Below are 59,220 nucleotides of genomic sequence, written 5' to 3' on the forward strand. Positions count from 1 at the left end.
AGGGGCTTCTCTTGAGCCTGTAATATCCACCTGTTAAATGATTTAGAGATGTTTGATATCAGATGATTATATCTACACCCCTTAAAATGTGTGTTTGCCCAATATTTCAGATGTTGTAATGTGATTTAGTCATATGCCTCAAAATTTGCACTCTTAATCTTTGTCATATACTCATCGAATTCTGATATATACAATGCACATGCAGCTTTCCAATAAAGCTTTGTAAGCGTCAAATTTCTATAGGCCTTTTCGAAGTTATCGGCAAGGTGTTTCATACAATAGCCTTATTCACTGGTTGGAAACACTATTTCAATTGCGGCTTGTAACCCTTTCTGACGATACGAGACAATAGTCAATACTGGCAAATCAGATTTCTCGAAAAACTGCTCATTCAGAAGCTCTAGGAACCAAGTCCAACTTACTGTATTTTCACTCGCAACCACTGCATATTCTATAGGAAAAATATATTGTTCGCATCTACCCCAACTGCAGCCAATAATATCCCTTTATATCCTCCCTTCAAAAATGTCTCATTGAGTCCTATTAACGGCCTACAACCAAACATAAATCTATACAAACATGGACGATTGCCTGTAAACACACACTCAAATCTATCATGATCATCTGTTTGAATGATGGTTAAGGTTCCAGGGTTAGTGACTCGGATCTTATGAAGATAGTTAGCGAAATCCTCATATGACTTTACACTGGAACCCTCGTTTATCTGTTGTGTAACCTCTTTGCCCCGCCATACTTGTTGGTAGGATAACATGACACCGTGATCACGTTGTATATCATTAACCACATCTCTAGGTGTAAGATCGGGCACTCAACCGGTCTTTGATCTTGTTTGCCACCCAGTGGCTCCGAGTAAGTGGTTGTGAACCCTACTTATTCCCCCGGCAGATGAGTGCATGTTTACCAACATCTTCACTCTAAAAAAGTTTGTAGTATTAACCCTCCAACATCGCACTTGCCATGAACAACCATCTGTAGCACACATTGCCCATACACATCCCTCGCTTTTTATGAACTTCATATTGATGTTTCGTGATATGGCATAATCAATAAGATGATTACGGCATGCTTGTACATCATCAAAATCTTAACCATCTTGAAGTACAACTTCGTAACGGTTAATCCTCAGGGGGCTTTCTATTGCTCTGGTCGGGATGTGTTGTAGAAAAAAAAAGTCAAAACAAGTCAGAATTATACCCATAACAAAAAATTGACAAATAAGAAAATTAATGATTTCCATTGCAAACTTCTTACATGACCAATCTTGATGGATCATTATCGGGCATTGTTAGTGGTCCATATTCAGTGCAATCAGACGGACCAATATCGGACATTGTTGGTTGTTGATATTCCGACTCAATAGGTCTGTTTGATACGTACACAGCAATAGGAGAAACCCCTTCCATCATATTGGCATTGTCGTTATCATCATCAATACATATCATATTACTTGATAACCTTGAGTCAATATACCTAGTAGTCATGGTACTTGGGGCATAATTTGATACTTTTGATAAGTGATCATTGACTTGTTCAAATGATGGGATCCCCTTAAAAAATATAACATTTGCGTCCCCACCGTCATAAAAAATACTTCCATTAAGTTTCCTATTGAAAAATCCACCAAAGTGTAAAATGATTTTCACTTTGTTCTCACCCATTATTGATGTGTACAAGCTGAATCACTGCATAGAAATTTCAGATGGAAGCATGAAAAAAATACTTAGAATAAATTCAAAATGCTTACAAATAGTGAGGAAGTTGCATGAGGAACATTAGATTGCAATACAATTGTCCTAATATAAAAAAAAATTACAATGGCCATCCAAACTACATCCGCTATTATTTTGATGGCCAACCATTAAATAAATTGTCATAATATATAAAAAATTGTCATCCAAACTACAATTGTCATAATATAAAAATAATTGAAAAACATATTTTGATGGTCAACCATTAAATAAATCTAAAACTTATTTATGCAACAATATAAATGCATCTAAAACTTATTTATGCTGCTTAATATTTTTTTTATATGCTAAAAACAACAAAATATTTTGATGACATACCTAAAAATTAGTTGGTGTGTAAATTTGATCCTTTGATAGACTTCCTTCAAAGATTGATAAATAATAGATGATATGATATAAAATAGATAAGAGAATAGACGACAGAGATAAAAAAAGGATGAAAGTGCTAAACAATTCATCAAAATAGGTTTTATGAAAAAATTGGTTAAAAGAGAAAGCAAGATAAAATTATGGTAACTCTATTACCGTAACAAAGTTTGGAAACATTACTGTCCTATAGGTACCGTAATTTGTTTTTAAACCAATACGATAACCATACTATCGTAAAATTGTTTTTTATTAATACGGTACTCTTATTACTGTATAAGGGCAACTAAACATTACGGTATCAAAAATACCGTAAGTCTTTTTACAGTACAAAGACCACAGTAAAAGATAGTTTCATCCAAAAATTCGTGAAAATGGGAAAAAAGGGTATGGGTGGGGTTTTGGAAAGTTGGGTTTCTTTTTTTCCAATTTTTTAAAAATATGGGTATGTTAGCGATAATTTCCCTAATAAATAAGCTAAAATGTAAATTATACTAATAGATATTTGATAATCTAATAAAAATTATATTATGTTAATAAAAAATAATTATCTGAGAAATATAATTATCTAAAAATAAAAATTAAAGGTCACAACCTCCATTCTCAGAAACCCTTCAAAACCAAAAGGGGCCTAATCTTAACTAATCTACGAAAAAAAACCAAAGAAAACAAAAAGAGCAAAAAATTGCCTCTTTATAATTCATTGTTTTCTTTTTGAGGGATTAGAAAAACTTAATAATATTTAGTTCCATTTATAAGAAATTATCTTATTTGCCATAAATATATGATAATAAGGGACATGATACCGAAAAGTATTGAGATACAAATTGTTTTATTAAACTTAAATTCAAAGTTGCATATAGTCAATGCAAAAAGAAAATAATATTTTTTTTTTTCATTATTGCATTTCCCCTCTTTTCTATTTTCCGTTATAATATTTATTTAGAAGTAATAATACTTTCAATTATATAAGTAAATAAAAATCAGAGTAATAAATAAATGAAAAAAATAATTACTTTAAAACCGATATTTAGTAAGAATTATTCAACAAGCATCATATTAAATAAAAAATAGAAATACTAACAAACAAATTATCTGATTCAATCTTATATACTTACATTTATTGTACATTAGCAAACAAATAATTATTTTCAAATAAATAATAACTTGAATTCTAATTATAGTAGAATTAATATCTAAAAATACAAATTACATTACTAAATATAAAAAAACCTTACCCCCTATACATTTTTTTTTTCTTTCTAAGGGATTTAAAAAACTTAATAATATTTATTAACATTTATTAGAAATTATATTATTTACCATTAATACAATATAATAAGTGAGATGATACTAAAAAATATTAACATAAAAAATATTTTATTGATACTTAGATAATATAATTAAAATATATTATAAAATCATTTTTACATAAATAATTACCTGGAAATTCAAATTAGGTATAGTAAATGCGAAAAGAAAAAAGAAAAACTAAACCTTTTCTTTTCAATTTCTCTTTTTCTATTTTCTATAACAATGTTTACTTATAAATACAAATAATTTCAATTATATCAGCAAATTAATTTGAAAATAAAAAAATAAGAGAAATAAAATAATTGAACATAGAAATCATTTTAAAACTAATACTCAATAAGAATTATTTAACAAGCCTTGTAATACATAACAACATAAAAATATTAACAAACAAATTATTCGATTAAATCTTACATAATTGAATTTTATTGTACATTAGGGAAAAAAGAATTATTTTCAGATAAATAATTAGTTGAATGCAAATTACATTAGAAATATTTTTCAATGGAAGATGCACTAAAGAATTTTGAGAATAAAGCATACATTTTTGGAATGAAGGCTTCAATTAATAGTTTCTATTCGTGTTAAATTTGGCTTTACAATATTTGCAAAAACTAGTGTATATTGCTAGGGGAACTTGAACTTTAATAATTAGTATATTTAATTTATTTGTTTGTACTTTGGGACATGGTACTAAAAAACTTTATTTCTGATTTATAATTGATAGTTACTTTATTTCTCTACAATTTTAGCTCTCCTTCTCTCTACCTCCCTCAAATGATCCGGAGTCTTTGCAAAAGTTATATGAAGTTTTAATATATTTACAATTTTAGGCAATTATTATGTAACAAAAGCCTGTATGTGAAGATAAAATCCATCAAATTCTATGTCTTTTTCTCTCTCTAATCAAATATGTCTTTTTTCTATACCTTAATATTATAAATGTATTTAAGGTATTTCAATGACTAATATTTAATACCACTTCCAAATTATTAGTAATATTTATGGGAAAAAAATTTATATAAGGTTGTAGCCTTAAAATGTAGAATTAAAGATGTGCCTAAAAAATCCATCCGAAAATATTTTTTTAATGTTGAAAACCCTTGATCATCTCGACATCGAGTTGTATAAATATGAAAAAAAAAAAAGATTTTGAATCCCAAAAATTGTGCGTCTTGTAAACACATTATTTAGACCGATCATTTTCAAGATTTTCCTATCTATAGATATACTTGATTTTAACCCTTTTTGGAGTTTAAAATTTCATAACTAGATATAAAAATAGAGTATGAGATAATCCTAATAAAACTTTACACCATATGGTATGATAAATTTAGAGGTGCATTTTAATTGGATTGTTTAAGGTTGCAACTTTAGGTTAGAAATTGTATTTATATATCATACATAGACATATCCATACTGATATGTATATATAATAATATATATTTATATATATCTATACTCCATAATAATGCATATTAATACTAAGTCGAGATATCCATATCCATAATGATATATATCAATACCATATACAATAATACGGTAATGATATATATCAATAGGATATCCAGACGCTAACACCTTACCACACCTATATTTATGTACCATAGTGTAGTAAAGCCTTCCTTTCCATCGTTTTTGCAATCAACTGGTGAAAGACGTGGAGTGCGCGTCGACTATACAATCCAAGCCGTAGATCCCTCCACTCTTATCACTGTCCATCCAACTTTTGTACGGTCATTACACCATCCTGATACAATATTTGTATACCTGATAGTAGTACAATACTACACTATACTACCCCTAGCTTGCTAACTGTAAAACCCTAAAACCTTACGGCCGCTCCAGAGCTCCGGCTAAGTCATCAGAGGGCCTGCTCTCTATCTTCTCTCTCTCTGGCTTCAATCCCGCTTCTCTCTCTTCACCTGCAACCAAATGCGCAGGTGAAAGCCACAAAGAAGCAGAGGATGACGTCCATGGCGATCTCTCACAGTCTGAAACGGAGCTCTGTAAGAGCCCTAGCGAAGACCACCTCACAAACCCGCAGCACCATTCGCTTCCTCTCTTCTTCTTCATCATCATCTCCTCCTCCTTCTCCACCTCCCCCTTCAAATGAAGATAAAAGCACAGAGACTCCATCTTTCCCTTCCTTCAAAGACCTGCAAGCCTCAAGGCAATCCTCTTCTTCTTCTCCTTCTCCCTCTCGTTTTCAAGATGTCAAAGCTAGTTTACGCCAACCCTCACCTCCTCGCCGCCTCAATACTCCAAATTCCCCTCCTTTCTCTAGACAAGCACCCTCATTTCTCTTTCCAAAGCCCTCAAAGCTTGCCTCTCTCGAAGAAATCAGGAAAAATCTCTCTGAGTTTCGACGAAAATCAGCAGCTCCTTCTCAGCCCGCTTCTGATAAACCTCAAGAAATCTCTTTCCAAGAGCTCTATAATAGCAGAATCATGGAACGCAATCAAGAAAACATTGATTCCAAGCCCCCCACTAACCTATCTTTCAATGCCATTAGAGAGAGCTTGCGCCAGCTTAGAGCCAGTGGAACCCATTCAACAGCTAAGGAGAGGGCCTCTAACGCAGGGAGTGATATCTTGAAGTCTCTCTCTCTAAAGCAATTCAAAGATAGCCTGAATCTTCAGCCTGGTGACCCACCTTCACAGCCATTACCAAGCTCGATGTTTGCGAAAGAGATGGTGAGTGATTCTGGGTCGCTGAAGACTGAGTTTGTGAAGGTGTATAGTTATTCAGAGTTGGGTGAGAAGTTAAGGAAGCTGAGGCCTGATGAGGTTGAGGGGAAAAACTGGTTTTCGCTCGAGGAATTGAATGAGAGGCTTAAGAAGTTGAGAGAGATCGAGGAGAAAGAGAATGAAGCAAGAGTTGGCGGAGTCTCCTTCAAGGATTTGAGGGAGAGCCTGGTTCAGTTGAAGATTTCATCTGATGCTGCTTCCAAGAAATCTTCAAGTATGTGCCATTGATGATGTTTTTCTTGTTGTTCTCTATAAAAATTGATGAGCTTCCGTTTTGGGGTCTTTGTTTGCTTGTTTGTTGCTTTTAAACTATCCAAGAACTGCACTAGAATGTGTTGGAGGCAGGTTTTTCCCCTTTCATTGTGGGAAGCGAACAAAGAACCTGAATGGTTATGTGGGTGTCGTGGTTTGGTTACAAGCTAACAGATAATTTCTCTGCATGCCCATTCATCGACACTTTTTTCTGTTTCTTATGTGAGGGCCTTTTTTCTGGGCTAGCTCTTTGCTTCTTGGTACTAGTGGCCAATCACTATTCGTTAGTTTGCACTTACACGAGAATAATTTAGGTTGCATGATCTATTCAAACTATAGATATAGTTTTTTTTTTTGATAATTGTTAACAATTTTATTGCTGTAGAGAGAAAGAGTACAGTAATGTGTTCATCCGAGAGTTCCCTCTAGGCGGGACTCTCGGTAAAAATAGGTCAGTAGACCCTGTGCAAAAATTTGGGTTATAAGATTACCCCCTTACAAAATTTTACAAGAGAGTGGCAAGGAAAGGGCTTATAAAAATGCCCATCCGCGTTGAGATGTACAGCGCGAAAATAAAGAAAAGAAAAGACCCAAAAAATTTAGGTTGAGGTCCACTGGTCCAGTGCAAAAAAGAAAGTGGACCCTATATGAGCAGCCTGACCCCGACTTCTAGCGCCCTCCTTCGCCAGCCGATCCGCAATATCGTTGTACGTCCACCAAGTATGCTGCCATGAGACGTCCATAGCCCTGCATATTTGGTGAAGCTCGTCAAAAACTGGGTCAAATGCCACGGTGGATCATTCGTTCTAGTAGCCCAAGAGATGACATTTTTCGAGTCACCTTCCACTATCAGTCTTGTGCCTCATGAAGGATTGAAAATTTTCAAAGCTAGGAGGAGGGCTAAGGCTTCCGCATGGTGAGACTCCTTGAGGCCAAGGTATTCAGAGATGGTGATGAGTATACTGCCTTCAAAGTCTCGAAAAACTCCTCCTGCCCCTGCTGGACCAGGGTTCCCCAAGGAGCATCCATCGAAATTTAATTTGATGCTGCCTTGGATTGGTGGTAACCAGTTGCTTGGCCTTCTTACCCCCGGTGGTTGGTGATAAAGGATGTTTCCCCATTGTGAGAGGAAGAAAGTTCCTGGAATTCTGGCAAAGAACTTATGGTTGGAGGCCCAGAAGGTAACCAGAGTGGTTACCTTGTGCAAAAGTGCCGGAGTTTGAAGCTTAGAGCCTTGGAAGATTCTTTAGTTTCTTTCCAGCCACACTATCCATATGGTAGCAGCTAAAGTGGCCTTCCACAGGATTCTTCCTGCCTTAGGCCAGCTTGATTCAAGGTTATAGGTTAGGAGGGCTTTTACCGAGGGGGGTAACCCATTCTATGGCAAATAGTTGTAATACCCTGCCCCATAGGTCAAAAGAGAAGTCATAGAGTAAGAACAAGTGGAGGTTTGTTTCCTCCTCACATTCACACAGGGCGCACCTATTAGGGATATGGGGACCCCTCTTCTTTGTAGGTGATCGACTGTGAGGACCTTTTGTGCAAAGGCAAGCCAGTTGAAGGTCTGCACGTTTGGTGGAGCAATAGTGGACCAAACTCTAGAGAAGGGATCATGGGTGGTGGGTAGGGAAGTGAGACTTTTATAGAGGGAAGCCACTGAGAACTTGCCCGAGGGGGTTAAGGTCCAGACAATTTCGTCTCTATCGTGGGAAAGGAAAAAGAGGGAGTGTAGGGTGTTCAATAGCCGCTGGAAATCAGCAGTTTCCTCTTCAGTTAGGTTCCTTTGAAAAGAAGGATTCCAAACTCTACGGCCTCCTAAGAGGCTTCTTGGGCAATAGAGGAATCCTGATCTCGGGCAAGGGAAAAGAGGGTTGGGAAGACCTCACGGAGAGGGGAAGGTCCTAACCATAAGTCTTGCCAAAATTTTATTCTCGAACCTTCTCTGGGATGGAACCTTATGTGTCTTTTGACTGTGGCCGGCATTGTAGAGAGGGACTTCCAGGCTCCTGACACGTTAAGGCCTTGGGCTCTTCCTGGAAGCCAGGTTTCTAAGGGGATTTTGTACTTGTTCTTAACTACCTATGCCCAAAGGGCGTTAGGCTGAGTGGCTAAACGCCACCACCATTTCCCTAGCAAAGCAGCGTTGTGTTACCCTTATCCCTAAGCCTCCCTTCTCTTTTGGTTGGCAGACCTTATCCCAGGCAACAAGATGGTATTTTTTTTTGTCATCCTGCCCAGACTGGATTGGAATTTTAACATATTCTAAATATAGATATAGTTAACATATTCTAAATATTTTCATAATGGATTGGAATTTTAACACTATGAAATTTTGTGTGTTTCTAGTACTCATTTGTTAATTGTGAATTTCTGAAGTTAATGCCTATATCTGACTGTTGTTTTACACTTCAGTATGAGTATCAATGTCCCAACTCCACGCCTTTGGACAAAATAACTTACATTTGAAATTTCTGTCTCTCGAGGTGAAAACACGTTTCCTCTGGAATCATTTTCATTTTGGTTTTGAAGCTAAAAATCTGCAACAATCTGTGCTTGTAACACATTTGATTATTTTGAGGTTCACAGTCAATGCCTATATCTCACAATTATTTTGACCTTTAAGTGTCTATGTACGTACTCCATACCTTGGATAAAATATTTATGACTTAGCTTTTGACTGAAGTTAAAACATGGGGCTATCCCTTTACCTTTTTCTTTTTTTTCTTGTGCGGGCACATTATTACTGATTATCACATGTACTTTCTTAGGAAGTTCCATCCAAAGCAGCCTGCTTGGGCATCTAGGCACCACTTAGAACCAGGGTGAACAGCAGGCAGCCTCTATGCTCAAATCAATGTGCTGAGGAAGATTAAAAAACTGAATTGACATAACTTAGAACAATATTTATGATTCGAAATCAGAAACTACAGAATTTGATTTTCTGCCTCTGCTTAGGAACACAAGGTTGCCGCTGCCTGAAGGCCTAGGAGGGACAGGCCCCTCTCTTCCTGCGCTCCACCTAGCAATGTCGATACGAATGTTATCAGTATTTCCTGCTTCATCTGTTGCTTTTGGTATAATTGAGGCATTTGAAACTCGTCTTTTCCAACCCCGAGGAATGTATTGGATGTCCATACAAGCAAGAATTACACAAGGCCAATTGGCCAAATCTACATGGTTTTAGCCCTCCTATGTTCACCTTGTTCCTTCCCTATATTTGCAACTTAGCACTTATGGGCTACGGGTACAATCTGGGATTTACCCCTGTACCAAGGCAAGGAGAATTGATGTTTTTTATCAGTTACGATTGATGGTGGCTAGGTCCTTGGCCAGGATTATATATAGACATAAAACCAAAAAGGTCCTTCATAAAACCAAAAGGGCTTTGTTAATTGGTGTATCAGAAAGAGTTTGTGGTAATAAGTAAAATGTGTGGTAACATCTAAGATCATGCTGTCGATGACCTTCAGGATGAGGGGAATAAAGGTAGCATTCACCCCTCAAACGATTAGGACCCTCATGAAACGTGTTAAATTGCCCATCTCCACCAAACTCTCCAAAATATTGTGAGAACACTGCAGTTACACAGTCAGGCCGTGGTGCCCAGTCCTGTCCCTTGGTGAAAACTGCCTAGCAAAATTCTTCTTGTTCAAACCTTCTATGAAAACATCTTGCCATGTCACCTGGAATATTCTTTATCCAATCTGGATCTAAAACTTGGTTTTTAGTGTGGAGCTTTTGAAAAAAATCCGCATTTGCTCGTCCACATCCTTATGGTCCTCATATTTCTTCCCATCTATGAGAATATTGGCGATTTAGTTAGCTTTCCTTGTAGTGTTGGATATCTTGTTCCCCTATTCCAACTTACCATAGTCTTGTGATGCCAAAAAATATTCTCCTGATTTAATCTGTGTTTGTAATCAACTTTCATTACCAACCTTTTTAGTCTATCCTCCTTGGATGTGCTTCCCTACTCTTTCTCCTGATCCAACAAATACAGAAGTCATGTTCTTTCTCTTTCTTGTTAGGCCAAAATATTATCAATTCTACCCTCTATGATGGCGTCTTAATGACCTAAAGTTTTCTTTTGATCCCAAACCTGGTCCTCCTGGCATGCGACCACCACAGTGACCAACTCCTTGATGTTATTCTGGCATTCAACCCAAATTTTAAAGTTGAAAGCCCCTTTTGAAGTGGCTGCATGTCCAACAAGGTTCCCAAATTGGCCTTTGGGGTGCACTCATATCAACCCATCAAAGTCTGTCGAAATCTATTACCTATTTTCACTGCTATTGGAGGAGGTAACCATGCAGAACAATTGATTAGTTTCTTATGTGCATATTCACCCATTCGTTTCCAGCTGTAATATTTAAGATTTTATTAAGCGCTTTTATCTTTCTGAAGCAGTCCATAGATGTGTCTTCTTGTACCAGAACTTTCTGTAGGTGTGCCACTCAGGTTCTGAAACCAAGATTTCCTGCTAGTCCGTAGGCTCCAGCTACTATGTGGTGTATGCTGTGCTCCTTCTGTTAATGGAGCTGGGCAGATGCCAAGAAGCTTTGATATCTTGGTTTTGTTGGTCTTCAATAGAAGAAGACCAGATGATCAATATGCAAATTTTTTAGTAGTTAAATGAACTTAGCACTCCTTGATGTGATACAAAATATGCTGGTGATCAATCTCCAAAAGACTTAAATTGCACTATTGTAAATTTAAAATTAGAATTGAATAGATGCAATACAAGGTGCAGAATTCAACACGTGCATGTGTAATATGCATCTTCAAACTTCTCTCTAAGGTGAAATGATATCTTTTTTTTTTGTGTGTGCACATACACGGGTGTATACACATGCTAACATTGTTAATTTGTCTTTCTATTTTGAAGTAAGATGTCAGTAGTTTGGGATTTGCTAGGAAATTTATGTAATAGGAGAACTGCAATTTATGTTAAACAAATTAGACATACGAACTTCAATGCTGGCTGGTTTATGAGCTAGTAAATTTGCATCCATTTAACTTGATTTGATCTCTGCAGCTTGGAATCAACTTTTAACATCTTGGATTGCATTATGAAGAATTGGGGATGCCTAGGCTTGTATGAAATTTTGATTGAGCACAGATCATGAGGGTTTTAGACACATCAATAACTAGAGAATGACCAGGACCATATTAAATGTGAAGCATTGGTTTCTGATGCATGACTTTGATAAAACAAATGTGGCTCCTCCCCCCCCCCCCCCCCAAATGGAAGGGTTTCTTTCTGTCCTATTTGCTAATATTTGATACTTTGCTCGTATGTATCATTCTTTTGTATTACAGAGTTTGGAATTAGCGGTTTGGGAATAGTGTGTTTGACTTAAATCATGCAATATGTAGTGCAGAGACTGGCGATGTTAGGTCAATTGGGCGGGCAAGTGACCCCAAGCTTCATGCTTTCACCTCCAAAAGATGAGCTGATTGAAAAGGTGATCGATAACTAACTTTTTCATAACTAACTTTTCCATGAGCCTTACTTCTTATTTTCAAACTTCTATAGGGGGGCGTTTGTGTTTGTGTGGTGATAAGTTATATATTCTTCTCGTTTTTCTTTTAATAATTTCTTTTGTTTTTATTTTTAAATTTCCGGGCAAATAGGGCAGGTCCTTAAGAATAACCTCTAAGAGGATTACCACAATGTGCCTATGAACACAGACTAAAGGAGAATTCCATTGGAAATGACTTAAATCCTGTTTTGTCATCCATTGTGTGGAACCTTGAATAAGCCTGTGATGTTATAAATTGATGTCAACCATTTAATCTCAAAACAGCATCCTAGGTCTTTCTGTGTCTCAGATTGTAAGCCTTTGATATCATTGGATGACTCGAATCCTAATTTAATTAATTGATTCCTGACAATAGTTTCTATGGATCTGGTTTTCTGCAGTATTTCCATCCAGATAACATGTCTTCAGCAGAAAAAATGAAACTGGAGTTGGCAAGGGTACGAGATGAATTCAAGATGTCAGAATCAGATTGTGGCTCCTCACGTGTTCAAGGTGAGTGCATGTTACCCTGCATATTCCTTTTCTTTTTCTTGGCGGGTTATTGTAATTTATGAAATGTCTAATGCATGATTGAAGAGTCTAATGATTTTTTGGAGCTGGTCCTGCTTTATTTTTTAAATTTCATTAGTTACAATTTTTATATCCTTCTATTATTGAGATCTGTTTGCAAATTAATAGTTAAATAATATCGTCATTTACCAAAATAAGAAAAAGAAAGTAAATGACTAAGTGGCACATGATCTTCTTTGATTGTATGGGAGCGCAGACACTGATGTTGATTGGTGACATTGATAGATTTCTAGGAGCTTTCATCTTCATGCATTAATATTTGGACATGTGAGTTGTTCCATTTATTTTGATACATTTGTGTTCTATTTCTGATATGAAAACCCATTAATTCCGCTCTTGAAAGAGGCCATAACCTCAATGTGAGGAATGTATTGGCCATATGCTGTTGAACATCAGTATAACTGGTGTTATAGCATGAAATTATCCAAAAGCTTTGGCTTCTCATTATGGAGGTGCTAAATTGAGAAGTACAGGTCATTATTTTTAGGATTGTGTAGAATCCTAGTGTGTCCTTTTGTTTTTTCCTTGCATGGTTTAGAAGTGTAGATGATGATTGGGAATGTAATTAGAATAATGCATGTTGCCTGAGTATATTTACCCAAACTCCAGGATAACTGGTGTTCATAACGCGAAGTTGGCTAAAGCTTTGGCTTTTCATTATGGTGATAACTGAATTTCGAAATTGCAGTTCATCTGTTCCAGGAAGATATGGAATCCTGGTAAATGTTCTTCTTTGGTAGGCTAGATAATGATGACGATTATAATTAAAAAAAAAAATTATTTGATGATTATAGTTAAAGAAATAAAATTGTTTGTTCTACATGTATTCTCCAGTCAAAGTTTAGTGAAAGATGTCATTAACTGTGTTTGCTTCTTCTTAATATGTGCAATATTCTACCCGATATTGTGAATGTTCCATCAGCTGAAACTCCAAGTAGTACTAATTGTTTCTTTAATAAACCAGGTCAAATTAAGTCCATTACTTTTCCCTCATTTGTGGATCTGGTGTTATTTATTGTGAATCATGTATCAAATCATCATCATCATCATAGCCTTTTCCCAACCAATTGGGGTCCGCTACATGAATCCTGGTCTGCCATTCTGCTCTATTAAGGGTCATACCCTTAGTATGGCCATAAGCCTCATATATTTTCTCACTACTGCCAACCATATCCTTTTGGGCCTAGCCTTCACCTTTTTTGAGCCTTCCACTTGAAATAACTCGCACCTCCTAACTGGTGTTATACTAGGTCTACACCACACACAGTCAGTACACATAAGTCCACTTTCTCTCATCCTATCACTTATTGGTACCACACCTAAATTGTCCTGAATGTATAAATTTCGAATTTTATCCCTTCTTGTCTTGCCACTCATCTATCTCAAAGAATCTTGGACCAAATATAATCCAAAATTTTAATGTATTAAATGCAACTACTGAATGCCCTCAATTTCTCCGTTGTTGTACATACAGTTACTCATTAGCTTGTCTATACACCTACTAGGAGTATTTTGTGCGATATTCTGAAATACAATGGAAGTCCAAGATATTTAAGCCCCAACTTGGGAAAATTGATGATTATGTAGGGAAGTTAAAATAAGCTTTAAAAATGACTGAATGTTTTAGCATTTAGAAAATAACTTAGTTTGTTCTCTTTATTTAATATATTGTTATCTTACTTCCAAAAAAAAAAAAAAAAGATTAGGTTGTAAATTCTTCCAACAGTTCCATCTGATATAAATCATAAAAAAGAAACTCCATATTCCAATTTTTCATAACATGAAGAAGAAGAACATTTCATTTGCATTCATGCCCCCAAAATTGTACTCCCATAGTGATGATGAGGTGATTGCATGTGGAAAATAATTCATTTTGTCTGGTTACTGATCTCCCTACTATCGGTTTGGCTTGAAAGGCAATCAGTTTTTGGGCTGAGTGAAAGGCCACTTCGATGATAGTTTTTGGATTCCCATTTCTCAAAATTTTTGGTGACATCTTGTTGGCTTATGTTTTGAGTGTGTTTAACATCCATTTGGGCATCAGAGGCTACAAATCTCTTTTATGCACTTTTCACTTACTATTATGTGCTTGTTGGTCCAGCATAACTGTATTATATGTATACGCCCACACACACATACATACAACAGAACTGCAAATGTATATAAAATCTGGCAAGCCACAAGCAAGGTGCTTAACAGGACATCAAAAGAGTTAAAAAAAGGGATGGGGTAGAGACCCCCTTGTGGAGCAAGCGCTCCAAAGGCTGCCAGCTGCTACCCAAAATGGCACCTGCGGCTTTGGCTAGAGCGTCAGCTTCACATTGTCCTCCTGCCAAGTATGCCTGAAAGTAACTTGTAGAGGCCTGCAAAGGTTAAAGATGTTATGACACGGAGGTTCAAGTCTCCATGGACACTGAGTTGACTTAGAAGCCCATAGCATCTCCTTTTTTTGAGTGGTAATTTTCCCCTGGATGGGTCGAACTTCTTCAACCTTTCACGCAGACAACCATCTCGGCTCTTGTTAACACCGCCTATGTTCCCTGAGAAGGACAACAGAGAAAGCCCCAGAACATCTCTAAGGTTGCCCTCAAAGCCAGCTGAGCCCAGTTCTATAGAAAGCATCCAAGTTGAACTTGTTGCTCTCTTATTCTGATGATCTCCAAAGGCTTGATCTACAAACTGAGGTTGGTTTAAAGGATAGTACAGCCTACCAGTTAGTCGCAAGATCGGCCACAAAGAACTCCTTGAGATCCTTTCCCCAAAAATTGGTTATCTAATGCAGTCTTTGATAGCATGAATTTTAGCTTCCTTCCATTTGAAAATCTGGAAATTTCTCTCAAGTCAAATGACCCAGATAGTGGGCATGGCTGAAGTTCTCCACAAGAACCACCCAACCGATTGTGTGTGTGTGTTTGGGTGATTCTTTTTTTCTCTCTTTCCTTTTTTTTTTGTTTTTTTGGGCAGGGGTTGCGGGGTGGGGGGTGGGATAAAAGGCTGTGAATAGCTGGTGCACCCAGGTATGACCCAAAGCTAGTTGAAGTAAAGCAATAACCCATAGCTGGCTTGTGACCAGACAATGGAGAAATCCTCTGAGGTTTTTGCACATAATGCAGAGATGTGTAAGTTGGATACCTCTTCTTTGAAGCTGGACAACTGGGGAGTGCTCCATTGGACAGCACTACCTTGTAGACTTCCTGGACTTTGGTGCGAAATGAAATAACTTTGCTTTATTTGGAATGGGAGGGTGAGGCAGGCTATGAGTTACTGCATGGTAGAAGGATGAGAGCGAGAACTCGCTGGAATGAGTCGGTGACCACTCCACTTTGTCTTGTCCCGAATGAGGCAGGAACATCTATCGGAGCAGGTCAAGAAGTGCAGCTAGTTCATGGATCTCAGAATCAAGTAATGGTCTTCTGTAAATAGGGTCCCCTACAGTGGAGTGTCCTCTTCCCACACTCCAGCTCCCCACTCCTGCCCTGCTCAGTAGGGCTGAGCCCTTGCCTAAGCCTGTTTCAACTCCTAACTCTGAAGAGTGCTTATGTTTCTTGAATCCTGGTGGCTCACCATTAGAATTTCAAGCCCATGGCTGACCCTGTTGAGTGGCTGACCCTGTTGAGTGGCAAACCCCACTACCACTTTCCCAAAATGTGATTTGACAGTTTTTGAGATTTTGAATACCCAGGGCCCCATCTTTTTTTGCTGCACACCTCTCGCAAGCGACCAGCTGGAATTTGTGTGCTTGACCTGCCTTGGACATGAGGAAGTTGTTGGTTAGGTGCTCCTGTCAAGAGTTAATGGAGGCTGTCATATGGAACAAGGGCATTTGAATAATTTAAATATTTGATAAGATGGCTTTAATAAGGGTGATGCATTCCCCAAGGTTAAAAGAACCTTCCCTTGCAAGCTGCCAGGGTTCATTCAAATTTCTTGACTAAGCATCCCACAGTTTCTCACATGGTTTGCATCTGAAGAGAGGTAGGCCAGAATACTTGGAGGGTGCTGAGTCAACTCCACATGCCAATTTGGCATTCCACCTCACTACCCATGGGCTTGGGGTTGGACATGTTGATTTTCATCCCAGGGAGACTTCTAAGCACCCTAGAAAGTTGCAAAGTGTGTCTACATGTTGGGCGGTTGCCTCGAAGAAGATGTGTCATCCCAGTATTGTAGATGAAAGATTTCAGGCAGGGGTGAGAATTGACCCGATTCGGATCCAAAACCTGGATTTCAGACCCTATTCGGATCTGCGTATGGACCCAAAATTTGGATCCGAAATCCGGATATGGATCCAAAAGTTAGATTCAATTGAAATCCGGATCGAATTTGGGTGCAGGTGGAACTGACCTGGATCCAGATCTGGATCCAACCCAGTTTTTTAATAGTAAATTTATATTTTATATACATAATTTTTTTTAAATAGTATATATATTATCCAGATCCAGATCCGATGTATACTATTTGGATTTGGATCGAGATCCGAATATCCAAGATCCAATTTATACCATTAGGATCCAGATCTGGTCAGATCTGGCCCTGAGCCGACCCATTCTCACCCCTAATTTTAGGGCCTCTACTAGAAAAATTTGAACCCATTAAAATCACCGTGTTGGAAAATCTTGGAGATCAATCGACTGAAGACTTATGATACATTAGTGAACAAAATGGGAGAGAATCTTCCTGCCTGAGCCCCCAAGAGGAGGGAAAGTATCCCTGTGGTACCTCATTGATGAGAATGGAGAAATAGGACGATGAGATGCAGCTTTTCATTCATGGCCTCCATTTTTTCCTGAAGTCCATTATGAGGAGAACTTTGTCCAATAGTGCCCAATCGGCATGATAGTATGCCATCTTCCAGTTTAATATTAACCAACCATGGGGTCCTCACCTAGTATCTCAAGTGGATACCCTCGTGGGCAGTCAAAGCCCCATCCAGGATTTACCTGTTTGGAAAAAGGCACTCTGTTTGGAGAAATGATGCAGTTGAGAATCTCTTCATGACAAGGCCTAGGCCTTGGCTAACAGCTTGTACAAGCTGTTGAGTAAACTGATTGCCGAGACGTCCTTCAAGTTCTCGGCACCCTCCAACTTTGGGACCAAGGCAATAAAGGTTGAGTTTGTACCCCTGGGAATTCTTCCACGGTGGTGAATTCATTGAACAAGGCTAGAACGTCTGGAGTTGGTGTCTCCTAGAACCTACTGAAGAGCGCTACTGGAAATTCGTCCCACCTAGGTGCTTTATACTGCCTCAACTCAAACACAGTCTTATGGATCTCAGTGTTGGAAAGGTCTCCATGAGTCCTTTTCACTGGGCAGGGTAAGAAAAGAACCATCCCAGGCCTATTGTGGTCGTTAGATGAGAACGAGCCTCGACTCGTTCCCGGGAAGGATCAGCCGGCTTGGTTCTAAGTCTTCTATGAAGCTTATTACAAACCACATTTCCTCTATCTAGCTAGGACACATAGAAGCTGCCGCGTCGGAGTGAGAAACTATGGCCCTCTTCACCACCTGTGTTTCGTCATATGATGATTGCCAACTTCGATGACAGAGTTGGACCTGCTCGTACAGTTTGCGATTTTGTGGAAGAAGGCGGCGGTATTGCGTCACTTGCTTTCAACCATGTCACTCTTGATTTTCGGTGCCAAAAAATCTCCTCCTACTTAAAGGTAAAATGATATCTGTTTTTTGCGTCTGTCCTATCTCTTTCTTCCTGGATTAGGTCCCTAGACTCTTCTAAGCTTCTAGACTCTTCTAGGCTTCTAGTAGATACAGGCCACTAATCTCTTTTTGCGATAGCCTCCTCAATGCCTGTGAAGGTTCCAAGTAATTCATTACCTTGTAGACCATTCCAGCAACTGAAGCTTCTTTTCCAACCCTCAGTGGAGAAAGTAGACCACCATTGGAGAATGAGTTCATGATTTGTGTGGCTCCTTGAGCCACATCATTAAAGGAAGAATGGCCTCTGGCCCACTGATATTGGAAGGGTGTCGAGGGGGATACGATTATGGTTCAAAATCGGCTTTGAGAGTGTGTGGGACTTGGTCCCTGGGAATTGCTCCTGCCACTCCCGGGAAGTAAGAAACATGTTGATGTGGAACAATGTCGCCTGGTCGCATGATAGAACCAGGTAAAGGCAGACTGTTGTGTGGGATGTCTGGCAGGTTTTTCTGAAGATCAAAGTTGGAGAAAGCTGACATGCTGGCTGTGATCCGGCCATTCCTGTTATTCTCAAAGGACCATTTGGTTACATTAAAATCGCCACCTATCGTCTGGAGGTAGGTGGCACGGAGGCAACTCAGCTGAGTTCCCTTCAAGAAAGATCTCTCAGTTGGGGTCTATTGGGGCCATAGACCACTGAGAGCTCCCATTGAAAATGGTCTGAGACCCTAGACAGGCAGACAGAGACCAAGAGAGATCCAATAGTAGCAGCTACTAGGTTGTGGATAGAAGGATCCGTATGACCCAAATTCCCTTTTAAGGCACTTTGGGCTTCAGTGGCTACCCATTGGCAAGGTCACCCACCCCAAACTTGGCATACCAGGCGGAGGGAGGGACACGGATTTAGTCTCTAGGATAGCTAATTCTTCAGAGGAATACTCGTGAGAATGTGCGAGTGCTTTTTATTCATTTGTTTCTTATCTAAAGGGCTTTGCCTACCCAGATTTTCCAGACAAATGATATTCATAATATATCATATATTCATAATTAATTTCTGAGAAATGATATTTAACCAGTTTTCTATTTTTTCGATTTTTTGAAACTTCTTTCCTCTTTTTTATTATACTTTTTAATGTTGTTTATCATCATTTTCTTGTCTTTTCCCATTTTTCAGTATTTTTCCCATTTTATTTTTGGCTCTTTGGGTGCTTAGTAGCCAACTCAGGCAAGTTAACTCAGACTCGCCTAACTCGGACCGCCAAGGGTCTGGGTTCCAAATCTGAGCCTTGGTTTCTTATATTGGTGTATGTTATTTGTCAAGCAATACAAAGATCTATTACCACTGGTCTTGTGGGGCGTCCTAATGAGCTATTATTCTTTCATGTCATTTTTTCTTTTCATAGTGCATCTAATGTTAATCTTCTGCTAGTGTACAACACCCATATGTTTCTCATGAAGTTCAGTCAGTAAGTTTGTTGTTTCTTCTCTTGTGATGCATCTCATGTTAATCTTCTGTTTGTATATCAAGATTTTAAAAAACGGATTGGTGAGGCCACCCAAACAATCGGGTCAGATCGGCAGATCAGCGATCTGGATCGGAGAATCGGCCAATTTTAGCATCAAAAAGATTTCAAAAAATAGTAAAAATCCCTAAAAGAATATTGTTTTTGGAGTTTCCAAAAAAAATGGGTGTAGTGCATTATGTATATTTATTATTTTGCAAAAATATGTGAGAATTGAAACATCGTTTCTGGTCTAAGTCTATTGATATTAATTTTGATACTATTTCTTAAACTAATTTTGATACACTACTTTTTCAAAAAAATTGGTACTTGTTTTGTGTTTTTAGTGCAGAAATGTGGGAGAAAATCGATTTTTGTAATTTTTCATACTAATTTTGTGAATCTAATTGTCATTTTGGTGTATGATATTTCTCTCACATGCATTGGATGTCTCTCTCTCTCTCTCTCTCTCTCACACACACACACACACACACACACGAAAACAAATTTGACATCTCTCTCTCTCACAAACATATTGGACTACTCTTTCGCTCTCATAGCTTCCATTTTGGCTGAGGCTTAATTTATTTTCTTGAGTTAAGTTTGTTGGACTGTTGATCCATTCCTCCACTCGTTCTACTTTAATTTCTATAAAATTTTCTTATTTTCGTAAGTTGCATAATAGGCAGAAGGCATCTTTTTCTTAAGTACAAGGGGTTTCATTATTAACTAGTGCCACAATCTCCGGGTGCTAAGCTAAAAAAAAATTCTAATGGTGCCAACATCTTCCTTCTCGATCTAACATATTAGTAATATATAAGCTTGGATACATGTAGTCAATGAACAGTTATAATGTGGTGGTACAAGTTCTTTAAATAGTCACTGGCTGAAGACTAATCAACCTATATAGAAATTTTGGTATTTCAAAAGTTACAATTTATAATTAGTATTTTAAGGTTCCTATAAAGTGAATGCAATTTTTTTTTTTTGAGGAAGTAAGTGAATGGAATTTATATCTTACAATGGGCTTGTATATACGAGCCAATGACGGTATTATGATCCGATAGTAATAGGAATTGGAGAGAAAGAGAGAGAGCGCTGGAAGAGTGCCATTACAATTAGTCCCACATCGCAAATGTGGGGAAGGAGAGGGGAGCCATGCTATTATAAAAAGGTGTAACGTCTTTTCCTTTGTGAAGTGGCTGGCCCAACACTGTTCTTTGCCACATGGCAGTTGGACAGGAGTGATGGCCAAATAAAAATAAAAAGCTTAAAAACTAAGACTCCCCATGTAAGATAGGTGGGCCCTAGAAAGTTATTAAATAAGATAAATAAAAAATTATTAAGAAAGACATACGAGCCAAGCGGTTCTTTAAAGGAATCGCCAGTTTTATTGCAGTGAATCGGCGATTCGCTACAGGGGTGAATCGATAATTCACTACAGGGAATCACCGGTTCCTTGGGGGAAATGGCCAGTTCCCAATATATCCCAACAATTCGCGATCCAAAAAGGCCAATTCCGATCTGTATCGGCGATTTTTTAGACCTTGTAACTCAGTTAGTGAGTTTGTCTTTTTAGGCATCATGAATCTCTCTTCTGAGAATAATTTCTTTTTTTGGTTTTTAATGATTAACTTTGTTGGTATATGTCGAACTTTTAAGATTGTATTGTGCATGAATGCTGCTATGGGCGATATATGCAAAGATACTGAGTTTGTTTTTCAGCAGCATGAATCTCTCTTACGATAACAATTTCTTTTTTCGGTTTTTTAATGATTAACTTAGGTGTGTATTTTGAATTTGTAAGTTTGTATTATGTATGAATGCCGCTGTGGGCTGTACAATAGTTACAAATAGACAGTATCTAAATCTTTAGAAATGGAGGCAGAACGGTTTCTCACATCATTTGGTTAATTTCAATCAAATTTCTTCCAATCCCCTCTTTTGCCATTTAATTAGACTCTCACCACACATTTTTCAATGTAATTGGTTGTTCTGGAACATGCTTCACTATCTCTTAGAAAAATTCCATTGAGGCCGGGTGGGTGGCCATTACTTTTCTTGAATCCAGAATCTTGCATTAGTGAGTTGCCACCATGTGTACTCCATAACTAATATGGTCCCTGGGAGTTTGGATACAAATTGCTATTCCCTAATCCAGGAGACTGATGTGGATATGAGTGTCCTATACCACATGCTGACTCATTTATAATATATAAATTATCATACATAGTATATAGTTTAAAACTACAATGTATCTTTACAATTTTGACATGGCATCTAACTATGAGTTGGGGTCTTTGAGCTGCTGCAGCATTTTCTCTGTCCGATAAAAAGGGCAGCACAAGATGTACCGACTCCATGTCACTGTCAAGCCATCTTGTGCTGTCCATTTTTTTTAGACACTGCAAAATGCTGGGGCTGCATGCAACCATGGCCACAGGAATATATCATATTACATGTTCTAGAAATGAATCAGATATATAACTTTTTGTAAATAACAAAAACGTATTCAAGCACCGATCACATAGGTGTAAGAGCATCCCAAAAAGAAGCTGAGCTTTTACTAATAAAAATTCCTTCCTTAACCCTACCATTTGACAGTGTCTGCCTCCTCATTCTCCCCTTAATCAATATATGCTGGAATGATATTATCATTGCAACTATAGCTAGCTTTTGTGCATAATTTCACACGTTTTCAGTATCAATGTCATGTCATATTGACACCGGCTGCTGAGCATTTTGTAAGTATCTGGGCATCTTAGATTTGCAGATTTTCTTCAGAGGGCAATTCTTACTGCTTCAAATTTATTAAGCGTATTGGGTAGATCATCGTTTTTGTTTTTATATTATTCACTTGATAGCACATATATTTCGTATCATTTCTTATAGCCTTGCCATCTATTTTACCTTTTTCATAATATTATGTCATGTCCGTTGCAGTAGCGCAACTTACAACGAAAATCAAGCATCTATCATCAGTTTTGCATAAAAAGGTTTGTACATCTTTTTCACATCTTTTGAGCCAGTAGTTTGGGTCTTTTCAAAGATTTTGTCCTTTCCGTTCATAATTTTTCTTCTTCAAAAATTTACTTTTCCATTCATAACTCGTGAGTGCTATTGTGAAAATTGTGATCGGGTTTTCTTCAAATATATCATTTGCAAATTGACATTTCCCACTTCCATTCTCTTTTCCTTTCCATTCCCACTCCCATTCCCACTCAATGAGACTTTGGTAATCCTGACGTTATAATAAAGGCTCTTGACTTTCCGCCACCATAATTCTGTTACTTCAGCTTGACACGGTTTGAGGTTTTAAACTTATTTGTCTCTTTTAAATGAAATCTTAATTTATCAATGAAAAGAACCATCATGGATTATATTTGTCACAGGATAAGCATTCTCGGAAGGGTCTTCTAGCTATGGTCCAAAGGCGGAAAAAGTTGCTCAAGTATCTACGAAGAACTGATTGGGAATCTTATTGCTTTTGTCTTTCAAATCTTGGACTTCGAGACACTCCAGGCTATAAGATTTAGAGGTTAGTCTCATGTGATCCGCTTTTTGGATAATTGTGTTGCCAACAATTTGTCCCCATCTTAGGATCTTTGGAATTCCTTAAACTGGTGGCTAATTTCTCCTTTATTTATCTCTTAACCTAAATCTATCTGCCCCTGAAGTGAAAAGAATGTCCACCCTGTCATTACGATTTATTTGGTCGTAGGTGAGCTTTCTTTTGTCTATCTCCGAGCTGAAGATCTCAAGTACTCTGAAATGTTTCACTCCTTGTTCTTCCTTTGGTTTTTCTTTTTTATTTCTTTTGTACTATGAAGAGCAATAAAAGGACAATAAGTGTTGTGGTAGACCACCTTGACAGATGTTTTCTGGATATATTCTGTTGGTTAGACTGTAAAATTGATGGACAATGCGAGAAGGTTTTTGCATGAAGCTTCCGAACAATTGATGTTTTTTTTTTTTAATATATATTTGACGTCCTGTAAATGTTATTGGAATCTAGTGAAATTCTATTGCAATTTATGCAAGTGGTAAAGGATCACCTTTCATAATTTGGTTCATATGATATGTATTACAAAAAATAATGGTGTAAGTGATGAATGTAACAAAATAGGAATAAATATACAAAGAGACTATTTCCTTTCGGTACAAGGAGGTCACAAACACTCTTATACTTTAGATTTCAAATCGGTTAGTTGAAGGCTGTCATTAGCTAGATTAAAAGATCTTGAACTCTATGACACACTCCAAACCATCCAATTTGACATGACTTCTTTGCAACAAAGATTAATGGTCTCATAATATACAATTTTAATAAAATAATATTTAGCTATGGTTTTTTTCTATTCTTTTTCTTTTTTTGTTTGTGTTGTTGTTTGTTGTGTTTGGGGGCAGGGGCGGGTGGATGTCAATTGATCGCAGTATTTGTCATGTCTATTGAAACCTCATATCTTTTAAGGAAATTTGTTTCATGCTGGTTGGACTGCATTTTTACATTATGCGGTCCCAAGGTATGAAGCATTCATCGATGCAAATAGGTAGTCCATTTAGAAGCAGTTGAAACTGACGGTTCAAATGTTTTTTAATAGAATTATTATTTTAATTTTTAAAATTTATTTATTTTTTCATATTCATGATGTCTATGTTAGGGATTACATGTCTTTAAAAATTAAGTCAAAAAATCCGAATCAAAAATAGATTTTTAGGAGGAGACTCATTTCTACATGAACCCATAGAAACCGTATCATTTCAAAGAATCGGGGTGGTTTTGATCATCTGGGTTATATAGCGGCCAAGTGAAAGTACAGCATAAAGGATCCATGCGGTTCATATCTGCCCTCCGTCTTGAGTGCAGACGGTGGATATGATCAACAACATTAGTAATCCATTTGTAACAAGTTTATATGGTTTGGTTAAACAAAATTGGTATTGCGTGATGTGTGCACAAGAACCCTTCATTTATTTTAAAATGATATTTATCTAGAAATTAGGGTGTGAATATATTTATGTAGAGCACCAAATAAAAATTGCAAAAGAATATTTTGAACAAAATAGTTGATCAAAATACCCTTAAATAATTTAAGAATGTTATATTTAGTATTCTACATAAAATTATATATACAACTCACGCTTCCACCACTCACGTGATGTGGACAAGAGACTTTCCCTAAGCCCTGTTCAGGTCAGGGGCCCTCATGATTGATTCAAGAATTTAGAGATTTGTTTAACGGGTTTCCACTATATTCCGAGTGTATTGCGATAATTTTATATTAGACAAACCAAAATTAATATTCATAAATCTCAAACTTGCCTGCAACTGATATCTGTAGTTCAGTAGATTATTGTTTTCCACATGATATCAGTTGGCCGAAAAATTTTGTTTCAAATAACTCGGCTAATCGGTCGAGTTGATTTTCTGAACACCGCTTCGGAAGGTCAAGAATGAATTACCAGTTTCTCCACAAACCTAGATGATAGGCTGCAACAGTGGAGAATTAAGCAGATAATCCTTATATCAATTGAAACAGGGAAGAAATCGATGGTTCATAAATATCCCACACGAAGAAAACTACATGAATTACCAGAACTGAGCTTCTTAGATTGCATAACTACATGAATTACCAGAACTGAGATTGTATAACTACATGTTAAAAGGACATGCAAAAAAAAACACAGGATCACATTCTAATCTTTGTCCTCATCAGTGACAAATTTACCAGAGCCGGGATTCAAAGCTGCAACGAAGAAGAAGAGGACATTGAAGAGCACAAGGGGCTCGATGTCACTGAGAGGCACACCAGTTTCGATGTTGAGCTGTGCCAGAGCTCCCTTTCCTGTTACTATCTCTCCTATAATCGAGAATGCAATCCCGAGTTGTGCAAGTCTGCCCACAAATAGTTCGTTTGCTTTTGTGAATCCAAACAGAGGGCCTGAGAGAGAGAGAGAGAGAGAAAGAGAGGGAGAGATTCAGACAGTAGTTGATGAAATTAAACTGAAGAGTGTCAAAAACAAACGCCCACTAATCTGAAATGGAGGGAAAAATCATATGAAAATGAATGATACATGCTTGGGTTACGAGGTGTGTGCATCGAAGTGTGTGAGAGAGAGAGAGCAATTCAAACATCATAAGATGAAATCAAGCTGAGCAGAAAAAACAAACACCCATGAATCAGAAACAGAATGTAGAAAGAGAAATCATAGAGAATTGAGTGATAGGGAGGAGAGAGCAGCATCTGGTTAACCTCCTTCCGGGAGCCCTAGAGCCGATCGAATCCCTTTTCCAGGGGGAATAACAGCCTTATCAAGACCGGTTGGAGAGTCATCGACAAAGCGCCCTCTGTCACCAAGAGCTCCAATAGCACCCAAGAGAGTGAAGAGGATGAAGAAGAGGAGGAGAGGCTCTGCTTCATAGATGGGTATCCCTGTTTCCAAGTTCAATTGGGCTAGAATTCCCTTCCCTGTAATTGCTTCTCCTAGTATAGAGGCCTGCAATCAATTCTTCTCTTTAGTAGAAAATCAGGTATAGAAATTGTTGCCAATGAAGACCGTCCATCATTGGAAAGGCTTGAAAAAATCACCACATTCTTGGATTTTTATCTCAATGAAATCTATGCAGTGTGCCTTAACTCGGCCTCACCCTATGGGCATGCTCGAGTTGTGTGCACAACTTGGGAACAAGAACAAATCTAAAAAATTCTGAAATAATTGTAAAAAGTGTCACTTTATAAAAAAATTTGTATATGATTTAAATGTTTTTGTCAGAGATTGGTGAGTTATTTTTGCCATAATCTCTATTTTTGGATTTTTTTAAAATGTCCCAAACTGTAAATCATTTTTTTTTAATCAACTTTTGTCAAATTTTTAAGATTATGTTGACTCTTCAAAGTTCATTTTGGTTTTATTTTACATTTACAAACTTAAAAAAAAAAAAAACATCTTATTTTTTCCTCATGTTTTTAAAGTTCCCTTAGCCAGGGGACAAAGTCCCATGCCCGAGGCGAATCATGGTACACTGGTTCAATACCCACCCCCACTCCCACCCCCCATCGGAGAATTGTTAGAATTGGCCTCCAATATGTCTTCAACTTTACGAATGTAGATAGACATCGTTGATATTAATTACATTAAATATCCATAAAGTATTATCATAGACATTGTTGATAAAGTGCTCCCAGCCCCTCTCATCTCTTTCTCATGATCTATTGTGATTGATCGAATTAATGAATTACAAAAGATTTGTTCCTTCTTTCAATATGCTTCCTGGTTTACCAAATTTTATTTGCATTTCTTTCATTGTTTCCAGTATTGTATTCGAATTTTCCTTGGGCTTATCCCTTATCATTCGTTTTCCTTTTACTGTGTTTTTTTATCCATTTCCTCTTTTTAAATTCTTCCACAATTAACAACATAAAAATACCTTTTAACATTTTCCATTTTCTTCTTCCTTCATATATTCTTCACTTTCATTTGAAGAACATTGTCCAAGAGACGAAGAGCACAGCATGAAGTGCTAAAGAAATGATAGAAACTGTGTGTGTGTGAGGAATATATGAATGACAAAACTTACAGCGAAACCAATCATGGCAACACGGCCGACAAAGAGCTCGTTTTGCTTTGTGAAACCGATGCCTCCCGAGGTTCCAAAGATGCCATCTTCAACCTTTGGCTTCGACTCTGCAACCTAATGACACATTTGTATAAACTCATGCACATAAGCTAGCGAACGAGAACGAGAGAGAGAGTACCTTCTTGACCGGGGCTGCTTTGGTTTTGGATTTGAAGAGAGCGAGGGGAAATGGGGTGCCAAGAACGAGGCAGCGGCGAGGTGGAAGTGGTGGGCGTACAGAGTGAGAGAAAGGAGCAGGGCGAAGAAGGCTATGTGTGCTCTGAAACTGGAGCAAAGCATTATCTCTCTTGAAGTCTATGGCGGCCCCTGACATAAGCAGGGATTGAGGCATGGTGTTGGAGTTTGTGGGGATGGTTTCACTTAGAAAAATAAGCGATAGTTGGATGGGGTTCAGGAGTTTGAAGGTGTGAGAGAAAGAGGGTCGGTCATTAAGAGATAAAGGGAAAAGGATAGGGGGTGTGCATGACGGGTTTTGGGAGTGACCACGTCTCTCTTGTGGTGAGGATAATGCACGCCTTCATTTCCACCGTTCCTCATTCTCTCTTTCTCTTTCTCTTGCTCTTGCTCCCAATGTCATCCTTGCCTCTCCTTTTTCTTTCCAATCTTGCCCGCTCTCTTTTTTTCTTTTATTTTCCCTTTTTATTCATGGAATAGTAAATGTATTTTATTTTTGAATAATTTATGTACCAATACAAAATAAATAAATAAAATATAAAGAAAAAAGTTTATATAGAGCTTAAGCTCTAAACAATCAAATTTGATCCTACCTCAAAAATTTCACTAGAAGATGTTGTTTTGATGCTCAAATATCTTCAAATTGATCATCTCGACATCAGGATGCATGGACCGCAAGTTTTAGAAATAGTGTATTTTGTGATGCATTTTTGGACTATCAATTTTCAAGTTTTCATAGATACATCGATCTACACTATTTTTTAAGCTTTAAACTTTATAAATAAATATAAAAATATATTTTAAAGTTATTACAAAGATTTCCAATATTGAAATCACAACTCTCGACACCATTTGAAGGTAGGCTCTAATGTGATTGTTTAGAGCCTAGGCTCTACACAAACAACACCCAAATATAAGATAGTCAATTTTGGCTAAAAATTGCAAGAAAGTCACTAACTGTAGAAATTTTTAAATTTTCCCATAATGCCCCTTAGTCCTTGGACCGGTTTTAATATTTTTTTCAACTTTCTGGGCAGTGTCCTACGGTTTAGGATAGCTGGCGATTCGTCTAAGGTCCCCATCCTTGGATCACTCAGATTGTGGTGTTGCACCATGTTATAGACAGTTCGAGGATGAAGAGCTAAGACCACTTCAATCCAAATAGTAGTTCGAGGTCCCTATCCTCAGACCACCTACATTGTAGTGTTCAACCACATTATTGGAGATCTGAAGTCAGTCTGGCGATGGAGAACTTAGACTGCCTATAATGTGCTGCAACACAACAATCTGGGTAGTCCTAGGACGGGGACCTCGGACTGCCTGTAGTGTGTTGTAACACCACAATTTGGGTGGTCTGAGGATGGAAACTTCAGACCGGTTGCCAATTGTCCCAAATAGGACATGGCCCAGACAATAAAATAAAATAAAATATTAGAATTGAAAACGACCATTCTCACAATTTTTTATCTAAAATTAATTCATTTTATATTTTATTTATTTATGTTGAATCCGTAACTAAATTTGCTCTTTATTTTGGTGGATCTATGGGCTTTACCCCTATCAGTTTTTTTTAAATAGCCAATTTTTGAAATTATTAACGACAATGGAGGTCGTGACCTCACGTTGTGCTACCACCACAACAACAACAACGACGCCATTCTCAACCAGTGTACTTTAGATGCGCGCCATCAAACATCGGGTCACTTAAATGTTGGATCGAATCTAAAATAAGGGAAATTTGCATTAGGACTGGGACTGGAAGAAGAGACCGAAGAAGAGACCATTACCATGTGGTCCGTATTTTTTGGGGCATTATTATCCATTGGATTTGAAAAATCTTACTCTCAAACTGCCCAACACACAAGAAAATAGTGTATTTGGGATGTTTGAAGTAATAACTTTAGACTGCCAAAAATATGTCTTTGGAAATTTGAAAGTCTAATGCAAAAGTTGGACCTCGAATCACTCAAACATTTAGGTTTTTTTTTTTTTTTTTTTTGTGCTTTAGTTGGTCACTTATGTGGGATTGGAATTGATATTAATAAGGTTCCTAAAAAAAATAGAAATCTAAAAAGATTAAGAGTCTTTAGTATATCTCTTGTTTTTGAGATATATGTAATATTTACGGGAAGTTTCCTATTTAGTTTGAATTTCTAACCTTATATGTACTGTATGAAAGAAGAAGGAATACATGTCCCCAATTTGGGTCACCATCTGGGAAATGTAACTTCTTCTAGAGAGAGGGACAGGGGTTTCCTATGCATGAGAGGCAAGGCCTCCCCTTAAAGAGAATATAGAAACCTTAGAGAGAATCGAGTTCCATGCGGAGAGAAACATTGTGATGATGTCTCATGTAGATTGAGATGTTGGTTTTTTGTAGAGAAGCAGATCACATTGAAATTTAGGGGATTTTTCCTTTTAATTAAAGAATGTGTCAGTTGCTTTCAAGGCTCTTGTTTTGGACCCTATGCATGAGATACACATTAGATAGAAGAGAGCTTCCCATGGAAGGTTCTCTTTTTGGACCCTATGCATGAGATACACCTTAAATAGAAGAGAGCTTCCCATGAAAACATTGTGATAATGTCTCTTGCAGATTGAGATGCTAGTTTCTTGTAGAGAAGCAGTTCTCATAGAGATATTAAAGGCTTTTCTTTTTTAGTTAGAGAAGATCTCAGTTGGTCTCAAAGTTCTCTTTTTGAACAATGGTTTAGTTAGCTATAGAATAGAGATAAACCTCTTGCAAATTGAGATGTTGGTGTTTTGTTTTGTAGAGAAGCGGTTCTTATGGAGATTTTAGGCGTTTCCCTTCTTAGTTAGAGAACATGGTCTAGTTAGTTATAGAATAGATATGAGAGATCAGCAGTGGTGCCAGTCTGGAGAGCATGTCTAAAATAGTTAGTTTGCTCAACTGGGCTTTGTTGACGGTTAGAGAGGTAACCCTATGTCCCAAAATCTATGATATAACTTGTAGTGATTTCAGTTTGTTGATGAACCACATAAATTTGAGTGTTTTTTTTTTTTTTTATTTCTTTTCTGCATTATTTTTCTTGCTTGTTGTCCGTTTTATTTTTCTGGTACTTTATTTGACAAAATAAGCCAATGGGTTTAAAGCTTCCGCTCACAACATATCATTGGTTGGACCACTTTCCAATGAAACTCGATTTAGAGATCATTGGTCGGACCACTTTCCAATTAAACTCGATTTACAGCTTTTACGCACATCATAACATTGGTTGGACCACTTTCCGGTGAAACTCGAAACTCGATTTAGAGCTTCGGCGCGGCAGAACTTTGGTTGGACCACTTTCCAATGAAACTCAATTTTAAGTTAGAGCCAACCAAGCGATCGAATGACGGTCCAAACTGTTACGCTACTCCGTCACGTCCATCTTGATAAATAATTTGGAAGTACATTTCCTGTCCATGTCAGCAAGAAGCAATTTGGCGGTCACATTAAGGGCACGTGCGCTGATGGGTTCTGCAATTTCCAGGCAACCAAATTCTATGGAGAACTCGATTTCCGGTAATTTGGTGAGCAAGTTTAACCGTGGAAATCATTTTCCATGGAAATTGCACTTCCCTTGGGGCCTGGAAAAATGAGAGGCATGGTAAACTACACTAATTTTGGGGATTCTCTGGCTGGATCTCCTCCATTCCTTTTAGAGGGGAAGAGCCTCACCACCATGAATGGTGGGTGGCATATGAGTTACCTAGATGGATCTCAATTATCAGGTTTCTAGAGTCTTGAGCATTAAGGTGGAAAAAAAACTATCATGATTCAGTGATGCTTTTAGTGAGATTCTCACACTTGTTTGTCGCATGTATTTGTGTTGTAGCATTTATTCGCATTAGACCACCGGATTTTATTTCCCTTCTTTTACTTCATGACCGGCACAAATGCCTTACTGTAGAGCTGTAAACTTATGATTTGAATTTTTTTATCTTATTAATGAAAAACCAGATAAGGGGCTTCTCCCCCACTGATTTACCCAAAAAAAAGCATTTATGATTTGATCAAGAACAACAAATTTGCTTGAACTGGTAGCCAATTTAAATGAAAGGAAGAAATGGTGGAAGAAATTAAGACCCATAAGTAAAACAAGTGTTCAGGTAATTCATACCACCACTTCTGGGAAAGAATGTACTAAGCTTTACAATGGCTGTGTGAGCTGAAAATTGAACCATTTATGTCAGTTTCAACTTTCAAAGTACATGTTACCACTTCTAACCCGAAGGGTTCGGTTAAGATAAGAGATTCATTGAAAGATTTATTCCTTTTGCCCCAATGAGTATTGTGAGGGTTGTTCTATTACTAATAGCAAACCATGACCAGCCTATGTCAGCTTGACCTTAAGGAAATATTCTTTGTGGTAACTTAAGGAGGAGGAAGTACACTCAGGCCTGCTTGTTTGGCAGATCAAGGCTTGGTTCCATTTCGAAGTTGTTATTTACAGTTTAAACAATTCAAGTGTTTTGTTTGAGAATTCCATTTCAGTTGTGATGAATCTTGGCTTCAAATTTACCAATGGCTGCTCCATGAATATTAAGAGAGTCAAGAAATTGAAAGGAAAAAGAAGAAGATTGTGCCACTACCATATGTTGATGACATCATGTGCTCACGGGTGATACCAACAGTCTAGTGGAGTCAAAACATTGCCTAAGAGGAGCCTTTGACACACCAGACTTTGGAAAGTTTGTGTTTCCGGGGCAAGTAAGATTAAGCCTTGCTATCTTTAGTTTCATAAGAAGAACCCTCAATCTCCTAAACAAGAATAGAAAACACTGCACCAAGACCTGTCAATTGGCTTCAATTTTATGGAGAAATGATTGATGGGGTATCGATTCTTAGCTGGGGGGCACGTTTCGATGTGTCGTATAATCATTAACTGAATATTGAGATATCAGAAAACAGTTGTGTTAATATCCTGAAATGGGAACCTCATCATTTCGGATGCTATCAGTCTAACACAATATTTTGAACCTTTCTGGAAGAAAAAATATCACCTGGAAATGCAGGAACAAACCAAATTTTGCTAGAATTAGTGCAAAAGCTGCCTACGGGCTATAGACTTCACTCCATGTGTGTTAGCTAAAGGCCTTGTTTGAGGATGTAGTCAGTATAGTTGACCATGCTGTAGAGATCATTGCGACGATTGGGCTTCAACAGACATCGCCTCTTATCTATGCAATGAATATAGAAGTATGCTGTCACTTTATCAGGGAAAAGATTCAGAGGTAATTCACTCCCCTCGTGTGAGACAAAAGATCAGATACACTATATTTTCACAAAACCCTTGCCAAACATAAGATTGAGACGCATGACTGGGAAGTTGGGATCACCTAAATCAATGTGCGAACTTGTGGGAGAGGATTACATGATCATTATATGTAACTTACATACATGTGGGTGTTGTGTTCTCTTTCCTCTCTTATGCATGCAAGTAATTTGTCACTCCCAATATTTTAAGAACATATAATGCCCATGTAAAGTCTGTAATGCTGCTAGTGGTATATGGAGTCCTAAGTTGAGGCTTCCAGGTAGTGAAATGAGAATACAGCACCATGGCCCTAACTAATTTGTGAGCAGCTAAACCATATCAGGATTGCAAACATTCAATTGCTTATAAGAACATTCTGATTTTTGTGTTGTTTTCACTCAAATTAATTAGATGTATGAAAGTAATATAATTTTTTTGACAATTTATGAAATAAATGTAAGTGCAAATTATGTTTTGATTTGTTTCTTACAAACAAAACACACACATTGTGAATAGGAATGGATAAACTACTGGAATTTGGAAGGCCAGCAATATTTGTAAAGCAGTATTGTCCAGATATGAAGAAAGAAGACTTAGGGCATCAAGTTTGCAGCTCCGGAAACAATTGCAACTGCTATGCATTTTATACCTTCACAATAGTTGGGTCCATTGCCTATTATCTTGTATTTACTATTTAGCTAGAATTATGTTTTAAAGTTACTTTGAGATAACATAAAAGTGTGGATTAATTCAAATGGAGCTTGTAAATTTTTGTGCTAAAATCCATTACTTTGAACTGGCCAGTGATGTGTAATTTTTTTACCAATTAGCATGCTTTCACACCTTAAGTAGCATAAGAAAACAATTGCAATGAAGATAACTTATTTTCTTTAAGTTGCTTTTTGAAACTAGTACTCAATATAGCATAAGAACACGTTGCAATGGCCTTTAATAGAGCATAATGGCGGACCAGGATTTGTGCACCCGACCCAATAGTTGACAAAAGCACTGATGATGACGATGACTTCTTGAAACTGGTACTCAATGCTGCCTTTTGTTTCCTGCACAACTCCATCGATTCCCATCTTAATATGGCATTTTGGTTCTATTTACCTGGAGCTTCCTCATAGTTTTTAGCTTTTTGATGCATTAGCACGGGTGAGCGGATCTGATGCTTGTCCAAGTGTCAAATGTGCGGAACTAAAATCAAGGCACGGGAAAACACGTATATACACATAAAAAACATATATGGAAAAATATTTTGCTAGCCCATTAGATGATGTAATAGTTCGATCTTGATAGATCTGATGACTAATATGTACAAACATTGTTTGATTTTTATCTTTATCTATAAATCCATGACCTGAAATTTTAGTATGCACAGAAAATAAAAAGACTGTTATTTTGGTCTTTTTTATTCTTTATTTATTTATTTTTCATATAGGTTAGATGCAAATGGTCCAGCACATTGGATTTATAAAAAAGATAAAAATATATTTCTAAAAAAGTTAAAAATCAAACAATTAGCTACACTTCAGATCCGCTCAAATTCAATCCGGGTCATTGGCGTGATATTATTCCAACAGCTAGTGGTTTGACAGAAAGAGCCATCAGGTGAAATCACTTTTAGTAGTTTTGATGAAGAGCCACCCAAACTCACAAAGATAGCCAAAGTAAATAATTAAATACTAGTCAACAAAGAAAATTAATTACTAGTCCAACAAGGGAAATGAATCAAAATTACTTAAATAGTATATTTTTACCTTGTTTATTGATGTTATATTTGATTTGTATTTTAACCACTAGTAGCTTCTTTATTAAACTTAAATTGATAATCTGAAATTGAATATATTATTACAGAAGGTTACTACTTTTGGTGGTAGTGTGTGTTGATTTAAAGCAAAAGTCATTAGTTTAACTTATTTTGCAATTTTGAAGTACATAACTAAGGCAATTTTGAAGTGTCTGGTTAGCATCTCACAAGGAAGAGGGACACTCGTTGTCCATGGTTAGGAGAGAGGAGCATAAAAGACTCCTCCTTAACAAGACAGTGGCAATTTCATGCCAGGGTTCAATTTTTATTGGAGCATGTTTCACCTACACAAGCTGGGACATTGTGTCTACAGTGCCCCTCTCCCATTGAACACTGTTCATACAAATGTCCCTCCCCCAACCCACCCGGCCCCTTCTCCCCTGTCTAGGAGTGTCATGTGTGTCAATATGGCGAAATGTGTTGATATGCGGACATCAGACAACTTTGAGTATGTCATTAACACCTTACAAGAGAGTAGCAATTTCATCAGTCTATCCCAGAGAGTGGCAACTTCATTCTTTTCTCAGTGACGTCCAAAAAAAAGAATTTTAAGATGGTGGGGGAAGGTGATTCAGAATTGAGACCAATTGATTGGGGACAAAATGCAGCCGAGATTGGTAGCCAAGATGCCCCGACATTCTACCCTTAACAAGAAATGGTGCCCTATCTATTCTTTTCGGCTGGGGAAGCTAATAGATGTGTCATGAAAACCTTTTGTATTCCTTTTTCTCCAAATGACCCAGTCCTCAACATGGAAAAGCACATTTTTTTGAGGCAACCACAATGACATCACACCACACCACTTGTTAAAAGGCCTTTGTCAAATCCAGCCAATTTCCAAAGAAGTCCAAAGGACACATTAGCAAAGGCGGACCAAATCACAGATTCGACAATGCAAACATGGGGTTCAGCCTCTGCTGTTTCCCTTGCACATAAAGCACATATATATTGGATGGGTAATCCCTTATGGTAAAGGTGATCACCTATGTTAAAGGTGATCAACGATAAGAATTTTGTTAAAGCAAGCCACCACCCAAAAGATTATAGACTTCGCAATACGAGGAAACCCCACACTAAGGAGTTCTGTGAAAAGTTGTTCTGTTTTCCTGGAGTCACCAATAATCTCCACAAGAACATCGACCATCTCGGAAATGATGGAATCGCTTTGCATCCCGCATAATGATAATTCGCCCAACAACTTTAGAGATGAACTTGCTAGCCGTGTGACAATCATCACAGATACGAAGGTTCTTTGTGATTCGTATAGTTGTTCCAGGTGGAGTTCTCAATAACCCAAAAGCAATGGCTAGCTTCTCGCTGTGATGACACAATATTTCTTCTTTGACATCATTTGGCACATCTTGGACCACAAACTTAGTGTCAGGCACATAGCCAACCACTTGAATCTCCAAGATTAAATGCTTGAGCATCTTGTATATTTCATCAATTTCAGGATGATCTGTATTCCCCACAATGAATGCATGAACCTCCCCATCTATCTCAATTAAACTACATCCAGGGGTCTTCTTCAAACCCTTTGATCTTAGCAGCACTCGAGTTTCCGACACACCATCCCACAGTCCAGCCATGGCATACATATTAGACAAAAGAACATAATAACCAGCATCCTTTGGGTTCAACTCAAAAAGTTCTTTGGCCACCAGAACTCCTAATCCAATGTTACGATGTAGTCTACAAGCACCAAGCAAGGCCCCCAAAATTCCCGCATCTGGGGCCATAGGCATATTCTTTATAAACGAGTATGCCTCATCCAGACGCCCAGCACGGCCCAGAAGATCAATAACACAAGCATAATGTTGAGAATTAGGCACCATGCTAAACTGTCTGATCAGCCTGTTGAATATTTGGAGCCCATGATCTACCAATCCGGCATGACTACATGCACACAAGACACACACCAAAGTCGACTCATTTGGTCGCAAATCTACGTGCTCCATCTGCGTTAAAAGATCAATTGCATCATCACCATGGCCATTTATCCCATTTGCTACTATCATTGCATTCCAAGAGACAACATCCCGGTCAAACATCCCATTGAAGAATTTGCGCGCACAATCCAAACTACCACATTTTGCATACATATCTATAATTGCGGTTCCAACACGAACATCGCTTCCAAACCCGGTCTTCTCCATTAAACCATGAACAACTACACCTGTGCCTAAAACCCCCAGTTGACCACATACTGAGAGCACACCCATCAAAGCAACAGAGTCCAATTGCACATTTTTCGCTTGCATCTCATAAAAAAGTTTTACAGCTTTGTCTCCATGCCCATTTTCAGAGAAGCTCAAAATCATGATTGTCCATGAGACCACATCCTTGTCAAACAAGTTGTCAAAAACTCGGTGTGCATCCTCGATAGATCCACATTTCACATACATTTGAATCAAACGAGTCCCCACAAGCCTATCCAACTCAAAGCCACTTCTAGTTACCTGGCCATGAATAATGCATCCTGGCTTTAGACATCCCAAATGTTCACACGCACATAATAAACTCATACATGTAACAGCATCTCCATTCACCCCTTCTCTCTTCATTTCATTAAACAAGTTTAGAGCTTCCCACCCAAAACCATTATCCAAATACCCGGATATCATTGTATTCCACGAAACAATGTTTCTTTCCTTCATTTTATCAAAAACTTGAAGTGCATTTTCCAAACTGCCACATTTCGCATACATGTCTACTAAAGCACTATTTACAAGTACATTTGCCTTCAAACCTGATTGAATCAAGTAACTATGAATCAATCTACCTTCTTGAAACAAACCCAATTTACCACAAACCGGTAGAACACTTACCACTGTGACCTCATTGGGCTCTACCCCATCAAGCTTCATTTCATAGAAAGTTCTAAGAGCATTACTGGGAAGACCATTTTTTGAGAATCCATTGATCATGGCTGTATAAGAGACCACATTCTTGTGTGGCATTCGCCGAAAAATATGACCAGAATATTCAATGAATCCACATAATACATAGGCATTGAGTAACCTATTTGATAAGAAAATATTTTGGCCATGGCCAGAGGTTACTATATTGGCATGGACTTGTTGCAGAGGCTTTAGTTCTCGGAGATGGTGAAGAATTGAAGCGTACGAGGGAGATTGGAAGGTCCTTGAGCTATGATATAAATTGTATCTTTCATGAAGAGAGAGAAAGTGGGGCTCAGACAATCTCAGGTGGAAATGGTTCCTTGAGCTGTGATATGAAATGGAGTTTTTGTGTAGAGAGAAGAAGTGGGGCTGAAAGAATCGCAAGCGGAAATGGATTTTTAAGCTGTTATATAAAATGGAGTTTTTGTGTAGAGAGAGAAAGTGGGTCTGATACAGTCTCAACTGGATATGGGTTTGGAAAGCCACCATTGAAGGCAGGACAACCCAGACATTGTCTTCTAACCAATATAATTAGAAGCTCTCTGTCTTTTTGAAACTCATGCCCATTTGTCAACAGTATAGTGTAATTTGTTTCCTGTGATGCATGTTACATAAAGCTCTTGAAACATGATAATAGTACATGACTACATGTATTCATATGAACAGTATGAAGCATGTAACAGGATGTACATTTCCTGGAAGCGAGGTTTCAAAAATAGGATTGGGCTTAGATTCCTAATTTCGAATCGGAACTGGTGAGGTTTCAGCCTGCCTCTCTCCGGCCAAAATCGCCTGGTTTACCCTTTTTCCTTGGGACCCAAGCCCGCACCTATTATAATGTGGTCTCCACAGTCAACACATCCCTTGCTCTGTTTTAAGAGACAGAAAATTAATGCTTTTGGAGATAACGCCATCGTAAACATAGAGAGAGAGTTGTGCATGGAAAGTGAGGGATATGGAAATCATGCTCTGCACCTTCTCCATTTGATTTGATTTGTTTTGGGGTGATAATGTTCTTATTATTTAGAGATCGTAATGTCTTTCTAGCATGATTCTAGCCATTCTTTTTGGTAATTTCATCCTTGTCTGATCTTGCAGTTCCATCATCAGTACAAAAATCAATAATAGAAGGGAACTTTTTATTTTAACTCAATATTCTTCTCTCTCTCTTTGACTTCTTAATCTTTTCCCCTTCTTTTGAGGAAAAGGGGCGGCGTGTTCATTTTGGCTTATTGGGCATCTTCAGAACACGAAACTTTAATAATTTCTTATATCTTCCTTATTTCCTCCCTAACTTTACTGCCAGGATTGGTTCTATCCAATGATGCTTTCTCTCTCTCTTCAACTGTTTTGGGGTTGGCTTTTTCTTCTCTTGTGAACAATTTTTCATTTGAGATTGTCTCTAATTTTTAGGCATTTTTTGCATCATTTATTGTATCTTTATCTTGAGAAAACCAAACCTCCTTCGTCACCTTTTTCTCATCATTATCAGAATCGCTCAAGCATCTTTTAACAATATGCTCACCATTGTCATCTTCAACCCTAGAGCCTGAATTGCTCCCGGTTTTAGGTTTCTCATGAAGAGGGTCTGGGTTTTTAGAGAGAGAATAGAATAAAAAGATTATTGTTTAAGTGTGTGCGAGATAGACAGGGATTGCCGATCACGTTTCCTCCCTCGATGACAAAGAACGACCTATGCCGTCCAATTATATAGACGGTGTAGATCTCCAAGTCTGCATAATAACAGGTGCGGGCTTGGACACACTAAACAATTATCCTTTTCTTTGGGATTGTATGTTATGAGACTATTTATTTCACCAACTGATTTCAAATGAAGAGCTTGGAGTGTGTTACAAAGTTGGAGAAATTTGTATTTGAATTTTCTACCTAATCAATGATAAACAAGTACTTGATTTGAAATTTGACGGACGAAAGTAATTACAACTTCTTTGTATGAAAATTAAATAATCTATTTATGTACTTTTTTCTTTTGTTTATGTTTTCAATATATAAATATTAGAAGTTTTTTTTCTCTCATTTATTCACCAAATCCTCTCAAATTTGTCCCAAAGTATTCATTTCATTTTCTTTTTATTTCTTAGACAGTTGAGTTGGAAAGGGTAAATATCCTTAATGGGCTACCCATTCATTTTTCATTTCTTATTGATCTAAAATCCCAAAAAGCATTTCTGGATAAAATCAAATTTTTGTGAGATTAAGACAACAAAAAACTCACATTTTTTTAGCTCAAAACCTAATCTACCTTCTTTGATTTTGTCATGATTTTCTCAACCAAAATTCTTAAAACTTGTATTGAAAATTCCACATTGTAAACCTTAAAAAGGCATGTTGGTAAGTGACCCATGCTTGTCATTTGAGCCAAATGACATAAATATTTGTTTCAAGTAGAATGTTTTTTTTTTTTACAATATTTTGTATGTCAAAAGACATAAATATTCCTAATGGGCTACAAGTTCCAAGTTCTAAATATGGAAGAAGATTTTTATAGTTTAGAAGCTGCAACAAGTTGAGATATTCGAGTTATTCGGCTTAAGAAATTAAGTGGCCGACTTACCTAAATACTTTCATTTATTTAGAATTTCAGTGTTTTTAAAACTACCAATTCGGCTGGGGAATAAGGGCAACCCTTAGTAGTCGCAATCAAAACTGGGAATTGATACAATTTTGATAAACTCACCTAGTTCTGTCGAAAAACCAAGCAAGATTGTTAGGGAAAATGGATAAAATATTCCAGCTCCTACCTATTTTAGTTTTTAATTTTTAAATTTTCTCTTCTAAATTAAAAATGATATTTATTTTTATTTTATTTAACCAAATCTCATACCAAGAATCAGTTCGATCTATAGCCCATTTCAGTGATCCATATCAATTTAGCCGTTGGCCCAATCTAGCTCATTTCAGTGATCTAGATCAATTCAGCCGGTGGCCGATCCAACCTCCCAATAGGGGTTCTAAAACACTGCCCGACAACAATAGTCCGGGCATTTTCTTGCAAAATAATTAAAGTGATACTTATGGAAAGGTAACCACCTTGGTGTAATTTAGCTTATCTAACTAATATTCTTGAGACGATCCAGCCATTTTATTCATATGATTTAAAGAAAAATGGTTTGATAGGGCTGCATTTTATAGCTCATCCAAAATTGTAATTTAAGTATTAGAAAACTTTTAAATTGATCATCTTGTTTGAAAAAAAAAAGGATTTCAACTTCTAAAAATATGGTTATTGTAACAAATTATCTAAACTGTCTATTTCACCCTAAAAATAAGTGTTTATAGATATGTAAGTTTTGTACCTTTTTCGAGTTTCAAATTTTATTGTCGGCATTAAAAATTGATTTTAGAGCCGGAGATTTCCGATACCGAAAGTGTTATTTGGATAGGGACATGAGGGGTGAGGCTTTATTTTGTTTTCATAAAGCCTAGGCCTTATAATCATCCTTAATTTAAAAGAGAGTTTTTCCTCATGATATTAACCTACAAATCATGTTCCCGAAAGACCATAACACCCGCCATTAAAAATGGCCTCTGCACTGAACCCCTGCATTGTCGTCCCAACCCTCTCAAACCCCACAAAAACCCATATTTCTCACTCTAAACCCTCCATCTCTCTTTCCCCCACGAGCAAAGCCAACATCATCAACTCTTTCTCTCTTACGTCTCCTCCTCACCCATTTAGTCACTCTTCCTCTCTTCTCCTTGAACTATGCTCGGACTCAATAGAGCTCTCTCAAATCTTACCCCACATCATAAAAACCTCTCTCCAAAACGAAGTCTTCATCCAAACCAAGCTTCTATCTCTCTTCTCCAAATTTGGGCAAACCCAACAAGCTCAAATTATCTTTCATCAATCAGAGAACAAAACTGAAGAGCTATGGCACTCCATGCTCAAGACGTTGGCCAAGGATTCGACTTCGACCCAGGCATTTGAATTATTTTGTGAAATGAAGCGCTCTTCGGTTCAACCTTCGGTCTATAATTTTACCTATCTTCTAAAGAATTGTGGTGATAGATTCGAGCTCTCGAGGGGTAGAGAGATTCATGGCCATATGATCTCAAGTGGGTTTAGTTCCAATGTCTTTGCTATGACTGCTTTGGTTAATATGTATGCAAAGTGTAGGAAAGTTGCAGAGGCTCGACAGCTGTTCGATAGAATGCCTGAGAGAGATTTGGTTGCTTGGAATGCATTGCTCGCTGGGTATGCTCAAAATGGTTTTGCACAAGAGGCTTTGAAGCTTGTGAGTTTGATGAGAGAGAAAGGAGAGAGACCCGATTCAATAACACTTGTCACCATCCTCCCTGCCTGTGCCCATCTCGAATTGTTGAAATTGGGTAAATCTATACATGGATTTTCTATAAGATCGGGCTTTAATTATATGGTGAATGTGGGGACTGCAATCGTAGATATGTATACTAAATGTGGATGCATAGATTTTGCTAGAAAAGTTTTTGATAGGATGACTATGAGAAATGTAGTTTCTTGGAATGCAATGCTCAATGGATATGTTCAGAGTGGGGCTTCTGAAGAAGCCCTGGAACTCTTCTGGAAGATGCAAGAAGAAGGAATTAGGGTTTCGGATGTTACCATCATGGGTGCTCTCCATGCTTGCGCGAATCTGGAGGATTTAGAGCAAGGGAAACTTGTTCATGAGCAGTTGATTCGGGCTGGGTTAGGCTCTGATGTCTCGGTATTGAATTCATTGATTGCAATGTATTCAAAATGTAAGAGAGTGGACTTAGCATATGAGATTTTCAGTTATTTGCCTAAGAGAGAGAAAACATTGTGCTCATGGAATGCTATGATTTCTGGTTACACACAAGCCGGGTGCATTAATGAAGCATTGGGTTTGTTTAGTGAAATGAGGAGAGAGAATGTGGAGCCTGATTCTTACACTTTGGTGAGCATCATTCCTGCTTATGCTCACTTATCTGGTTTACGCCAGGGTAAATGGATCCATGGCTATGCGATAAGGTCATGCTTGGATGGAAACGTATTTGTAGCAACTGCTCTTGTAGACATGTATGGAAAATGTGGAGGCATCGAGACTGCTCGTATGCTCTTCAACACGATGGACGAGCATCATGTGACAACATGGAATGCCATGATAGATGGCTATGGCACTCATGGGCATGGAGAGGCCACTCATTCTCTCTTTGAGGAGATGCTACGGAGCCCCATCAAGCCAAATGATGTTACATTCCTATGTGTTCTCTCGGCTTGTAGCCATTCAGGCTTAGCCAATGAAGGTCTTCGATACTTTGCCATGATGCAAAATGACTATGGCATAGAGCCTAATATGGACCATTATGGATCCATGGTGGACCTATTAGGGCGCTCAGGGATGCTCTATGAAGCATGGGACTTCATCGAAAAGATGCCAATTAAAGCAGGTATAAGTGTTTATGGTGCATTGTTGGGGGCCTGCAAAATCCATCAAAACGTAGAATTAGGAGAAATGGCAGCAAAGAAGCTGTTTGAATTAGAGCCACCTGAGGGTGGATACTATGTTCTCTTGGCTAACATATATGCTAGTGCTTCGAGGTGGGATGATGTAGCTAGAGTGAGAAACATGATGGAGAAGAAAGGGCTACAAAAGACACCTGGTTGTAGCTTGATCGAGCTAAGAAACGAAGTTCATTCGTTTTATTCAGGTTGCACAAAACACCCACAAGCTGAGAAGATATATGCAACACTAAGAACATTAAAGATGGAGATGAAGGCCCTTGGTTATGTGCCTGATACGAGTTCGATTCTTGATGTGGAGGATGATGTTAAAGAACAGCTTCTCAATAGTCATAGTGAGAAGCTTGCAATAGCATTTGGGTTAATTAATACGAGACCAGGGACGACGATACAAATTCGGAAGAACCTTCGGGTTTGTGCTGATTGCCACACAGCTACTAAGTTTATATCTAAGATTACAGAGAGAGATATTATAGTGAGGGACATGCATCGATTCCACCATTTTAAGGATGGTGATTGTTCATGTGGAGATTATTGGTAGAGTGTGTATGTTGAGCCTTTTTATTGTACTTTAAGGTTAATTGGCATTTATTGTTTGATTTTAAGAAAATAAGAAGAAAGGTAAGATGGACGAGTATGAAAGGAGTCCTATTTTTATTTATAACGAAGAATTTCAATTCTGGAGGAGCATTTTATTTTCGTTCTTGGGTAAATAGGCCCTTGTATTAATAAATAAATAAAAAAATTAAAGAAGAATGCCAAACTTCTCTTCATTAATTTGAATATGGTAAAGAGAACATGGTACATCAGATGTCCCTCAACCACATCACGCATATTCTACCTGATGTTATGGAATGGCAGGACCTTCTTTCTCTCGATTCTTTTTCAAGAATAGACATGGCTCAATTCATCACTTTTTGAGGATTTGCATACTCTTGCTGACACTGTGACAAGCCTTACCAGCAAGCGAGATCAATGTACCATGGCAAAGGCCATTTTAGTGAGCCTTACGGTGCAATGGATCCAAGAGTAGAGTTTTACAAGACAATGTCTGATGGATGCCCACTATTTTGCAAATCGGAAAGGTTTGTATGCATACCAGAAATGTGCTCTTGTTTTTTTAAAATCCTAAACAAACTATTGTTCCTTGTGCAGCTTATGTCCTAAATATGCTTTAAGTGAATTATGTTTAGTGTAATTCCTAGTTACATTTTTGGTTGCATGGTTTAGTGTAATTCTTAGTTACATTTTTAGTTGCATCTTTGGAATGTAGAATAGTGATGCTTGTCAACTATGAAGTTGTGTCCATATTTTCTATTGTAGTGAGTATATTGATGAAAAAAGGATAGATATGTTCATGTGGAGATAGGTAAATCATCACTACCCTCATTCATTTAGCCAGGTTCTTGAGTAAAGATTTCAAACGTGTACGCTTTGTATATCTCATATTTACTGCAAATTGATTTATATTGGGAAAATGTTGGCCCTTGGTTTTCTAGACTCAAGTATACCTGCTTAGGCATGCAAATAAATCTCGAGCTAAACCAGGAAATTCAGCGAACATATAGAATCAGAATGCAAACCTTTAACAAGGAATATTATAGCTGTTACTTTAAATCTAAAATCAATCACAATGTGAGAAATTTTAATTAACAACCCATTTCAAGATTCCAATTCCTTTATAGTTTAAGAAATCAAACCTAACATGCGTTAAACTCATGCAAACCTATTTAAGGAATCCAATGAACCTAAAATGAAAATTCAGCAAGCACAATAGGAATTTATGAGATTAAAATTCATGTAAATCATTGCAAATAGCTTTCCAATAATGTTACAAATGCTGCCCAGCATTTAGCATGATATACCATATCATTGGTTTTTTAACTTGTACTATTATCCTTACTCATGCAAATTCCTTTCCCAACTTCCCAACTGCAAATAGCATTAAAGCACAATAACGGTTACAAGGAACGAAGTTAATAGTTCAGAGGAGTTAGCATGCCTGCAACACCATCACTTAGGTAGCGAGAAAAAGTATTATTAGTGTGCGAACCATGCCATGAATGGGCTTGGTAGAGATTTTAAAGCCGACAGCCATCTCTCTCTCTCTCTCTCTCTCTCTCTCTCTCTCTCCTTTCCCCCTCCCCCTTTTTCAATGCCCCCTTTTCCAATGTCCCCTATTCCAATGTCAATTTCAAAAACTGGCTTAGTTTTTTAGGTGATAAAAAAGAAGCATAAAGAGTCAGATGGATCCCTATAGAACAAAGAAGGGCTACACCGCATATTCTTATCCAAACGTGAAAACAGATCATAAGCATATAGACAGCCCATTATTATTTTTCTCAATGAAATGTGATGTAATATAATGCAATGTAATGTTACAGATGAACGAAGAGTTTTCTTTTGGCATATGGTTGTAAGAAACCCAAAAATTGGGATTGGATTGGCTTCAACCAACGACCATTCGTCATGAGAAGTGCAACACTATATAGCTAATCAGCCAGGGACCGAGCTTTTTGGTGGTGGAGACTGACAAACGACGACACCAACCACGATGTAGATCAAGCAAAGACAGTTTTGAGGGCTTGAGAAACTAAATAATCACATAACCCTGACCTTTGGGATTCATCCATAGAGTCGTTGTTAAAATTCCATAAGCCCTAGGAGGGCATTGGTAGGCACAACTTGTCTCATCCCTAAGAGAGAGCATAGAGGCACTGTGGGTGGTGCATTAAGGTTGGGAATGTTCTTGCAGAAAACAATAATACAAAAGGAACGGTTGGAACATATACAGGAGGCCAACACCCCAAAATCGGCTTGAGATGTTCTAACGCCACTGTCTACCATAACCAATGATGCAAAACTCGTTTCTGGAGAATGAATTCAAATCAGTCATCCATGAATCAACAATGATCGGCAGTATTCTTGATTGTGGAAACATTGCCATGAGATCTCTCAACTTGATCTAGGATCAAGGATCATGAGCCAAGTATGAGAAACATCATCATTATAAGAGTGAAAACCAAGTACAATGGGTTCCTAATGTTCATCAAGGGTTGACCAACTCACAGTCCCGCTTGGAATTACAGAGCATGTGGGCAAAGTTGGAGACTTTGGCTTGATAGATGGACAATGTATTAGTGAATAACGTGAAAGAAGGATTGTCACTTGGAACGGGAATTGGTCATGAGGCCAAGAGAAACAAAAACAACAATGCCCAGTCAGTGGAAGGAGGGCTGCCAACAAGGGGGAGCCAAGCAACGTCAATGCTCATTGGCAGCTTAGGAGTTCTTGATGAAGGGTTAAGAGCCTCTTTTCTCGTGACTATAGATCAAGGAGGAAGAAGACCACTAAAGCAAAATTTGGTGACTACAACAAGTCACTAGACGAAAGCAAGGAAGAATGGAATGATTAGGCATCCTAGTTATAATTGAGGAAACCAAATTGACTAGTTTAGAGCTGGTCAACCGATCTTGAATGTTCTATAAGTGGCATAACATCGGCCAAAGAATCAACCAAACAAAGGCGTTCGAAGGAAAATATAGTTGACCTTTTACTTGATGACCGATGATCATATGATACTACAGAATTCGATCACCTTGTTGAACCACAAGATAGCAATCAAGGTTATCACGACCAACTCTAAAGGCACTACCCATCACTGCAGTCTCCAACTCTGGATTGATTACAATTGAGATTGGATTGTCCATTCAAGATGTTCAAACCACATGACAAGCGATGAGGCTAAGTCCTGAAGTTAACTAAGAATAGTATGCAAGGTTATCAATAACTCATATTATTAAAGCAATATGTGTCCCTCAGTTCCATGCAGATGAGACCCAACTACATGATATGTAGCACTTTCTAAGGATGAAGAAGAATTTGTTTTAAGTATCACAATTGACAATACCAAACAACTTTGTTATGTTTAACCTAGATGATGTTAAAGAATTTAAGGCTTCAAGTCTTCTGATCGGCCGATTATGAAAGGTTGTGAGTGATGTCAACCGAAATGGCTTATCCACTGAAGTGAGGTGACCGATCTTTGGCATGATTGGTTCGGGCATGTGGTGTAATGGTCCTCCTTTTCCACCCCCTCCCCCTCCCCCTCCCCCTCCCTTTTCGACCCATCCAACCTCGTTTATCAGGTCTCACTCCCTCTGTTAGTTAAAAAGGTCCCTCTCTGCACCTCTTTCCCAATGAAGGTCCTGATGTGAAACATATGTGGCCTTGGCTACCCCTACAAAAAGAACACGATCCAAGATCTTTCCGCTCAAAACTCCCCCTCACTCCTGGCTGTTAGTGAAACCAAGCATCTCTCTCCCACCGTCCCTGATATCAAAAGCATCTGGGGATTCAGGCCTTGTAGGTGGATTGCCCTAGACCCAATAGGGGCCTTGGGTGACATCTGGATCCTTTGGGAACCGACCCTTCATGACCTTCTCGATAGTTCGGTTGGAATTTTTTCAATCATAGTTTGACTGTCTAGGCTATCAGGCAGATTTAACTAGAAGTGCACAACATTTTATGGCCCTAATGCTGAGAATCTTAAGCCCTCGTTTTGAGCAGAATTGCAAGTCATCTCATCTTCATCCTTGGGTCCTTGGTGTTTGGGAGGGATTTCAATGTCATGCGATAGTCCCATAATTGTAACTCCAGTCACTCTATCTCCCCTGACATGGTGTAGTTTTTAGATTTCATCTCTCTCACTCATCTCATTGATATACCCCTAGAAAAAGCCCAGTTTACTTGGTCAAACCACTCCCTCAACTCCTCTCTCTCAAAGCTAGATTGGTTCATTACCGCACTTGAGTAGGACCAACCCTTCTCGAGTACCCACTTGACTATTTTACCCAAAACTACCTCTGAGCATCACCCCATTTTGCTTGATACCCAAGCTATCCAGAGTGGCCCGAGATCGTTTAGATTCGAATCCTGGTCGATCAAGGAACCCAACTTCTTACATTTTGTGGCAGCATCAAGGAGCTCTTTCAATGTTCAAGGCTGGTCGGGGTTCAAGGTGCAACGAAAGTTGCAATTGCTAAAATCCAATTTGAAAACTTGGAAGGCCCAACACTCGTGGAACTTCCGAGCCATGAAGGGACCTTTGTTCCAAACTATTCCATCGTGGGACATAGAGGATGAATCCAGACCTTTAGTTCCAGCTGAGCACGAGCAGGTTGCAAAAGCCAAATTAGACTTCCCAGCCACCATCCAAAAAGAGGAGGTATATTGGGCACAGAGAGCTCGAGTAAAATGGCTTAAATTAGGTGATTTAAATGCTGGCTATTTTCACAAGATAGCCAATTCTTGAAGACGCGAGAATGCCATCACCCATCTTATGAAGCAGGCAGTAGTGCGCTTCTTTTCCAATCTATTTATCTCGTGCCCTGGACCGAGACCCATAATGCACGACATTGCCTTCCTTTCCCTTCCCCGTGAAAAAGTGGCATGGCTGGAATGTCCTTTTTCGAAGACTGAAATCCTGTTAGCACTCAATGACCTGAGTCTCGACCGAACTCCTGGCCTCGACGGCTACACTATTGCCTTCTTTAAAACATTATGTGATACTATCTGGCCAGACATGTTGGAGTTATTATCTGAATTTCAGTTTAGAGGTGTCATCAACAAGGCTATGAATGTTACCTTCATCGCCCTAGTCCCTAAGATTGAACGGGCGGAAGAGCTTACAGATTTTAGACCTATAAGCTTGGTCCATGGCTCATGCAAACTGTGTCCAAAGTCCTAGCTTCGAGATTGAGGGTTATACTAAACTAAGTCATCTCCCCCACCCAAGGGGCCTTTGTTAAGGGTAGACAAATCCTGGATAGGGCTGTAATTACACACGAATGCATTCACTCTTATCCATCTCTAAAACCCTGGGACTAGTGATAAAACTAGATTGGGAAAAGGCGTATGAACATGTCGATTGTGCAATACTTGATGAGACCATGAGAAGGATGGGCTTTGAGCCAAAGTGGAGAGGGCGGATTAGAGGTTGCATTTATAGCCCTATCATCTTAGTGTTATTCAACCTTCCCCCAAAGGATTTTTCTCGACTACCAGAGCACTTCGTCAAGGAGATCCTCTCTCGCCTTTCCTATTTGCAATTGTGGCTGAGGTCTTCAGCATCTCTTTTTCAAGGCTATATCAAGCTAGCCTATTAAGGGGTTTTAATTCTAGTAACCTTGGCCTGCATATCTCCAACCTTCAATACGTAGACGACATCCTACTTTTGTGCAACGTGTCCATTTAACAGGTGGATACCTTACGAATTTATCTTAAATGCTTTGAGATGGCAATAGGGTTTAAGGCAAGTCTCATCAAGTCCAAGATGATGGGGGTTTGCACTGGCTCATCTTTGGTCCAACTCTTGGATTGAAGGTGGGGTTGTTTGGTGAAGATACTTCTCTCTTCTCTTGGCTTTCCCCTTTGCTTGGGGATGCCACAAGTTTCACATTGGAGCCATATAGTTGGTAAATTTGATCGAAGATTTGTGGGTTGAAAAGGAAGATTATTGTTCAAAGCAAGAAGACTTATCCTCATTAACGCTACTCTGGTTAATACTCCCATATTTCGGATGTCTTTATTTCGTATCCCGGCCCCTGTAGCCGCTAGACTGGAGAGGATGAAGAGGAATTTTTTCTGGTCTGGAGAACATGATAACAAGTATCATCTCATCGCGTGGCCCAAACTATGTATGCCTAAAGCCCAAGGAGGGCTGGGGATTTACAATCTCAAGGCCCATAACAGTGCCCTCTTAGGCAGTGGTGGTGGAGGTATGATACACACCCAAATCACCATTGGAGAGAGGTGAGCAAGCATAAATATTGCTATGGGGTCGACTACTGGACTCCCAATTGTAGGACAAATGGAGCCATATCAGGGTTTTGGAGATCAGTCTTAAGGTGCTGTGAACATTTTTCTGGTTTTATACATTTTTGCCCAAGGGAAAGATCAAGGATTTTATTTTGGGATGATAAATGGGTGGGCGGCAGACATTTGCGAGAACAGTTTCCTAATCTCTATCGATTAGCTAGTGATTACCCATTCGATTGTGGCTCAAAATTTTTGTCTCACAAGCTCTCTTCGATCTTGGTTGCCAAATTTCAAAAGGCCCCTCAATGACCATGAGTTTGATGACTTCAGGGCCCTGGTAGCAATCCTCTAATAAGTGTTCCTCCCAGTTTCAAGTGAGGCCATGATCAATTGAGAACCTTCTCCCCTCGAGGACTTTCTCGATGTCTTCTTACTACTCCACCCTTTTGCCCAACCCTGTAGTTGCTGGCCCATGTCCCATTGTTTTATCTAAAGCCATGAACACCTTTGCACCCCCTAAGATCCAAGTCTTTTGTTGGATAGCGATTCACAAGAGGATGTTGATGGTAGACCTCCTCCAAAGGAGAGGAATGCAGTGCCCCAATGGATGTGCATTGTGCTTGGAGGAAAAGGAAACAAATACTCACTTGTTCCTCCATTGTGGGTTGCTAGAAGCTTATAGACAGTTGTTTTATGTCTCTTTTAGTACTCGTGAGTCACCCCAAGCTCTGTCCCTCAGTTGTTCCAAGCCTACCTCTCTTCACTGTGGCCTAAGGCAAGAAGAGAGCTTTAGAAAGCCTTCGTTTCTGCCACCTTGTGGGTGTTATGAATTGAAAGGAATCACAGAATTTTCAGAGGTCAGAGATCCTCAATAGCGGCATTGGCTGATAAAGTCACGAACTTAGTGGCCTTTTGGGCCTCGAACCACAAATTGTTTTATGACTACCCTTCTACCGACTTTCGTAGGAATTGGTCAAACCTTCTTTTTGTGTCGCGTCCTAGAGCTTCACGACCATCTCGATGGAAGCCACTGGAACCTAGTTCCATCAAACTAAACTTCGATGACTGCTTCATCGGGAACCCTGGCCCTTCAGGCGTTGGTGGCCTCTTTAGGACCAATGAGGGACATATTTTGCTTGCCTTCTCCCACCCTATCGGTATCGCAGACTCTACCCTGGCTAAAGCAAGTGCCCTGCTTAAAGGTTTGCAAAGTTTTAACAACAATTGGAGCTCTACCTTGGTGGTTGAAGGAGATTCTAAGAATGTTATATCATGGGTAGCTGGTCTTTCTCCCTTCCCATGGCGGTTAGATGGTATCTTCGACGAGATAGCTCACTTGGCGTGAGGTATCTCAATCATCTATCGCCATGTCTTTCAAGAAATCAACTCAGATGCAGACTTCCTAACCAAGGAGGGAGCCTATTTTAACATCCTGGGGTTATCGTAGTTTTGTTGTTCCTAAGAGCCGCACCCTAGGGACTAGAACCGTTCTTTTAATCTTTTCTGAACTCCTCGGGGTTGTATTGGGTTTCCTCTCAAGGAACCCCTTTGATCTGTACATTTTGACATTATTTATATAATAGTTAACCTTACTCAAAAAAAAAAAACTAAAATTGATGATGGATCGATCAATGATGAAGGGACTTCCCTAATTGAAAGTCTAGAGGGACACTTTGTGTAGGTTGCCAGTTCTATAAGGCACCTTGACAACCATACGCAAAAACTAAGTAACAGGCTAAGAAACATATGGAGATCATTCACTTGGACATATGCAGCAGGGTAAAGCCACAATAGATAGTGGCATGAGATACACACTCATATTCATCAACAATTTCTCAATATACATATGGAAACACCTGCTAAATGATCAATGGACTTCCAGATGTTCAAACAGAGAGGAATGTTGAGGCCCAAATCAACTAGAAAAATTGGTGCTTACGCACTGATAATAGTGGAGAATACATATGGGCCAAAATTTTAACCTATCTAAAGATGTTTGGCATCATATGCCATTTGGCATGTCCCTACAGTTTGCATTAGAGTATAATGGCTAAGTGGAAAAATCGACATCTTGTCCAAATCTGCAAAAGTTTGATTCATGCATACGACATGTAAAGGGAGTTCTGTGCCGAGAGTATGAAAACAACATAACATATAACCAGTTGGCTTCCTCAACCAAAGTTGGGGTTCATCTCATCATATCGCTTCCTCAACCAAAGATGGGGTTCATCTCATCATATCGCTTCCTCAACCAAAGTTGGGGTTCATCTCATCATACCAGAAGCTTTGAAAATCAAACCTTTTGTTAGTCATATTGAGGTTTTTGATGGTGAATGTTATGTACTTGTTCTTGAAAAACTACACATCATATTTGTTGGATATGACACAAAACAAAAGGAATGAAAGTGTTTCGATCTACCAGCAATGGATGTTAAAAATCATGAGACATAATATTAGAAGAAGCATATGGTCCTCAAGAGCTTACCACGTTCCAAAGCTTGGAGGTGGATATTGAACAAAAACTAAAAGATTGAGGAGACTTAGGATGAAAATGTTGATCAACCGAGCAAGACATTCATATCTAGTAAAGAGTTTCAGCCTCAACATAGTCCATTGACTTCACTCATGGGGAGATGGTATCAATTAGCAAATGACATCTAAAGAAGCTCGACCAAGCTAGTTAAAAGAGGTTGGTAAAGAACCAAAACAACTGAAGTGGTCAAACAAGATAGGAAAACGGAACCCAAATATGAAGAGCATTGTGGTTGAGGAGGTTGATGTACAAGAGCCAACCTCGTATGAAGAGGTGCATCAAAGTGTTGAATGACAAAAGGCCATGAAAGAGGAGACCTCGATGTTGAAAAAGAACCTTACTTGGGGCCTAGTTCCTAAGGCGAAGGATGTGAAACCTATCATATCGATGGGCTTATAAAGTGAAAACCCATGTCATTGGATCAATCAAAAGGTATAAAGTCAAACTAATTACTCAAGTATTCTCACAATAGTATGGACTTGATTATGATGAGACTTTTAATCCCGTGGCCAAGATCATAATAGTATGTGTGTTGTTTGCATTGGCAGCAAGTAATTCTTAAAGACTATAATAGATGGGTGTGAAGAGCACCTTTCTGAATGGAGAGATCGATCGAGAGATCCATATGGAACAGTCGAAAGGTTTCAAAAGCAAGGATCAATCAAAGAAAGCTGAAAGTTGTGGAAAGCCCTCTCCAAATTGACGTAGGCACCGAGAGCTTGGAATGACATAAATCAGATTGTTTTTGTTTTAGAATGGATACCGACAACCATCAATTCAAGCCGATTATCCATCATACTCTTATTTGTCCATGAACTACTTATTCATAAAGCTCAAAACAACCAATTATCCATCATACTCTGTATTTGTCGTTGACCTAGTTGTCACAAAGGACTACTTCAAGGAAATCAACCAAACAAGGTAGAGCCTACATGTATAATTTCCAATGAAGGATCTTAAGGAGCTCAAACATTATTCGGGACTCAAAATTGATCGAGTCTTTTAAGGTCTCTTCTTGTTTCAATAGAATGCACCAGAGACCTCCCGCATGTTTTTTATGGTGAAGATCTCAATGCACATGGAGATAAACATAAGGCTAGGTGCAAATATAGGTGATGCTTCAAGGATCTGCCTTCTAAGCAATTTGACTATGACATATGAGTGATGAGTTCAATCCACCACTCTCTTTTAAACAACAAAGGAAAGTATCCCAATTAGGGTTGCCAACGGGCTGGAGCCCTGTAAGGCTAGGAAATGCTTGGATCTGGCCCCAGTAAGGGGTCGGGCCAACAATGTGCCCAAAAAGCCCGTCCTGGCCCAACATTGAATCCTTTGTCCAGGCCGTGCTTGGCCCGAAGCTCGACAAGGAATTTGTTGGGCTAGGCTTGAGACTGACCCAGCAGGGCCCATTAACAACCTTGCTTTTTTTTTGTTCCCCTTTTTCTTTTTCTTTTTTTTTATTTGTTATTTTTTATCTTAATCTTCAAGTTTTTCTTCCAAAAAAAAAACATACGCTAAAATATTGTTTAGAAATTTTCTTGGATTTTTGGAGAGAGAAATAAAGATTGGTAAAGTGAGATTGGTTTTCTAAAGAGAGAGAGCGAGATTGGGTTTCTAGACAGAAAAAAAGATTGAGTTTTTTTAGAGAGAAAGATATATTGGGTTTCTAAAGAGAAAATGGGTAGAGAGAAAGAGATATTGGGTTTCTAGGGAGAGAAGAAGATATTGGGTTTCTTCAGAGAAAATGGATTGTAGAGAAAAAGAGATTGGATTGTTAGAGAGATAATGAGTTTTTAGAGATACAAAGAGAGATTGTGTTTTAGAGAGAAATAAATATTGGGTTTCTAGAGAGCAAAAGATTGGGTATGTATAGAGAAAAAGATATTGGGTTTCTAGAGAGACTGAGTGGGTTTTACAAAAAAAAAAAGTGGGTTTTACAAAAAGATTGGATTTCTAGAGAGAAAAAATGGTTTTTACCAAGAGAAAGAGAGGTTGGGTTTCTAGAAATAGAGAGATTGAGTTTTCTGGATAGAGGTTTCTGGATAGAGAATGGGTTTTTTTATATTAGAAAAGAGAGATTGGGTTTTTAAGAAGAGAAAAAAATGTTGGGTTCCTAAAGAAAGAGATTGGGTTTTGTTTTTAGAGAGAGATTTGATTTCTAGATAGAAAGCGAGTGAGAATGGGTTTCTAGAAGAAGAGAGATTGGGTTCTTAAAGAGAGAATGGGTTTTTAGAGGGAGAAAGATTGGGTTCCAAGAGAGAGAATGAGTTTTCAGAAATAAAAAGAGATATTGGGTTTTTAGAAACAAAAAGAGATATTGAGTTTTTAGAGAGAGATTGGGTCTTTAGAGAAATATTGAGTTTTTAGAAAGAGAGATTGGGTCTTTAGAGAGAGAAGGAGATATGGGTTTCTAGAGAAAGAGAATAAGTTTAGAGAGAGATTATGGATTTTAGAGAGAAAGATGGGATTTTAAGAGAAAAAGAGGTTTTTAGAGAGATAAAGAGACATTGGAATTCGAGAGAAACAGAATGGGTCTTGAAAGAGTAAAAAAGAGATTGGGTTTTAAGATAGAGTGGGTTTTAAGTGTTCAAACAAATATTTTAGCATGTATGTATTTTTATTTTATTTTTTGCTTACTACAAAAAAAAAAAAAAAAAAGAAGTTGAAGACTTGAATAAAATAAAAAATAAAATAAAATAAAAAAATAAAAATAAAATAAAATGACCTATACCCCCTCCGGCAAAACTTTACTCCCGTAGAGATCTTCATGGCTGTGAAAAACCCTAGGACACTCTTTATTTTTTAAAATACAGGCCAATAATTGGGATTTTTTTTACTAAATTACAACATTAGACATTTTCTGTTCTATAATTACAATATGGTCCAATAAAAAAAAAACCAGTCCTCTCCCTTCCGTGAGGTTCTCCCTCTCTCTGTATCTCTTCACCATTCGTTCTTACTCTCCATGATTACCATTCACTGTGAGCCCCAGTCTCTTCACCATGATCTCTATTCATTCTCTCTTTTTTCACTGTGAATCTCTCACTCAAACCATCTCTACTTCCTCTCATCCCTCCTCTTCACCTAAATCACTCCTAAATTGTTGGGCCTAATCTTTTTCATAACCAAAAAGTTATGTTATTTCTACCAAGAAAAACTAGTTATTTCGGCTCATAAATCTCTAAGAAAATAACTACTAAAAAAACCTGCAAAAAGCCATCGAAAAAGCGCCAACTCAATTTGGAGAACCATCAAAACGGTAGAACCAGAAAACTTAAGATACGAAATCGAAAACCATAAAACATTGACATGAAGAATTGCATATTGTTGTTTTAAATTGGAAAACCAGTTTATTCGAAGAATAAAAAAAAATCGTGGAAATTGTTTTGCAGATTTAGAGATTCACAGCAAAAAAACTAGTTTTCCGTGTGGATTGTAGCTGGTAGTGTTTTTTGGGTTTCTCTCGCTAAAAATCGTGAAAATTGTTTTGCAGATTTAGAGATTCACAGCAAAAAAACTAGTTTTCCTTGTGGATTGTAGCTGGTAGTGTTTTTTGGGTTTCTCTCTCTAAAAAAAAACTTACGTTATTGGTTTTTTGGATCTTGGAGGTAATGAAGTGGTTTTAGGGTGAATTTCTGTCAAAATACAATAAAGCGACGTTCGAGGTGATTTTCTATCAAAATGGAAGAGTTGCAACGCGGTGGATTTGGGTAGCTTCGGCTGAAGTTGCATCACAATTTCTCATTCTCTCTAGTGGAGTACAAGAAATGCTGTGAAGCGGATTTTTGGGTATCTTTGGGGTTAATATCCAGCATGAGAGAGTGAAAAGGGGGCTCACACGACTGAGTACAGGAGATGAAGAAGCTCTTGATCAATCCTCAAGAAAGAGAAAAAGATATGTTACAGGCAGTGTTTGCAAAACGGGTCGATCAAACCGTTAATCGCTCGGTTAAATTGGAACCGGTCATTGGTTTTGGGCGATTTTAGTTATCAACCGGTATTTTTAAAAAAAAAAATAAAAAAATATATATATATAAATTTTAAAAAATAAAGAATTTGATTTGTAAGACATTTTTAAATATTTTTTGGTAAAGATTAAAAATTATTTTGGCCATTAATACTCACTTTTATATTTTCTTATCTTTTTTAGAAAAATTTAAAAATAGCTTTAAGAAATATAAAATGGATTAAAATCTATTTTTTTAATTAATTTTCAACTTCATTTGAATGTGTTTTGTTTTAATCATTTTTTATATGCTTTTCATATTTTAATAGATTTTGTTTGTACTTTTTTTATTATTTTCAACACTTTTTTGACTGCCCGGTATTTGCCCGATTAAAGCGGTTGAATCGGTCGGTTTATCGGTTAGGCTAGTTAAACTGCTTCCAGGCCCATGTCCAGTTAACCATACCGATTCGATTTTACAAACACTTATTAGCGTGGAGAAAAAATTGGGTTTTGATGTGGACTATTTTGTAATTAAATAAAAATAAATGTTAAAGTTCGTAATTTAATAGAAAAAAAGTTGAAAGTGGGGGATATATGTGCCAATTCTAAAAAATAAAGCATGTCCCAGGGTTTTGTACAACCCTAGGGGTTTATATGGGAGTGACATTTTGAGGGTTAGGCTATGGTTTATTTTCCCAAAATAATAAAATAGACAAATGAATAGGCATGCTAAATGGGCCGAGTGGTCCTATATGTTTTTTGGGCTTACCAGGCATGCAGGCCAACTGAGCAAAATTTCTTGTATTTTTCGAGCTCGGTCCGGTCCGTTAAGTATTCATGATTATGATGGCCCGGCCTAAGCCCTTTAGCATCCAGGCAACATGCCCTTCCCGGAATCCCGCGGGCCAGCCCGGTTCATTATCGGCCCCAATCCCAACCGATGAGATATGAACAATACATCGTACAAGATGGAATTTAATGTCCATGTGATGAGATTGACATATATTCCAAATGATGGACATCCACCAAGGCAGAGTTAATGTCCTGCCTACTTACAATCAAAGTCCATGATGCACATGCACATGCACATATGATGATGAACATTGACCTAAAATGATGAACATTCACCCGGTGTTAGACCGTTATCATGAAGAGCATTCACAAGAGGAAAAAGTTTATATAGAGCTTAGGCTCTAAACAATCAAATTAAAGCCCACCTCAAAATTTCACTAGAAGAGGTTGTTTTGGTCTTCAAATATCCTCTTGATCATCTTAACATCAAAATGAACGGACATGAGAAAAAAATGGATTTCAAATTTTGAAAATAATGCATCTTGTAACGTATTTTTAGACTGTCAATTTTCAAGATTTTCAAGTTTTTATAGATATGCTGTACGCTATTTTGAAGTTTTGAATTTTATAATTAAAAATAAAAATAAATTTTAAAGCTATCACAAAGATTTCCATTGAAACCACATTTCTCAACTCTATTCCAAGGTGGGCTTTACTTTGATTGTTTATAGCCTCAGCTCTATACAAACCACACCCAACCCCTAAATATAAATAATTTTGGCAATAGAAATATATAAACACTGGATGTTGGTGCATGGTTTACTCCCATCTTAATCTGTCCACCATCAAACCACCTTGAACATTGGGGTAAGGCATCCATCCGTCCATTACAATCCTCTTTATTACTCTCCTAATTAGGTTTCTCTCCATGGGTGAATAGAGGAGTTATGGCACATGAACAATTGAGTGCCCAAAAAATAACGTTAGTTTGCAGCTAAATTGAAATTCCCTCATTTATAAAAACAATAACCTTTTATGCTCCCTTGGGAGCACACTCTCCATTTACTCCTTTAAGTAAAACTCAATTAGACTAAACTTAAAAAAATGAAAAAATAAAATCCACATTGTGTATGTACTTAAAAATAATAACGTCTCAAGAGTGAACCACAACGGTCCAATTTTTTGCAGTTGAGATCGAGGTTTTAGAAATTTTAAATTTTGAAATTTTTTCTTTTAAAAATAACCATCCAATGACTTTTAGGCAGTTCCCAATATTTTAGATTAAATAAATCTTCTCCCATTAGGTTTTCTACCTAAGGGAGTAGATGGACAATGTATGCTATATAGTATGCATGTTATTTGTCAAATGAAATGTATATTATGAGACCATTTATATTTCTTACAAATAGATTACAATTATTCTTAGCCATTGGATGTCATATGAGATGGCTTGGGTGTATCATAATGTTCAAGATTTGAAATCCAAATGACAAGAGCGATTATGATCTCAAATAAATGGTCTCTTTGTATGTTTTTTTATTATGAGAAAAGTACCAAAATATCCTTCTAATGTTTCTAATGGTTGTTGTAGTTTTGCTACCACATAGAAATGATGCAAAGCGTGCGCAAGGGCACTTGATAACTCACTTTGCACTTCACCTGAGCACGTGTGTGGGTCAGGCTCGTGGCTTTTTATTTTTTTGTGAGACCGGTTCATAGGGAGATCCAACAATCATCGAGCCGTTGATGCGTGTGGGAGATTCAACGGTCAGCTAGCCGTTAATGAGATTGAGGCTTGTAACAGCAGCCATCAAGTGCATGTAACTCATGTAACTTGTAGTTGTTGAGGTGCATATAACTTGTAGCTGTTGGGGTGCATGTAACTTGTAGTTGTTGGGTAGTGTATATAACCACCACAACACTAAATGGGCTGCCTCTTGGTGCTCTATTACAAGGGTCATCCTACTCATACGTTTTGAGATACTTAGAACAATTTTGAGCCTCTCTCAATAGACCATTCTGCAATTTCAGTAAGCAAACCAGTGGGCTAAAATTTCTCTCTCTACTCGATTTATCTCTTTTGATCTCTAATACAACAAAACTTTGGTGTCTATTGTGTGGGGTTCTAAGC

General features: G+C 38.0%; 3 protein-coding genes and 1 pseudogene across 10 annotated transcripts; 2 read left to right on the forward strand and 2 right to left on the reverse strand.

Annotated features, from left to right (window-relative positions):
* The first annotated feature begins 5,295 nt into the window (after positions 1 to 5,295).
* On the forward strand, positions 5,296 to 23,785 carry LOC18436725 (uncharacterized). 7 transcript variants are annotated; one of them, XR_016043938.1, is made up of 6 exons: positions 5,296 to 6,413; positions 11,833 to 11,916; positions 12,375 to 12,486; positions 22,665 to 22,717; positions 23,114 to 23,259; positions 23,443 to 23,785. XR_016043938.1 is itself a non-coding variant. In XM_011626034.3 (6 exons), exons 1-5 carry the CDS (start codon positions 5,417 to 5,419, stop codon positions 23,255 to 23,257), a joined length of 1,395 nt encoding a protein of 464 aa, XP_011624336.1. In that variant the 5' UTR covers positions 5,296 to 5,416; the 3' UTR covers positions 23,258 to 23,259; positions 23,443 to 23,785. The 7 variants fall into 7 exon arrangements, 3 of the variants coding, with proteins under 3 accessions (XP_011624336.1, XP_006847011.1, XP_020524520.1); XM_011626034.3 differs by having other exon boundaries at positions 11,828 to 11,916; XR_016043936.1 differs by lacking the exon at positions 22,665 to 22,717 and having other exon boundaries at positions 11,828 to 11,916.
* Positions 23,786 to 25,311: 1,526 nt separating this feature from the next.
* Positions 25,312 to 27,730, reverse strand: NPQ4 (Chlorophyll A-B binding family protein). The gene is made up of 4 exons (XM_006846949.4): positions 27,479 to 27,730; positions 27,301 to 27,414; positions 25,976 to 26,219; positions 25,312 to 25,663 (listed from the first exon to the last, which is right to left on the reverse strand). The coding sequence occupies exons 1-4, from the start codon at positions 27,689 to 27,691 to the stop codon at positions 25,419 to 25,421; spliced, it is 816 nt and encodes a 271-aa protein (XP_006847012.1). The 5' UTR covers positions 27,692 to 27,730; the 3' UTR covers positions 25,312 to 25,418.
* Positions 27,731 to 34,852: 7,122 nt separating this feature from the next.
* Positions 34,853 to 38,619, reverse strand: LOC105420859 (pentatricopeptide repeat-containing protein At3g12770 pseudogene; annotated as a pseudogene). The gene has a single exon (XR_016043940.1). The product of XR_016043940.1 is annotated as a pentatricopeptide repeat-containing protein At3g12770 pseudogene (transcript).
* Positions 38,620 to 41,034: 2,415 nt separating this feature from the next.
* On the forward strand, positions 41,035 to 43,633 carry CRR22 (Pentatricopeptide repeat (PPR) superfamily protein). The gene has a single exon (XM_011626035.3). The coding sequence runs from the start codon at positions 41,054 to 41,056 to the stop codon at positions 43,535 to 43,537; it is 2,484 nt and encodes an 827-aa protein (XP_011624337.1). The 5' UTR covers positions 41,035 to 41,053; the 3' UTR covers positions 43,538 to 43,633.
* Positions 43,634 to 59,220: the final 15,587 nt, after the last annotated feature.

The sequence above is a fragment of the Amborella trichopoda genome, chromosome 11 (genome assembly GCF_054954075.1).
Source record: "Amborella trichopoda isolate Santa Cruz 75 chromosome 11, AtrichopodaSantaCruz75HAP2 v2.0, whole genome shotgun sequence".
Taxonomy (NCBI): domain Eukaryota; kingdom Viridiplantae; phylum Streptophyta; class Magnoliopsida; order Amborellales; family Amborellaceae; genus Amborella; species Amborella trichopoda.

What these genes read in the sequence shown, in the direction of transcription:
- NPQ4 (XM_006846949.4), bottom strand. Translation starts at nt 27,691, where the DNA reads ATGCCTCAATCCCTGCTTATGTCAGGGGCCGCCATAGACTTCAAGAGA. An exon ending in AAGCAGCCCCGGTCAAGAAG is followed by an intron (nt 27,415 to 27,478) that starts GTACTCTCTCTC and finishes ATGTGTCATTAG; the next exon opens with GTTGCAGAGTCGAAGCCAAA. An exon ending in TTGCCATGATTGGTTTCGCT is followed by an intron (nt 26,220 to 27,300) that starts GTAAGTTTTGTC and finishes AATTGATTGCAG; the next exon opens with GCCTCTATACTAGGAGAAGC.
- LOC18436725 (XM_006846948.4), top strand. Translation starts at nt 5,417, where the DNA reads ATGACGTCCATGGCGATCTCTCACAGTCTGAAACGGAGCTCTGTAAGA. An exon ending in TGCTTCCAAGAAATCTTCAA is followed by an intron (nt 6,414 to 11,827) that starts GTATGTGCCATT and finishes TGCAATATGTAG; the next exon opens with TGCAGAGACTGGCGATGTTA. An exon ending in CATCAGTTTTGCATAAAAAG is followed by an intron (nt 22,718 to 23,113) that starts GTTTGTACATCT and finishes TATTTGTCACAG; the next exon opens with GATAAGCATTCTCGGAAGGG.
- CRR22 (XM_011626035.3), top strand. Translation starts at nt 41,054, where the DNA reads ATGGCCTCTGCACTGAACCCCTGCATTGTCGTCCCAACCCTCTCAAAC.